Here is a 60,948-nt window from a genome sequence, read left to right on the forward strand (position 1 = left end):
ACATTTTTTTATGAAATTCAGGTGGAACTACTTTTTTTTTTGGGCTTTTTCAATGTATTATTATTTTATATAAAAGTTTGTCATTTTTTTAGTATTACTAATTATTGATAACATTGCAAGTCATTTTTATTTATATATATGTTTGGTATTATTATAAATAGTATCCCTGTATCGTATATTAAAAGCCGCTACTTTTTTATTAGCGTGTAAATTGTGTTTTGTTATATTTTAATTGTTGTATACTATTTAATAAATTTATACATAAAAAAGTATTTTTTTATATTGTTATAATATTTTTTAAACTTCACTGTATTTATAATAAACTTTATTTAAAATAATTTTATATAAATGTTACTATTATTAATTTATATTATTAAATTTTTAAATATGGATTTATCTTTTATATAAATTATAGTAGTTAATTAAATTATTTATTATGAGTAAATTTGATTTACTTTTTTATATTTTATTACTTTTAGTACTATAATCTTCTTTTTTTCCTATACATAAATCGGTTATAATTATATAAAAATTTAAATTTTTTTTTTGTGAGTGTAAGTGTTAATAGAAAATAATAGTAAATAAACTTTCTTATTTTTTTTCTAAGTATAATAATTTATTTACTATTTTTTTTATATTAATTAATTGAATTTTTTATTATTTTTATTTTATATTAATAGAAAAATTGCATCTTTTTTTTTGCTACGCACTATTTATCGTTAGCAAGGTTTGAAAAAATTTTCCCTAATAAAATTTATAATTATCACACTGAATACCTGGAAAGCCCTGAAAATACTGAACTTAATGAATTCAGTATTTTATTCTTTTTTTCAAATAATTATAAATTCATTATTTTTGTTTACTTTTATATATTTTTTCACAAAAATAAAAGTAATATATTATTTGTTATATGAAATAAATCTTCTATATAACAATGTATATTTATTTTAATTACGAATATATTATTAATTGTTTCATAGAATAAACTTTCGGATCTTCATTATGTATAATTTATATAAAATTTATTACCAGTTATGTTTAATTGCTATATAAAATAGATTTTTTATGATATTTATATATAAATATTATAAAAAGTTAAAACCCACTAATATATTATTAATTGTATTACGAAATAAAGTTTTAGGATATATTTTATGTACTTTTTCTTAAAAGTAATATATATTGTATATAAAATAAATCTTTTATATAAGTATATTTATTATATATAATTAATAATATATTACTAATTATATAAAATGCTTTTCTGCTTTTAAAATTTTTACTTTTTCATACAAATTCTAATACTTATTTTTATGGAATTTATAATTAAAGTTAGTATTAACAGTTCTTTATTATAAACTTTAACAATTTCTTTTATTGTATTATATTTTTCTAAGACTTATATTATTATAAATATATATTTATATTTGATTTTATTATATTTAACAAAAAAATAGTAAAAGTAATAGAATTATTGTAAAAGTTTTTTTTGTTAAACAATTTTATAATGATTTTTTTATTAAAAAAATTCCAGCTCACTTTTTTAAAATTTTATTCATGTAATATTTATTTTACTTTATTCGATAAATATATATTTAAAAGTTTTAGGTATTATAAATAATAATAATAGAATTCATATTTAATAATAACATTTAAAACTTTTAGGTGCTATAAATAATAATAATAGAATTCATATTTAATAATAACATTAAAAGTTATATCGTAAACAAAAAACTAGAAATTAGAAATTAGAAATGTTAATAGAATCCATATTAATAACAATATTTTAAAAATTTTATTATAATGAAAAGTTAATCAAGTAAAATATTTTGAATATTATAACTTTTTATATATTTAAAGAATAATTATCTTATATTTTATTAAATATAACAAAAATTTTTTCTTAATGTTATATTATAAGCAATAAATTATAATAAAAAGTTATTAGTAAAAATCAGTTAATAAAGACTTAATATATTTTTATTTAATATAAAATTATATATATTTATATATTGTAACAAATTTTTTATTCTTATTCTTATTCATTATTACATATTTGATAAATTTTTATTAAAAAATTGTCAAGTAATAAAAATATTTAAAAAAAGTTATTAGTAATTAAAGTCTAAAATGACCTTTTATATATCTAAAAGATATATAACAATATTTTATATATATATAATTATATATTTTATTAATTATTAACTAATTTTCTATTCTTATTATTATTATATCATAAATTATCGATAAATATATACTAAAAAACTGTTAATAAATAAGAAAGTTATAAAAAAGACTTAGTAATTATAAAAGTTTATTTTATAGTTTATAAATTATTATATATAGTATTAGGTTTGTCGTAAGTCTTTTATTTTTAATATTACTTTATACATATTTACTTTTTTATATTTTTATTGTAATGAAGTCGATAAATAAATATCTTAAAACTGCAAAGCAATAAAACTATTTAAAAAGTTTTGCTAAAATTTTATGATCCAGCACTTTTAAAATATAATTTATTTTATTAATTGTATAGAAATTTTTCTTATTTATTATTATTTTTAATATAAATTGATATTATTTTTTTTTTAATTGCTTTATTCGATTAATATCTTTAAAACTTTGAAGTATTAAAATATTAAAAAAAAGTTTGTGGACTTAAATTTTATATACTTTTTAATTAATAAAATTTTTGGTTTTACTTTTAATTTAGAAAACTTTTCTGGATCTACTGAATATTAACAGCTTTAATACTTTTTAAAAATCTTTTTAATTTACTAATTACTTTTTATTATATTATATTATTTGAAAGCCCGTTAGGGTTATTAAGGAATTTCACTTTCAAACTTTATTATATTAAATTTTATTGCTCATTTTTTTAATTTAAATTTATTTGTTACGTTGTAGTTTCTGGTAATTTTTCTCATATGTTAATTTTTTTAATACGTTTTCTTAAGTATAAACTAGGAATTCATTACAAATCGTCGATAATTATTGATAAATTTATTACTTCGCTTTATAAAATGAAAGTAGATTATTTTACTCAAAACTTATACTTTTCACAATACTCTCATTATTTTTTAAAAAAAAGTTTATATTTTTTAGAAAAGATATAAAAAACTTAAAAAGTCATCTGGGATTTTTAAAGTCTTAATAATATCTTTTTTTTAATAAGTTTGAAATTTTTTTAATACTCTTTTTTCGTTAAAAGTCAATACCAAGTTTTATTTTTACTTATAAAGCTTAAAAATATATAAAAATTTTACTTAAAGGGGATAAAAACATTTAAGATTTTAAAATTTATAGGAATAATAAATATCAGTTTTATATTAATTAAAATAATTTTAATTTATAATTAAAAACTTTATTCTTGACTTCAAACTTAAGCAAGTTAACTGTATTTATAAAAAATAATAAGCACTTATGCCGCAAGGAGTTTATAAAATTTATACAATTTATGTCAAGTAACAAATTTTTATCGCAATGAAAATTTAAAATTTAAAAGTAACTAAAAGCGTCAATCTTATAAAGTGAAGTAAAAATTTTTAATCATATTTATTACGGTAACGAATCTATTTAATTCGAATTGTCATCAAAAAAAGTTTTACAGTTATTGCGAATAAAAGCTTAATTTATACTATTAATTGTATTTATAAAAAGTTAATTAGTAAAATTTTGATTCAGTTAGTTTTCGCCGTCTTAATTTTTTATTTTTATCACAATTCTGCTCTAATTATTTTTTGTAGACAAAATCGTTTTCCTGTATCGTGTCGTTCCTAAAGTAGCGAAAGGCAGTTACGGACTTCACGTAGCGAAACTGGCGGGGATAAACGACATAATATTACGCACGGCTGCAAGGAAATCAAAAGAAATGAAACAAAAAGTAGAATCGGTTAATGAATCTAAAAAGTCGTCTAATTTTAAATTATTTTATAAAAAATTAACTTATTTAAATATCATAACAGGGAAAATGAAATAAAATTTAGGCAAATTATGAAAATAGTAAAAAATTGCAAAGAATAATTTTAATTTTTTGTACAAGTAAAAAAGTATTGTTGCAAGCGAGGAAATTTCTTAAAATTGCTTACTTTACTAAATCTATTTTTTTTTTTGGATCGATTGTAACATTTTATGAATAAACAATTCTTTGTTCTCCTTGTATAAGGCGTAAGCAGCCGCATTGGCTGGAGATTCCAAATCGGGTTCACTTAAAATGTGCTGAATTGTTTTTAAAATATATTCGATAGTTATTCTACAATGCCATCCTTTTTTCTCATAAAAATTCTCTTCCATTTGCACGGCTGGTTTCTGAGAGGAAGACTCAGGATCAAAAAAGAGCATCGCTAAAGGAACTAAAAAACATTGTAAATAGTAATAAATCATAAAAAAAATTAAAGTTAAGTAAAATAATTAAGGAAAAGTTATTTTATAATTTATAAAATACTTTTTCCTGTAGATTCATAAATGTTAACATGAAAAATAGGAGGAAGTATAGAGCAGATGGGCGGTTCAAATGGATACGACTCTGGAATATTTAGGAGTATATGGAACACTTGCCCTTTGCATAATCCTACGGATTACCACAAATAGAGAATAAATAAAAACAATTAAGGCCTTTATTGATATGTACTGTTTGTAAATTTATGAATGTTTATAAACTACCTTGAAATATTTTTAAATATTTTGAGTAAGTTTATAGGTTAATAGTAAAAAATTAAAATTTAAAGCAGTAGGCACCCTTTAAACTAGTAATTTCGCAATTCAGTACGGTGTAAGCTGAATCATAAGTAACAGAAAAATCTTTTTTTACTGAAAGACTACGAATTTCTTCTTTTAAACGTTCTATCCTTAGGTTTACTGGTCGCATGACGAAATTAATCTTGAGTCTTTAACGATATATACCCAGAAAGGTCAAATGAGTAGAAAAACTACTTTTCGGGGACCGCGTGGTAGTCACGCAAGTATTGATAACCCTTAACAGAATGAGTTACTGGTTTTGTCTATATTGCTTGATTAGGTTTCACTATTATGTTTCCATAAAGTAAAACTGCAAAGTAAGGAAACTAAGTACAAATAACTTTTTATTTTTATGAGTAAGACACCCTGCACAGAACTTATAAAAAATTATGATAAAGCAGTTATTAAAGAATAAAAATTTTAGTTTCATATATAAGTTTGAAAGATAGCAATTATTAGCGCAAATGTAGAAGTTTTTTTGCCATTATATAATTGCTGAAGCTTGAAGATGGCCCACTTGATTTATTAAACAATTTTACAAAAAGAAACTGCCCTGAACTAGCTTAAGAGATATTAAAATTAAAATGTGTTTCATTAAAGAGCGATTAACTTTCAGTTTAAAATATTGTTAATTAAAACAAAGGCTATTAGCGTACCTTCATATTGTTTATTAGTTTTTTATTTTATTTTTAAGTAAAGGTATATACTATCATTTTTGTGTAATTTTGTTATCCAAAGTTATAATTAGTTTAATTCTAACTCCCTCTCCTTATTTTTGTCCATATTCTACATAATTTAAAGTCTGACCAATATTTTTATTACAATTTCAAGTAAATTAATTATAATAATCTTATAAATAAGTTTTTTTTCTATTTTCTTGCAGTTAAGTAAAAAAATTATATAAAACTTATGATACGGAAAAACCACATTGTTTAAGTAAGTTTTTTTTACCAGGAACACATACCTGGGAAAGGTACTAAAAATACAAAATACTGCTATGGCAGATTTAAATATTTCAAGAATTCTATAGTTACAGTTTTAAAATAAACAATCTTCTAAAGTTTTTTATTTATTTGTTATTTCAACAGATTAAATTAAAAAAACATATGCATTATTTATACTTAGGTTTAGTAGGTATATAAGTATTAATGTTATTAATTATAGACAAAATTAATCGCTTTTGCAATTTTTACAACTTACAACGGTATTGACCATAAAATTAAACAGTAATTTTAGCTTAAAAAACTAGCCCACTCAAATACTATTTTTATTTAAACAACAAATTTATAGCCATGTGCTTCAAATTAACAGTCTTGGAGGCTGTAAGCACCTGCACTAAAAATAAAGGAGTATAAAATATTAAAGAATTTTTGTAATCAAGGCAATAACATAAATCAAATATTTACCCCAGCCATATTAATAATTAGGTTGCTTAAAGATTAAAAAAATATTCTGCAATGAATTTTAACAGAAATAAAAAGTTCTTTTTTATAAAGGAAGGAGATATCATAAAAGTTATAGGTACAACACTATAATAATCTTTTCATTACCCAGTAAAAGGTAAGGAAATGAGTCATTATTAATATGTGCTGCCACATTTTTATAAAAGAAATCGCCGAGCTTAAACACATACTAATGATGAAATCCACCTTTAGTGAGTTTATAAGACACATTTCTTACAATCAAATTTATAAATATAAAAATAACCATTAAGTTACGAAACAGTTATATTTATATGCTTGCCCTCATAAATGTTGTAAATTCCCCTAGTCCACGTGCTTTACATAAATTTTTGTTTATTTTTGTGCGCACGCGTGTTTAACCAAATTCATTTAGCCTCTTCACATTTAACTGTAGTGACGTTTTCTGGTGCTCAGCGTGCTTATTCACGTGGGAAATACCTTTGTTTTAGGCCATGGTAAGTGCGGCATGGAACATAATATGTTCTACACGTATCCCTTATTATTGTGTAACTCAAAAATAGCGTTAGCGTTACTGATATTTATCTAATCTAATATTATATTGGGTAGCAGCATTCGGCGTAATCACCCAGTAGACTTAGCCTTTTTTCATTTTTCTCTCTAATTGTAGATTAAGTGTTTGATGTCTAAAAACAAAAGGAAGTTAGTTTATGAAAATAGTTAATAATAATTTGTTATTATATTTTTATTTGATTGCCTATTAATTTTTTTTTTGCTTCCTTCTTTGGTCTTTTATAATCCTGGTAGTCGAAAATAAGGTACTGTTAGTTTCTTTAATCTTAAATTTTTAAACTTAATATTTACTTTTTAATAGCGAAGACGCCAAGCGTGCTAATCATAATGCTCTTGAGAGAAAGCGTAGAGTTTATCAGAAGGAGCGTTTACAAGAACTAAGACAGTGTGTACCTATAATCAATTCCGATAAACCGTCAACTGTTGAGATTTTGCAAAAGTCAACTGAGTATATTGAAATTCTTCGAAACAAACAGGCTGTTCAGGTTTTTATAATTAAATAAACTCTTTTACTTTTGCTTTATAAACATATAATTATTATTGAAAAGGAAAGAGAGATAAACGAATTAAAACGTATTAATTTGGATCTTCTTGAACGTTTACAACAAATTACTAACCATAAGATCGAGATTCCTCACGAATTTAGGCTGGTAAAATTTGAAGATCCATTATCCGGTCCGGATGGTAGTTGAATTGTTTTAAAAAATTATAAATATAATATATGCTTAATTTTTTCTTATCATTTATTATTATTATTTATAGCTGCTGATGTAGAAGAAGAATCTTCAAACTTTTTGCAGGATTTAGATGATTATCCTGATATTAAACGTTTAGCTGCAGAAGATGAATACTTCGCTCAAACGAAAGTTATAAAATCTGAAGAAATTGATTTTCAACTATAGGTTTATTAATTCTCTATACGTTTACATAATATTTTTTTAATATATAATTTTTAAAATTAATTAAAGCTCTTTCGATATTGCAGGCTTTCTATTAAATTTTTTTATTGCTGGTTTATTAAAAGCTCAGCAAATCATATATACTTTTAAGCTTAATTAAAAGGGACGTACTTGAACTTTTCCATTGTTATCGTGAAAAATTTTATATTTTTACGAAGTTAATAAAACTCTAATTTCTGTTTATAATTTTTTTATAATATGGTGCATTAAAAAATGTGTTACGTCTAAAGAGAATTGTAGAGAAAACTTCTAGTTTATTTTGTATTAAGTGGTTTGTTTATTTACTTGAAATTATATAAAAGTGCTCTTTTGTTTAGTTTAAAGCGTACTACTTTTAAGACATAGTCGGTACACAAGTTTGTTCATATTATTTTTACGAAACTTCTATTTTGGGCTTATAGCAAAACTTTAGTTCGGGCATCTGCTCTGGATTGCTAAGCACCAGCCTAAGTCATTTCGTGTGATTTTTACAAATTTAGATGTATTTTTGTCTAAAACTTGTTAGTAAGTAAATATTTAGTTGCATCCTTATAATTTCCTTTCCCCCTCACCAGTTTCTTTAGGTTTTTTAACTGACTTATAATCTAAACCAAAATTTATTTCTTATCAATAATAAAAGTACGCTTTCACTAGCACACCTGGCTTTTGAGTAAATTAAAAAAATCTCCTCTTTTCTAATTATGGATTTTTATAATAAAATAAAAATTTTATTTAATGCTCAAAGTAAAAACTTTTTTACACTTTTCGTTTAAGTTGAACCTATGCCCAATTCTACACAGCCATATTAAAACAGTTATATCTGGACGTACTATTTTGAAAAAACTATTTTTGGTATACTCTTCCAGCTTACCGCACTTTTTCAATTAAAGTGAAGATTGAACTCTTAATATACTAAAATATAAAAAATATAAAAAAATATAAAAAAACCCTATTTATTGAAAGGCAAACTATTCGGATTATTTTTATAACAATTTATGTTTTAATTCGCTTTAGTGTACTTAAGCGTTTACTTCCTTTTTTTCAAAAAAGGTTTTGCAATTCAAAAGTATATTGATAAGGTTAACAAATAACATATTATACGTGAATAGTAAAAATATTTACTCAAATGTTATTGTTACATAATATGAGCTTTAAGTTGGATTCTTCAATAATTTAAGATCTCAGTTATAACTTTAGGACAACTTTATAATAACTAAGATAAAAAGAGAAAAAATTAAAAGAAACAAACCTTAAAAATTTAAAGAAAATTTTTTGGAAATAAAGTATAAGTGAAGCGCTTAAAAAAATACGGTGAACGTCACAATATTGGGAACAGTTTCTTGCATTTTAGTCATCACTTAAAATATACAATTTAAAATAAATACAAAATACAAAGTTCATAAAGTTACAAAAAAGTAACCCTAAAAAAACAAAAAAATTTACAGGAATTCATAGTAACTTCACATACCCCTACTGCAACCAACAAGACCAAAAAGTACCAAACAGAACAAACAACTACTCCAACTTAAAAAAAAGACAAAAACAACTATGAACACATTAAAAGCAAAAGTTATTAAACAGTATTAAACTATAATGACACCCCAGCTCGCTCGCCGCGCACACCCCCGAACATTTAAGGCGAAGAAGCAGAGCATATACCCCCGATCAGTCTCGAAACCTCCACACTAGAAAAGAAGAGCGGTTGTTCTCTCGCCAGTACTCAAAACGCTGCGCGACCACGAACAACGACCCGAGTAACCCAACATAGGGTAAACTCGGGTGGACCAAGGCTCTTCTACTACTCACCTCCCCACTTCCCACAGGCACTTACTATTTTAACATTTATAGTATAACGGGAACCCGCGCGAACGCGAAGCTCCCGCTAGCATAAATTATGTGCTCCAGTCCCCCTTTAGGGGATGATACACAGCACACGCCCCAGTGCAATGGCGCGCCACCGTGTAGCCAACTCGCCTCACTGATCACGAACTGAGCGCACCAGGTAAGTGAAGCTAAGTTTGAAAAGGTCGAGTACACATACCTAATTGATTGCATAGGAAATTGGGGGAAATCGATAACTATTCCCATTGGAAAATTTTAATTTTAAAAATGTGTGAAGTTTAGAGTAATGTCACGTGCGCGTAACGCCCAATAAGACATGGTCTGTTTATTTATCTTTATCATAGCTAAGGCACATAACTGCTAGTAGCTTTGGTTAAGTGCATCCAAAATGAAAAAATTAATGTGCCACCGCCTTCCTAACCGCATTTAACCTGTGCAATTTTGTTACGTTTGCCAAGACCGGATCGATGCGCGCGGCGGTGTGACTGTCTTGGTAAAACGGAGGATTCAACATCATTTGTTATCTCTACCAACTCTGTACGTGGCCAGGTAGTGGGAATTTCCCTATGTATGACAGACCAGGAGCCCGTATCTGTGGTTGCTGCCTACAGGCCCCTTGGAAGCTACTATCGCCCTCCAACTAGGACGCCTATAACTAACAACTGGTCGTTTTTTTGGTTACAATTTTAATTTTGCTACTCTCTTTTTTGCAGATAGAGAATAATAATTAGCACTTTTGTGATTGATTACTTTACTTTCCTTTTACTACTTTATAAATACTTAAACCCCATATAAAAAAATTTTTTTTTCACGCGACGAAAGCGTTCCAATTTTCCTTGAGTTAAGCTGAGTAAAACAAAGATTTGCTCTATTAAGATCAAGATGAACTCTTCCTTAACTTAAAACCAATTATTGTGGGTGGAAATTATCATAGAAAATAGTAAAAACAGTAACAAACGCGGAGACAATTGAAAATTGATCTGAGGTGCCTGTAGAGCTCTTGCACTTAATAATATATGGCATAAAATTGTGCGATGCTGACTTCGATTTTTTAAATTTTTATTTCTTAATTCTTATCGGATCGTAGCCCGACACTGGCAGGGATGGGCGGCGACGAACACCTTAACTGTAAATCAAACTCAGATTTACACTAATTTACACTTCAAAACTTTTTTAGTACCTATAAAATCTAACGTAGTTGTTCTACTCGAAAGGGTGTTTAATAATGCATACGTCTCGTCTTTCGTTATTAAATTTAATATCTAAATTATGTTAAAAACACAGTGAAAGATAAGAATTCAAGAAATTTTAGGTTATCCTATCATTTGTTTTCAAATCAGCAGCAAATAAGCTTAACTAAATTTATTATTTTTCAGATCGTGGGAAAAGATAATATGACAAAAAATTGTCTATTAACAAAAAACGCATGGTTTTGCACGATCTGATGCAGATAAGCAAAATTTTTTGAAGTAACCGCAAATTGCTAAGTACTTTTCAACTTTATACTTTAATAAAGACCATATTAATTCAGTTGTTAAAACTTAAACCCGATTATGTCTCTTTACCTAAAAATTCTTAGTTTACTAGGCTTTAGAACGGAAAGCGATAAGACCACGTTGGCCCACAACCCGATGACATCACCAACTTATACCTAAACATGCATTAACCCGGCCCTTATATAAACCTTAATTATATATATTAAGCTAAAATATGAACCATATATAAAGGTTTCGAACGTTTTGAAATCAACTATTTGTCTAATGGTTTGTGCGAGGTGCTCAATTGCATAGTGGCCTGAAGTTGAAGAAGCTTCAGCTTCACTAGTATTTTCCTCGCATCACCGTAAAAAGCTATGGAAAATACTTAACTCTTCCCCACGATTTATTTGTTGAAGCCATAACCTGCGAAGCAGGTTTCGTTTAAGGATATATGTTGAAACCTCCTCACAGCCTTAACGGCGCTCAAGGATAAAAAAAAATTCTTTTCCTAACCTATAATTTAAACCAAAAACAATTATTTTACGCAGTTTTTTCATATAGTGTCTGGCTTTAGTAAGTCAACAATTGAATTTAATAAGATAAAAATAGAAACTTATGCGATGATAATCTGACTATTCCTTAAATTTAAGTTTTTCGCAGAAACTTATTTACAGTAATTACCTAATTAATGCTTGCCAGGGCCTTCCGCTGAGGCTTAATTTTCATTAACAAAGTACTAAACTATAAAAAAAAACTTAATTATAGCTAACTTGAAATTTTTTAATACTGTATCTACAACATTTTATGTAATTGCTTTGATGTAAATAAAAATAGATTTTAAAGCTATAGTTTTGATTATACTAAGAAATATGTTTTCAGCTTAGAAGAATGCGAAGAGCGCGTAAAGAATTCTTTATGGTTAATTTTTTTTCAATCAAATATTAAATGTGCCTACTGCGCTACAGGCACATGTTTACTAGAAAAACTTTAATAATAGCTTAAATCCATTATAAAAAAACACCAAATAAATTATACGGGAAGTTAGTAGCAATAAAAATTTATTTAAAAAAAAATGTGGTTTTTAAATAAATTAATCATCAATATCATAAAATTCACATGTAATGCTTTGACAAATATTCCTCTATTTAAATTTAAACGCAACTTAAAATGTGTTCAAATTTAAGTCTTAATCTGTTGAGAATCCCTAGTATCACTAAATAGCAAATTATTGACATAACACTCCCCCAGACTACTAACTTTTCTTACTAACTTTGATTTCTCTAGTCCTCTAGACTAAAAACTATCGTCTAACAATATTGCTAGCCGACGTTAGACCAGAGTCATGCCACGATAATGTAGGCGAAAAGCCCTGAGAAACACCTAAGCACAAAAAATATGCGTTTTTAAATAGTTAAAAAACAGGCAATTTGTTCTACCAATAATAAAATTTTCTGCTTTACTACAGGTTCTTCCTTGGAAAATGATTGGTTCACCTGTTAACTATATCTAGAAGTTATCTTAATAACAGTGTAGTACTACAGTAGGCTTCTTACTTTTAACTATTTTAGGACTATACAACTTTTTTATATGCTGACAACAATTCTGCAGTAGATTAATATTAGCTCGTTATAGATTTTAACACAGATTTTGGACAATTTAAAAGGCTGAAGTGCTGTAGCTACGCAGTAAAAATAAAGAAAACTAACATTATTGGTAAACAAAAATATGGTCCATAAGTTCCTAGCCTAAGGCCTTCTTGCTTTTCAACACACTTATTATATCGGGTAGATTAACCTTTTTAAACCCCTATAAAAATAACCTGAAGTTTTGATTTCAAAATGTGCATAAACGGCCGATTTTATTCGATTTATTTCGCTATTTTCTTTATATCTCCTCCCTCTTAGGTTTGATTTCAGCTTTGCGAAGTGTTTATAGTATGGGTAGTGCTCAATATAAGTTCGGCCCGCGCACCTCCTGCAGTTTTTTTTCTTTTGCTTGTTGTTGTGCAGATGAGTTTGGTGCGTCTACGAGTCTATAATAATCGAATAAATTTATAGTGCTTTCAAGTACATCGACTTCCTTGTAATATATTAACTTATTGTCTATAGTACCCTTTATATCTATATTATTTAATTTGCTGTCTACAATATACAAGTTCTCGAAGGGTTACAACCTGTGAAATCACCAAAAGATAGAACAGTCGCTGGGGGCCAGGTCTGATTTTTAAGGTCGCATACCTCGCTTAAGTATGCCAAGCCGTCTTTCTTTGGTGACATCACGTAAGTTAATAAAATATACTGGCGTAGTACATCCCATTTGAGGTGGTGTTCCTCTCTCCAAAATCTACCATTGAAATTCCCTCGGGGTCACTGGCCATAATTTTTTTTGCTTCTTGCTTTTCTTGGTAGTGGTTTACCCCGACGATGCCACTTCACCATAATTTCGCCTTCAGGAACAATGGACTCCTTTACTTCTTTCTCAATAACCGGCGAAACTTAAAAAAATTTCGACAACATTATTCATAATGTGGGGTGAGAAGTTTGGGTACCCATCTTGAGCTTACCTTTGTCGAATGTAAATGGTCGTGAAGAATTCGAATAACCGTAATTTTTAAGAGATTAGGAGATTCTGCAATTTTCTTGGTCTTCAAAAGGCGGTCACCTAGTAGCACTTCGACAAATTTTATATTTTCTGGGGTAGCACTTCTGCTTCAATAGAATCCTTTCCTAAATAGAAAAGCTTCAAACTTTCTTCTTCTGTGGTGAATGTTGGCATAATCGCCAAACGTTATTCAAACTTTGTTTAATTTCTGTAGGTTTAAATTCTCTTGTGTAAGAAACTTTATTACTGATCTTACTTCAAGCCTTAACATTTTGCAAAAATTCTTATCACGATGCCACTTAGTTGATTATCACTTTGTCGTTTGAGCAAACAAAAGTCTGAAAATTCTTTTACAAGCTACTGAGAAATGAATGATACTAATAGTATTAAAAAATCCGCGGACCTTTTTTAAAAGGGGAGGCCGTACACCATTCCATGTAATCATGTTGAACTTAGAAAACTAAAAACACACTTGATAACAGCCATAAAAGGCTAAGCGTTTTAACCCTTCTATATTTAACATCGGGTAGGAAATGAAATTGAGTATAAGATTAAAAGTTTTTTACTAAAAAAAAGTTTAAAATTGTAAGGTTTTTAACTTTTTTTTAAAGAAGCTTAAGAACGCCTCTCTGAAGGACGGAATATCGAAAATAGTCTACATATTTGCAATTTATATATATTTTTTAGTATAGTAATAACATAATATAATTTTATAAAATTAAACTCGACTTAAATCTAACATCATTTTTAAAGTATATATTAATTGCTAAAGGTGTTTGATGTTATAATTCTTTTTAAAACTTTTCTTATTACCAGTTAGTAAATAACGTAATTAGGTTTAATTTCTTACTTTTGTCCTTTATGAGTTAAGGATGTGCCCACTCTACAGTATATTAATTAAGTTTGTTAATTTATATAACAAATGGAGCTTAATTTTGTGCTAAACAATTTAAAAAGTGTCAGTTAGAAAAAGTTCTGGATTAAGATAGTATCTTGTAGATCCTTACTTCCAAACACTTAATTTTAAAAATTTCAAAGGCCTTTGAACAAGTTGTGGGGGTTGCTTTCAAATTTATTTAATCTTAGATTTGTCTATAGTTAACGTACAGAACATTATAAAAGGATTATTTTAAGGGCACAGTTATACCAGACTGTGGTTAGAAATAAATGCTTTGCAAATATATTAAGTTATGTCTTTGAGTTGGGCGCAGACTGATGCAATCTGACAAGTTGTGGGCGTTAATATATTTTTTGTGTTTAGTACCCAATCAAAAGGGGGTTTATCATAACAATGCAAAAAATTAAAATTATTATTGGATGTCAAAAAACACCCAAAGAAAACCTCAAATCCGTGACGTTTTCCTCCTTTGGGTTTATTTTTCTTTGTAACCATAAGTTTGATTGTCAAAACTGTGCCTTTAGTAAAGTAAGCCTCTATATTATACTTTACTCTATGTACTTATAGAAGTTTAAAATATATATAGACGTATGATATTTTTTGTTACAATAATAATATACGTTCATTTTAACTATGTTTATGAATTTGATATATACATTTATCGAGCGGTGTCGCCATAGTTTCTTGTTTCACTTATACCTTTTTAAAATTTTATTAGTGTTAATATATAAAATTTTAACTTTTATATAGTTATTTTTAAATTTTTTTCGCAACTGCTTATAACAAAAATAACTTGTTTAATATGTTTTCAGACTTTTTAGATTTATTCTACCTATAATAATTAATAGATGCTTACTATAAAATGCGTAGTTGTGGGGGACGGCGCTGTGGGGAAAACATCATTACTTATTTCGTATACAACCAATAAATTCCCTCACGATTATGTGCCTACTGTTTTCGATAACTATGCGGTTACTGTTATGATCGACGGAGAACCGTATACTCTCGGCCTTTTTGATACTGCAGGACAGGAAGACTACGATAAGCTTCGGCCCCTCTCATATCCTCAAACGGATGTATTTCTCATATGTTTTTCTGTAGTGATTCCTTCAAGTTTTGCTAACATCAAAGAGAAATGGGTTCCTGAAATCTCTCATTATTTTTCGAAAGTTCCTCCTTTTTTGTTGGTGGGAACACAAGTGGATTTGCGAGAAAATCCCTCTTTCGTTGAAAATATGGCTAAAAATAGGGAAAGGCCCATTGAAACTTCTGAAGGGGAAAGATTGGCTAAAGAATTAAAAGCAGTGAAATATGTAGAATGTTCAGCGTACACCCAGAGAAATCTTAAAACAGTGTTTGATGAAACTATTTTAGCGGCTTTGAATCCCACTCCTGAAAAGGAAAAGAAAAAATGCGTTCTTTTGTAAATCTCGGTTTGTTTATTTCTATGTCTAATATTTTACTTTATACAAAGTTCTATTATATATTTTTGCTTTATCTGTCGTTCTTTATTTTAAAATTTAAATAACTATACTTCGCCTTTGGTAAATATTTATACGCTTTCCTGTAACTGTTCACATATATATTGGTCTCCTACTTTTATGTTATACCACAGAAAACTTTAATTTTTTAATTTTTTAATGTAACATTTAATTTTACTTCCCTTTTTTACTGCAATAATATTTATAATACTCGAGATGTATTTTCGGTTTATTCTTTTTAATCAATAGTTAATTTATTTTTAAGAAATCACTGCTGACCATATTGTTTTTTATATTTTTGAAAATACTCTCTTCTCTTGTTTCTTTTTATGTTATAGTTAAAATATCAAGCCCTTTTATTATTTTTAATTTATACAATAAATTTTATTTAAGGCCTTCTAACAAAATATGAACTGTAATGATTAAAAAATAATGCTGTTTTCTTTATTCGTATTCGCGGTTTATAGTCAAATTCTGCTCGAATTACTGGAGCCTACTGAAATTTTTGTTGATTCAGTAACAAATATCTAGCGTTCGCTTATTTATTACTATTGCATAAAATTCTACACTTCAACTTTTGCATGTTTTGTTAACGATAATTTTGAAAGACAATATATTATTTACCTCTAAGTTACATAAAAAAAATTTTATTTCTAAGAGAAAAATTAAGTTCTCGAGCAATTGTTATTTTAAAAATTGGAATTTTTAAATAATTTGGGATTAAAATATTTTTTTTGAAATTACTTTTATTTATTAATCTTCTTTCTCCTTTCAGTTTAAAGGGTAAGAAATATAATTATAAGAAAACAATTAATCTTTATATATAAGAACTATAATTTTTGTTCAAAATTTAATTTTCTGAAAGGGCGAAAATCGTTTTTCAAAATTTAAACTTTATAAAATTATGTGGATTAAAAATTTCTGGAATAACTTTTTAACTTTTAAATTTTTTTCTTTTTATAGTCCAAAAAGATAAGAGGTGTACTCAAACTATTTTACTTCCTAATAACAAATAATAAATATTTTATAGTTTTAAGTACTATAATTTACTTAATAAATTAAAATTTTTTACGGCACAAAAAAAAGAATTATGTTAAGAATTTATCTAAACTTAAAAATTTACATAAAATCGACGTTTATTTACACAACTTTTTAATTATTAGTCTTCTTTCTTCTTCCAGCCTATAAAAAATAAGAGATTTATTCAAACTATTTTATATAATAAGAAAACTCTTTTTTTGGAATTGCAAATATAATCGCTAGAAGAGGCTGTGTAACCATCTTACGGAATCGGCAATAGAATTTATATAGCCAACTTTTTGTATTTAAATATTCATGTAATCAATTAATAAAATTCTTAAAATAATTTGCTTTATTATATTTTTATTAGTATTTCGACTATAACTTTATTAAAGTTATCAGTAAAATAATTCTCTTTGATTTCCAAAAATATTAAGGAAACATTTTACAACAAAGTGAAAATATATAAAATCGTTTTTATATACACAAAATTAAAAAATTTAAAACAATATATAAAAGAATAATAAGTAAATTGCAATTGATTATAATTTTATTATATAGCAATGCCTTTAGTAAAGATATTAATTTCTTTAGCAATTTTCTATGTCCCTAAAAAGATCTTTAGGTAGGTCACTTTTTTTAGGGAAGCTTTGTTGGGTCCCTTGTTTTTCCACGACCGCTGCCGCCACTTTGTTAGCTCTGTCAACCGCGGAGTGTACGCGATCTAAATGCAAACTTGTTAATATCATAAATCTATAAAGTGAAGGTTTAAAAAAGTAAAAAAATAATAATTACCAATACTTTGTTAGAAATAAAGAGGGCTTTTAAAATGGATTTATACTTACAATGTTAAAAAACTATAGTAGAAATTTTTATATACAAAAAAATAATATAAAAACCTCTATGACAGTTTTTTTTCGTGCTACCAAAAAAAAAAGAAAATGCTATTTAAAAAATTAAAGTTAATATAATAAAACACACTTCCGAATTTAAAAAGTTCAAAAAAAAATGATGCGGTTAAGAAAATTTGTTACCCCCAATAAAAGAATCTCCGGCGCCGGAAGAATCAACAACACAAGGCACTTTCACTCCCGGACAGTGCCAAATTAGATCTTCTTGAGGCTTAAGCAATAAGTAGATAAATCTAGATCTCCGTAGAGAAAGTAAAGCTGTAGGAAACCCTGGGTTCATTGGCAAAAACAAGTGCACCATTGGCGCCTAAAGTTAGTATAACATTGCTACATCCAAGTTTCCTTAATTTTATAACTAATAAAAAAATATAAAAATCGAACAATTAATAAAGTAGTTCGAAAAAAAGTACCAGCAGACTTAGCAGAGGGAATGTTTAGGATGCCATCACCTATAATCGCTGCTGCTTCTGTTTCGTTAAGTATAACAAAGTCTGAATATTTAAAGAAATCAAGGTTAAAGTGTTCGGAAACGGGAGACGGATTGAAAATGGTGGTAACGCCTAAGCAAAAAAGAGGAGTTACTAATCTGAAGAAAATCAAACAATGTTTTAGCTTAGCATAGTTAACTGAAGTTAAAGCTCAGAAAATATTGAAACTTAACCACGTAAAGTGTCAAGAATAGCCACAATATTTACCAGAATTTTTGGCAACTTTCAAACCATGCAAAGCAGTTGCGGGATCACATTCAAGTTGGGTTATAAATATACTGCTGTCTGCAATAACGTGTGATAACGAATCGAGATCTTTTGTGCTTAAAGAAGTGTTGGCTCCCGGACAAACTACTATTTGATTTTCTCCAGCTTGATCAACAGTTATAAAAGCTTTATTTATAAAAATAAAAGTATATGCATATTAAAAAAAATAGCAATTCTATAGTTTTATATTTGTTGATAATACTAGTACTCTAAAATTAATGAGACCGATGCCAGTTGGAATAGTTTTAGAAGTCAATATATAGCTTATTATAACGTTCTGTGAAGAAAGTTCTGACTTTAAATAATCGCCGAATATATCTTCTCCTACCATTCCTAATAAATTCAGTGTAAAGCTATAAGTCTTAAGGGTCTTTTAGAATATGTCACCAATAAGTGAAGTTTTTGCTCCTAGTCTGGCTGCCATAACCGCTTGATTTCCCCCTTTTCCCCCAGAACTTTTTTTTAAATGATTCCCAAGAATAGTTTCTCCTTTCTTTTAGGGTAAAGACTTCAAAAAAAAAAAAGATTTGTCTTAAGCAGGCCAAAGGCCCGCTATAGAATAAAACTCATATAACTAACCTTCGGCTGCTGGCTTACTAGACAAGTTAAATCTACATTACAAGAACCGAAAACACAAATACGTATCATCTCTACAAGGACACAAAAGAATATTGTGCGTTGAGACTAATGAAGCAAGTAATCTAATAAAATTGCAGGTTTAAATGTTTTCCTTTAGCAGAAAGAGTTTTGCGGAACACTAGAGCGTGCCAAAGGTTTACACTCCTCACGTTTTATAAACCTTAATTAATTGCTATTTTACATCAACTATTTGCACTTGCACCCGCCTCTGGCTTTTTATTGTACTATATAAAAGATGTTAATCTAGTTCCATTCGCCTCTTTAGGCAATCTGTATTTCGCTTTAGTTTTAGAGCCTTTCATATTAATGTAAACTTTTCCTACTTGAGCAACAACACTTCTTCAAGAGAATTAATGAGGGTACAATCGATGGAAACAACTTTAACTTCCCGTTTGCTACAGTTCATCTAATCATTACCGTTTATTTAATGTAGTAGGTCAATCTAATCTAGAATAATTATTAAATTAATGTAACATTTATAACAACTTTAGATTCAGGGCCGTGCCTTAAGCAAAATTTGATATCAAACTTGATTTTATAGTTGAAAATAGCTAAGCATTTAGGTTGCTTTTTACAAGCGAGTGAAAAAGATCTGGCTTTATTTCTTTAAGTCTAATTGGTTAACTGCTTAGGGGCTACTCCGCCTGAGCAGCTATATACATATAAATACGTATATACATAAAATTGTATCCGATAGGCTTCCGGTTCATCTCTCTTGATGGTTTTTAGCAATTTTCCACCACATCAGGTTAAATAATGAGAGTCCGAACTCGATACATGTCCACTACCCCACCGTTTCTTGGGGGCTTTCGTGATATATCATTGCAGGAGTAACACTGTGGGCACTTGTACCCCACTCCGTAAACGCCCCCTCAGGACGGGTGTACCATGGCCAGTGATAATATAAATCGCAAGCTTTTCTTCATTCCTCCGCTCGAGGATACCGTTATCCGGTTATATTCATTAGTTTCTTTTTAACAATTTTTAAACATAATTTTGGCATGGTTTTGAGTAGGTAACTGCTATAAAAATACCTGTAACAAACTTACTCGACAGTTTATCTGTCAAAAGTAGGGCGGTGCATTTTATTGTAACGTTAATTTGAGTCCGTGCATTTTTTATTACTTTTTAGTTCAATAAAAGAACTACACGATTTACAGTCTGGAATACATTTATAAGCTTTGTAAATTTTTTTTTCGATAAATAAGAATGGCGTACTCACTGTCTAACTCGGTTTGCATCTGCATTCAAAATTTTCTTGCGCAGATTTTATTTAAGTATTTGTTAAAATAATACTATTGAAAAATGAGAGAAAGATATAGATCTCTTTGTGCAATCACTAGCGTATTTCATAGCAATTTTTAATTACTATAACTGTAAAAAAACAGAATTAATAGTAAACATACTTTTTACTCTCATATGCTTATTGATATGTACCGTAAACGGAAACCTAAAACCAAGGTGGTCAACCCGCGCCACACGGCTCTCTCCATCCTCGCACCTGCTCACTGCAGTGAAAAACACACCAGTGGAGCAAATAAAAGTTCAAGTAAAAGCTTTTTTCCTCATTCGATTCAGATGGACAGTAAAACAGGGGTACATAAACATTATATCTCAGAAGAATTAAAAAGAAATGATAAGTGGCACGTCAGAACAAAAAGGTTGGCCAGAGACAATCTACTTTGGGGACAATAATAAATTTTTTTTATTAATGCTGGAAAGTTTTATCTTTTTTCAGCATTCATATCATTCCATCACGTCCTTAAAAAAGTTCTTTTATAGTAAACTCGCTTATTTTAGAAGAGATGGCACTTAACTAGCGCTTTTATAGAACTGAATAGTTAGGCCACTTGGCTATAAAAGAATTTTTTTTAAAGCCCCTTCGTCAACAAAACCTTCAATTGTGCTTAAAAATTTGATATTGCATTACACTCTGTGTGATAATTCTAATGGTGACACAATATGCATGGTGTATATTGCTCGCAAATAGCAAGTTTCAGGATCGCCGCAGCAGAGGCCTAAGACAGAAGCAATATTTTTACTAGTTGATGCGTTCCTCTAATGTACGTCCAGAAAAGCTATTGCCCTCACGCTCCAACAGTTAGGCAAAATGGGCAACCCACCAAAGAATGTTTTTACGGCTATTAAAGCCAATTAAATGTTTTGAACCTAATTCATGCATTTTATAAAAAAATATAATTTAACAGTCATTAATAGTTTTAAATATGTTAATTATCTTTTTTTGTATACTGGCAATTTCTTAAATTTTTTTTAATAAAAAAGTTATTCAACTTTCCTTAAAAAAACGGAAAACTATTGGGCTTGGTGAAATGTAAAAGGGTTTCTAAAAAGCGCCAAAAAAATTGAACACAAAAAATTCCCGCCATTTTAGTTAGCAAAATGTTTATAACGTATTTCTTAAGACAAAGAGGTTGAAAATTTTTATGGCAGGTTTGAGGCTTTCTTATCATATTCTGGAGGTCCTTACGTTATCTATTAGCTTTTTTTATACAATACTCTCATTTGAATTCCCATATAGTTGTTCAACCTAAACGTATTATACCTTAAATCTGGTAAAAAAAAAACTAAGTTTCACGTTTTTGGCAAAAGTTTCAATTTGCTATGCCAGTTTTCATCTTTCCTATTATCGCTATTAAATTTTGAAGTAAAGATCGTAATAATGAAATCGAACATTGCTAACGTTAGAATGCCACTAGGGGATATTAAAAATAAAACTGAAGAAAAGGAAAATCCAATTAAAAAAGTTAATATTTTGATAAGTTTTTTAGGTTAATAACGTTAATACTTTTTTTGTAAACACAGCCTGTAACTAACAAAAATGTACACGTACACGATACTGATATACAAGCTAAAAAGAATTCAGAATTTAAGAATACTTTCGAAAGTCAAAAAATACTTATAGAGAAATACCTCAATGAAATTGCAGAACTAAAGGAGACCATAAAAGACTTGAAAACTAGTCTCGATATATACAAAAGAGTAAGTATTGCTTTTTAATGGAAACAAATTCACATCTTTTAAAAATTTAGCCAGTTTATATTTTTTCAACTTCAAGTAATCCTCTACGTTTTGTATATTTAGTCCCATAAAGAAAATTTAACTGAGCTTACGGATCTACAAGCCATCTGCGAAATGGCATGCAAGGAAAACGATGTGGTATTGAAGGACAACTGTTTTATAATTATTTGAGTTATATTTTTATAACTTTTTTTATTGATTTGACTTTTTTATATTAAAGCTTCACAAAGAATTAGAAAATAAAGAGAAAGAAATTTCATTACTGAAAAGTGAGCTCTCCTACTTTTTGTTAATCAAAGATGTAATTACGTTATAATATTTCTACTGGGCCGAGTGTTTGCTACCATCCTAACGTTATCAACTCTCTAGGCTCAAACCGAAGAGAACGAAGAAAGTTCAAAACAATAGAAAAGGAAGGCAGCGATAATAAGTTTTGCGACGTTTACTATATAAAAAGCGTAATAGAAATTCTACTAAAAAAAATATATGCAGTTTCAAAACTTTTCGTAAGAAGCTTAAACGTTAATAAAGAAATAAATAAATTGACCATAGAGGATATTATTAAACAAGTTTTCTTGCTATATTTATTGACTATCATCCACCGTTCAAGTTCACCAAATAGTCGAAGTGACTTTCAATACAAACCAAATTGAGTAATTCTTAGCTTTGAAGAGCGGTTTAAAAATTCTAACGCTTATTCAATGAACTAAATTAGTTCTGGTACTGTACAAAGTCCCTTGCACAATTTGGTTTGTTTAAGTTTTTTATAGCCTTAAAAGGTCACAAATTTAAAAACGTGATAGTGTGTTAGGGCATATTTAAATACAAAACGATTAATCTTAAAAAGAGAAACGCGTTGATAATAACAGAAACAAAGATATATGGCCCAAAATGTTTAATTTATACTATTTCGACGAGTTTTACCTATTAGCAAGCTTCCATAACTTGATTATTAAGCATAATTAATTCCTTCTTGGTTCTGACTTTTTAAGTAATTCACATGCCCTTAACTAATTTGTTTTTAAAAGTTTTACCTGTATTTAATTTTTATTTTTCTGGGTCAATTATTAAATGAAATCTTATAGAAAGAATTATACCCCATGATCTTTGATTTGCGTGGGATGGCCGGCGAGCTTCAGTGTCAGATTCCCACCACCCACCACGCCAAAAAATATTGGACGCCACCCTTGGGGGTAAGGTAATCGTTAATTAAGGTATCAAATCCTAACATTCAAAAACGACTCTCACATTCACTATAATATTTTACCTATACAAACTGTTAGCATAAATTTTAAAATATCGCACTCGTAGATCTTCAAGTATTGCAAAGCGAATTATGTTAAACTGGTTAGATCAAATGATTTTTTACATTTAAAAAGCGGTAAAGTTCACTTCCTAAAAGAAAAATAAGGTCTTTTCTAATAAGGTTTATTTCATCGCACACAAACCTAAAATACCGACTCCCTTTTTATTACAATGCTGGACCTCGTCACTTCTTGTTCAGCGCAGTTGCAAAGTCGGCTAGAGCTGAACTAATATCAATGAATTTACCATACTCCGTTGGTAGCCCCAAATCAGGTATTTTTTGTCATCGGTTTACAGTTCTGATGGCAATTTGTCTTAATGTCGGGTCAATTCGTAACGGCAATTCCTACATCCAAAGCCTAAGTTATTAGCCAAAGTTGTTTTGGTATATAAACTTCATTTGTTAAAAAAGTAAAAAATTTTTGCTGATAAGCTGTCTCCTTTCAAAAATATATAAACTGTTGCTGATCTAAAAATGCTAAATATTTTTAAGGAACCTAAAAATTAATTTCACGTAACATTGTTAAACATGTCACTAAATCATTAAACAACAAGGTATATACAGCTGATTGTATAAGAAAACCTTTCAACAGTTGAATTTATCTGCAAATTTTCTGTTTTTAGTATAGTAACAGGCGTGTCATATTTCCAACGAAGGCTTCCTTTTACTGTCACTCTATTTTTTACCTGTTAGTAGTATAAGAGCTTTATAATTGTGACAGCCCTTAGCTAGCCCTTGCTACAGCATAACTTGAAAAAAATGCTATCCAGATTAATGAAAATCACTTTGTAAGTTACGGTTCTTTTAAAACAAGAAGGGAGGAGAGAAAGAATGAGGTCGACTCATCAGCGCCTTAACACAACCAAGATTGACACCGAAAATAAAACAGGTATAAGCTAAACTAAAATATCATAGCTATTACTTGCCGAAAAGAAGTGTTTTTTTAAAACAAAAAAATTGTTAGCGAGTGTTTAAAACGTAAGCTTATTGTACTGTCTCAAAATCTCTGAAAATTACAAATTTAATATTTTTTTATTAAGGAACCCAATGTACGCTCTGCTCCAGCTGCTTGAAAGCTTAAAAGAGACACCACTTATATACTGTTACAAAAAGATTGCCGTTAAATATTTAAAGAACTTCAGAAAACATAATAGCAACTGCTTAAAGGAATAATTGTACTACAATCTCTGACCGAATTGTAAAAAATGCTTGAAACACAATAAAACAAATTAATAAAGAGAGCGGTTGTTTGCAAATAGAATTTATATTATTTATAACAATAATTAATTTTAATAAAAACAAAACTGAAAATAAAACAAATTTCACGTCCCATTTGAGGTATATATATTGAAAAATCAATAGTAACGGTAGATATCGTAATAATAAAAAGTCACTACCAGAGCTATAAAAGAGGCCTCGAATAACTTTTTTATTTCTAAAAAAAAACGTTTGCACAAAATACTTTACCATATAAGCAAAATCTTATAATTATAAAACAATGTTATATAAAGCAAGGTCAGACCGCTTTAAATTCATACTTGAATAAAAAAATCCAGATCACACGAAAACATATAAAATAGTAGCAATATATTTTAATAAAAAATTTAGAAATTAAAACGAGTTGTTCCTGATAAACCGTTGGTACTATAAAGTTTTAATATTCTTAACAAAATTTATGGCTCAAATTTTCTAAATTTTCTTTCATCTTTTTCTTAACCCTTAAGAGGTATTTCTTTTTTTCTTACTTTTACCGAGACGAACAGATTTACGAATCGAAGATGAAGAGAAGCTGCTGGAGTCGGACTCACTACCAGAAGAACTGCTATCGTCACTATTACTACTTTCTTCAGAACTTGTGGCGCTGTTAGGCTCGCCAGAATTGCTGCTGCTGCTACTAGAATCACTTTCATCATCGCTAGAAGAAGTGGTGCTTCCGTCGCTACTTTCGCTACTTTTTTCATCTTCACTAGAAGTTTTTGAATGGGTGCTCTCCCTTGAAGAATCGGTTAAGCCCGCAGCTTCTTGATCTTCATCGGCCATCTTTAATTTTTTAACATCTCTATTACATAAAAGGGCTGTAACGAAAGACAATAGTAATAATGAAAAACACAGTATGACTAGTATAGTAGAAACATAATTCACCAAAAAAAACAAAACAAACGCAAAAAAAAAATAACAAAAATTATTAAGTCATAAAATTGTTTATAAATAACTTTAAAAACCTACTAAAACTTAACATATACTAGACTCTAGCTAAAAGACAAAATCCATAACTGTAGTGATGACTTAAACTTAGAAAGAAAGCAAAATTTGTTAATAAAAAAATCTAATAATAAAGTAAACAAAAAAAATGACAATATTAAAACTCAACATACTTGCACAAAAAAGAATTAATACCTCATCTGTAGTAGTTTGCTTCGAGAAGGCCTGACGAGGTACTTAGGGTCATTCTTACACTCATATATTAAATGACCTGTCCTCAAACATCTCTGACACTTTTTTTGATAAGACGGATTAAACTCTTTACTAATAAATAAAATAACTTAAAAAAAGATTATCAAAATAAAATAAAAATAATCTAAACAAGCTACAACAAATTATTTAAAAGCTTGAAAGAAAAAAAAAACCAGAAAAATACTTTTTTTTCTCGTGGTAACGTTGTAAACCGATGCGTAGCAAATCTTCTTTGGAGTATCGATGCATTCGCAGGCTTGAAGCAAAAAGTTAAAGTTAAAACTTGCGCGTACTGTTAAGTAAGCTGACCGCTAACGGACGCACGTCTCGCTTAAATATAAAATGCTGACACAGTGCTTTTACTCCTTTATAAAAGAGTAAAAAAATATAAGGTTATAATATAAAATAAAAAAAGTCTCTAAAAAAAGTACTAAAATATGACATAACAAAGGGGATATAAAACAAAAAATATTGTTTATTACAAAATTATAAAAATTAATCAGCTCTTAACGTAGCCATACGCCCTCTTTTGCAATAAGCTGATGTGGATGCTTACAGCATTCTTTTCTTCCCTCTGTTTTGATTTTTTTTATTACGATTATTCTTTTTTTTTTTAAGTTGAGGTTTTATGGTCATTACTTATAAGAACCTTCAACTTTTGCAACCTTATATCGGGTATTTAGTTAGTACACTCTCAGATTCTAATTTATCGGGCCATTTAAATCAAATAAATCAGTTAGAGGATATATTTAAAGTAGCATATATATTTACATCTCACACATAATATTATTGTTTACAAAAAAAATTTATATAGACAGATCCCTTAATTATTTCAATTTGTATACTTCACTGTTTGCTTTGTGAAATTGATATTCGCAAAGAGTTTTTTAAAGATGATTGCGACAATGAAATTCAGGAAAAGCCTTACAATGCAGTCAATAAGTTGAAAGAGTTTTATCAGAATGATAGCTCAAAAATAAAAATTTTAACGACAGAAATGAATAAAGTTTTTGAGTATAACTTTGGTAGCAATTATCTTTTTAAGGTAGCATATCTCAATTTTTTATTAGAAGAAAAACTGATTCTTTATTTAATAGTGCTTTCACATACCCGTCCTCCACCTCGATGGGGAGGAATCAACTTTTAAAATTAGTATTAAAAAAATTTCCCGAATTTTAAACTTTTCACCTTATCAACTTCTTATTTTCGCTTCCTCACAATTGAATTGTGATGATTCTTATGGCTCCGAAGGTTTTTTAATTTAATTTTATACTTGCATTTTTTTAAATTCCTTTTTTAGCCCGGAATATACTTAGCAATAGTAAATTAATTTTGGAAAAAATTACGGAAAAAACAGAGATTACTACTGGTGTCTTAAAGAATTTTTTAAAAAGTTTAAATTTTGTAAGGACTACTGACAAGCAAAGGACTCGAGTAATAAAATTACTTCGAGGAAGATTTAACCTCGGAAAAATTCCTGCCGATGTTTCTTTACTTTTATACTCGATTCCTAGCGATGAAAATTTTTCCAGGCATTTTTAATAATTTATTGAGAATTCTTGCATTATTTATTTTGCATATTTTTTTATTTTTAATGATTTTTATTTTCTTTGCTCTTCTATTTTTATGTACTATAATAAGTTTCCATTATATTAGTTTGCTTTTCTAAATTTTAATTTTTTTTAAGATTATTTCTTAGCAATCAAGTTTTTTTTGAAAGAATTTTTTTTTCAAAATTACAGACTTTTAGAAAGCCGAAATATATTAATCTGGCCGGAAAGTTCTTGCGAATCCGTTAATTACGCTGGTATTTTTTTTATTATAATTATCAGCGTTTACTAATTTTTTTTTAATGTCAATGTCACGGAATTTTTATGGTAATTGTAAGTTTATAGATAATTTTTTTTTAATTATTGAATTTAACAAATTTTTTTTTTTTTTAGATCTACTTGAAAGTTTAGGATATTCATGTACGACTTCCTTGTCGAGCTTAAAAAAACTTTTTACACTTTTTCCTTCCGTTTCTTTCTCATCGTTGTCGGTGGCAAAACTATTTGGGAAAATTATCAATACTCATGCGCGAGAAATTCAATTGTTCATGTCTGAGCAGTCTACGTGGTGGTTTTTATCGGTACTGATAATAATTTCTTACTAAATTTATATTTTTTTAAAAGTAATAATATTAATGTGAGGTTTGCTGGTAGTTTTCACGGGTTCTACTAAAACCTTTACATTTAATTAATTCCCGAATTTTTTTAGTGTCACAAAAAGTTTGACTATTTTTTACTATGAATGAACTTTTCTGTAAAAAGTTAGTATCATATTAATGTGTATTATTATTTTAATATGAAGAAAAATTTTAATTATAAATGTAATACACAAAATTTTATCGGTTTACTATTTTACTGCAGCATAACTTTCACGCCTTTAATATTCTATAGGCAACGAACACGGGTCAGAACGAGGACGTTCAACCGCCTGCTGACTCGTGGAATATAGAAAATATCGTGGAGGCTCTGAAAGCTTCCAATCCTGAAATTGATTGGTTAAAAGTCGCCTCATGTTTGGATTACTGTAATTTATTTTATGCACGAATTAGAGTGGAAGTTGTACTAAACGGCTATTTTTACTGTTTTTCTCAGCTGGCTTTTTTGTTGAAGACGCCGAGTCGTTGAGGATACTTTTGGGCTTGATGCAAGCCACAAACGCTCTCGAATTTTTTTTGAGTTTTGCTCTAAAACAGTCTTGGAAGCACGTGGAAGGTGGCCCCTGCTGCACTCTTCTTAAGGAATAGGGCGTAACCCAATTATTTTTTTTCTTTCAGCGCAATGGTCTTTTATAAAAAGACTTCTGCTGGACAGCAGCGTTAGTGACGTGCCGTGCGAAAAGTCACGTGCTATTACTTCTGACAGTCTTTTTTCACGTGCGTTTAATGTCATTTTATTAATCAAACGCTCGTAAACTTTTATTTACTGAAGCTCTTACCGTTACGACCAATCGTGTGTGGGCTTCTCTTGGTCTCGCTGAAACTCTCGTACGTCTTTCTCAGCAACCCAACCTCTACGACGAAGTTAAGGACGTCTGCCTGGCCTGCCCTTGCCCAGATATTCTCGTTCTCTCATTGGGTAGTTTTACGAGTTCTGCTAGTTTACTTTGTTAGTGTTATAAAAGTTTTATGTAATCTCTGTATTGTATTTTAATAGCATTTCATTATTTTTTAACTTTTCTTATTTTTATTTGTTTTTTTTTGGGTAGTTAATCTCAAGGGCTCTTTAACGCAGTTTCAGAAAGAAGTCTGTCAAACTTTACTCCAGGTTAGCAAAGAAAACTTTAAATAAACTACCCACGTGATGTACAAAGATCACGCGGGCGGCATCGTGCTTTTGTTTTATAATGAATTTTTTATTTCCATATATAGACTTTTTTCTGCGATTTAAGCCGTACTTCCCAGATTATATGTAAAGTCTGGGTAGTGACTTCACAACTTTTACTTCAAAGTTTAGCGGCATTTAGCAGAAGCTCGAAAAGTAATGCCGCAGCGATTGTTTCTCTAGCAAAACTGCTGCACGTACCGCTCAATTTGTTGTTTCCATATTTCCTCTTTCTTAATTGGTTCATTAGGTCCCATCCGTCCTTTCCGTTCTTCCAGTTTCCCTGTCCATCCACGTGGCTTTTGAGCCAAGTCTTTTGAACAGCAATTTTTTCCCTTCAACTTCGTTTTCCGGTTGGTTGACGGCCAATATTAAGCACGTGGACTTTGAAAAGGCCCTCCTTCTCTATGTTTACCAACGTTTAAGGCACATCTAATCATTATTTCTATTGTTATTGTTATTCATTAAATTTAGTGCTATTACAAGACCTGTTTTTTTAATTAACATTTGATAATTTATTTTTTACAGTATATACTTTTCTCATTCAGTTTAGATTTTTCTAGCAAAAAAAGACCTGTTTATAGATTCAATGTATTTTCTATTAATGTTTCTTGCTATCCATTTTTTTGTGAATAGAACGGGGAAACCGCCACTGCCTACCGACATTTGTGTTTGTCTTGTTGAAGCTTTAGACTTTCACTACAGCGCGTCTTCTTCCAATTCTCCAAGTCTGGAAGAATATAATTCTATTCGGAATTTACTTCTTATACAAATTCCAGAAGTATGAGTGTCTTTTTTAATGAATTCCAACATGTGGCCGTTTTTTTCACTATTTTTAAAATTTATATTTTATTTTACTGGTTTATAACCAAGAAATTCAGAAATATTTATATTATTTACTGAAGGCCCACATGTCATTATATTTCAAGGCTTTGCTTTATTTTATGTGATATTTATTATATTTTATATATGGCTAAACATGTATATATATATATATTTATTGATAGTTTTTTTCATTATTTTTAATGATAAGTTCGACCATTCATAACAATTTTTATTATGGAACTTTGCTCTAATAGTCTCCGTTCTTGCCTCGAGCCGATTATTATAACTCTTACAAAAATAATTATGCAAAGCCCGTCCTACCAAACTCCCAACAACGTTGTTCTCCCCCTTATTTAGTAGTATTTTTGTCTAACCACTCTCTAGCTCCCCTGCGACCTCTGGCGCGTCCTGTGGAAGACCACGACTCCCATACCTATTCTGGAGACGTTGAAAAAGAAGCTGCTCATTTTTTTCAACAACTGTTCGTTCACTATATTAATTGAATACTTTTATTATTTATGATCTATATTCACTAAAACCTTTTCTTTTGTTGTTGTTGTTAAAGATATTCCGGAAAGCTTACCGTCAACCAATTATTGCATTTACTTAAAAAAAAGCAAATGAGCCACGAAAAAATGGATCGGGACGTATACGCGTGCATGATTCGTGATTTATTTGACGAATACAAATACTTTGAGAATTATCCGGAAAAAGAGCTCACTTTGACGGCGGTTCTTCTTGGTCAATTAATACACCAGCAGGTACCTTATTTGCCTTTTGGCTCTTTTCCTTTGTTTATAATTTTTTTGTTTTATAATGAAAATTTATTTTTAGATGCTGCCTAATAGAAAGGACTTTCTTCTCGCATTACGTTTTATTGTGAATTCCATTCGTAAGAAACCGGAATTTTTTTTGTTTAAGTTTGGAGTTACGGTAAGTGCTTCATTATTATTATTGTGATGCTTATAGTCAAATTACTTATTATAGTAATCCTCGAAAAAATAATAACTTGTATAAAATAAAAATTATTTAGTTATCAATTTTTTTGTAACTTGCACAAAGTAAAATGTTTCTTTATTTTTATTTATCATTCATAAAACTTTTAACTTCTCAACTTTTTTTTTTCAGGCTTTTGATCAGTTTCGCATGCGGATGCTCGAGTTTCCCAGAGAATTCCCTCCGCAATTTGCGCAGTGTTTGCTAGAAACTGCCAGTTTTGTGACTCTTTTTCCTCAGTTTGCTGCAAGTTGCCGGCAGTTTTTGATACAAGTTAGCCAGCTTCCTTCAGAGCGGTTCAAAGTGGATAAAAGCGGCGTTCAGGTTTTCTTTTTTTTTTTTTTTTTTTAATATTTCCTCTTTTTTTATGCTGTCATTGTGCATATATTGTCTATATATTTCTTACTTTATTATTTCTTCTCGGTACTTTCTTATAAACTTTTTATTTACCTATTATTAGTATTAGTATATTATATATATATATTATACTTTATAAAGATATATTTATTGATATTTTTTATATAACTTTTTTTTTAATGATATGATCATTAACTTTTACCTCCTATTATTGTTATATATATTTTATAATAGTTTATATATATTAGTTATTTTTATATAACAATTATCTTATTTTTTACTTTCTTTCCCTTGTTTCTACATATTCACTTCTTTTTGTTTATTTTTTGTAATAAACTTTTTATATTTTGAAGTGTTATTAAAAAGTTCATTGTACTTTTTTATTGAATAGTTGCCTTTTGGCAGCGTTAATAACATCAACACTCTCCTTGCTGCTGCGCCTCCCATCGATATTCCTGACGACGCAGTAAATTTAATGCCTTGTTTACTTAGTCTAGACGCTGACTGGCTATCTTTGTTAAGGTTGTGGACAACGTCCACTTCATATTTAACAACGTTTCACGTGATAACGTTTTGGAAAAAGTAAAAGACCTTCAGTCTGCCGTCGCTCCTGCATATTCTCTTTGGTCTTTTTTTTTAATATTTTTTATTGCGACTCGTGCATATCTTTTTAACCACTAATTATGTGAAATCTTCACGATATCCGCCAATGAAAAGGCTTGCACAGTATCTGGTGACCAGACGGGCGAGCCTTGAGCCCAATATTCACGAGATTTACATAACTGTCGTTGATGCTGTTGGCTTTCCTAATTTTTACCGAATGGTGGTTGACCAAACTTACGAAAACATAAAAGTTTTATTGGCCTCCTCAAAAATATCAACATCGTCCTCTGAAAGGTTTGATTCTATTATTACTATTTTTATTACAATATTACTAATCTCTCAAGAGCATTACTGAAACATCTTGGCACGTGGCTGGGTTTAATAACGTTGGCCCGAAATAAGCCTATTCTTTACCGCAATTTGGCTCTAAAAGAGCTGATACTAGACGGTTATATCCACAACGCTCTTATATATATCCTTCCTTTTGTCACTAAAGTTTTGGAAGCGGGCTCGAAGGGTACCTGTTACTATTATTATTCTCATTACATTATTGTCATGTTACCTTATAGGGAAGGTGTTTGTCCCGCCAAATCCGTGGCTCATGGCGATTCTTCGTCTCTTGAAGGAGCTTCATTTACTTCAAGATACGAAGCTCAACTACAAATTTGAAATAGAAGTTCTCTGCAGAGCGCTGAAGATCGATATTAACGATATTGAGCCGAGCAACTTGCTTAAAGAACTGGAGCCCCAGAAGGAACCGTCCGTCCATTCTTTAGGAGACGCGTTGGGGCGCGAGAAGCCAGAATCGAGCCCAGCTACCGGACTGGGCGACCTTTTCCCTCTTCACTGGGTAATTTCGATCGATCCGGTGGTCGATCCGGAATGTAAAATATTCCTGCAAGACGTGCAAGCCGTCAAGCAGAGCGTGCAGGCTGCCGTAGAAAGGTGGTTTCTTTATTTTCATTATAATTTTTTCTGTTCAGATTTCATGTTTTTTAATGATTGTAGGGCCACCCAAGACGTGTCTCCCATGCTGGAACGAGCTGTCTTTTGTTGCTCCGCTGTCGCAAAGGAGCTAATTCTCAAGGTGCTTCCATCAATAATATATCCACGCAACATGTGACATTTATTAGGACTTTGCTATGGAATCGGACGAATCAAAAATGCGTACGGCGGCCCAATCTTTAGCGCGGGGTTTGGGCGCTAGTTTTTCAATGGCCACGTGTAAAGAAGCCTTGCGATTGAGTCTCTCTAACTGGTTAAAGTCTTTGTTACAACCATTGTTGGGGGCGTCCTCCGAAGACCAGCAGAAGCCGCTTCTTTTAAGCGCCGTGCAGGTCTTTTTTTTGTATTCATTATTTTTAAATTCAAGGCATTATCAACTTCAGACGGCGCTGCGGGACAACTTTGATGCTGTTCTATTGGCTCTCGAGAAAGTTGTCTCTGAGAATTGTGCCGCCATCCTTGACAAGCTTCTTGCCGCCTCTTACGCCAGTCGACAGTCCCATCGGGAACGGGCAGCCAAGCCGCCATTTTGCGACGCCGACAGGCTACCAGATAGTAGTTTTTTGGATCTATTGGGCTCTCTATACCCGAGGTTTTCAATGTCATACTTACTTTATCGCTTATTTACCGGCTTCTTACTAGACCCGACGGTATGACCCCTGACCAATACCGCGTCTACGAGGATTTTGCCAGTATAAATATGCCCGACTCCTCGCTTCACTCACAGAAAATCGGGGACATATCCTCCAATCGCATTTCTGGCGCTATTGCTGGCCCCAATTTATTGGACATGTCCACCTTTCATCCGCCAGGTGTGAACCCTACGGGAACTTTAACGGTGGAGGGCGATCCCGTTCTTTTGCAGCACAACCAGGCATTAGAGAGAATGTCATTGGTCATGAATGAACTGTGCGTTGATTATTATTATTATTATTATTATTATTATTATTATTATTATTATTATTATTATTATTATTATTATTGAACCACAGTTGCAAAATAGTTGCGTGTTCACTATTGGAAGGGTCTTCCAACCTCTCCAGCATTTCCGTCACGACCAACTTTTTCCCTTTTTTGCGGCAGTTAACAATTATTGTTATCCAAAGCAACGACCGTGCCAATGTTTGCATCCACTTTGCTCGAAAAATATTACAGTCTCTTTTCGATCAGACTTCAGAAAAAAGTTTATTATTATTATGGATATTGTTATTATTATTACTATTATTATCAGGTGCACTGTTTAAAGAGATGCTGTTATTGGCCCTTCAGACGGTGCAAGACATATCGAAAAAAGTTTTGCGAGAAGTACTCGAGCACGTTAAGACCCTTTTGGAAACTGAAAAGAAGTTTAACTTAAAGTCCAACAGTTTTATCGTATATTTTATTATTTTTTATCATTATTTTTTATGATAGAAATTTTGAGGTTTTGACCGACCTTGTCAAGTGGCGGCTTATCTCCCCGTTCCACTTAGACGAAGTTCTACATCGCTTGTTGGGTGATCCCAACACTGCCGCAAACTCGAATTTATTTGTGTATTGCTTTACGGTGGTGAAGGCAACTCTCATACGAGAGCCGCTTCCCGCTTCCCATCTGTTTTTTCCACGCGCTAACCTCCCCCATACTACTGGTAACGTTTTTTGAACCAATGTCGTTAGCTTTTATTTATCGTTGCTATTAGAAACTCTCCGCGGCTCGCAGTATCTGTTGTCTCTTAACGAGACTAGCGCCGTTCTTGCTGAAGTATACCGCCAGCAAGTGGTGGATCACTGTCAGGCGCAGTTACCCTCCGCTATTCCCGTGCTTGCCAGGGAGACAGTCATGCTGTTGTTCGACGAGTGTATCCGTCTATCCTATCATCACCAGCCCGCTCAAGTAGACAAAGTTTATGCGCTTTTTATAGCCAAGATCCAGCAACAAGGTGATTTACTATACTTTTTCTATTTTTCAGTGGCTAACTTTATCGCGAAAAAGGCGTGTTGAAGACGGACGAAGTGCAGACCGTCTTTTTCCAAGTTTGCATCGAAGCTGCGGTCGAAGCCGCTTGTTATGGTAGTTGGGATAAAAAATATGAAGGAAGTATAAGCCACAAGCCCCGGCTGAACGGGCGGCCCATTGAGGCTCTTGCCAGGCTAATGGTTGTCCTGGTTCGCATGGCGGGTATGATATTGGGTGCTATTACAGACTTGTGCCTTATTTTTGACCATTCTCTGAAGGATGTGACTTTAAACAGACCAATAAAACAACAGTGATGGCAAATTTACCTGTCCGAGTTCAACTTGCTAGCAAAGTTCTCCACACGATTGTCGAAGTAATGAGACGGGACTCGGCACTTCTTACTTTCCGCTGCGAAAGCGGCCAGGAAAAAGAAACCCTCAATTGTCCGCCGTCCACGCGTGACGGCGCCGGCGAGGTCGGGCTTGCTCTTAACCAACGCGCTTATTATAAGCTGTTTTTGTGCCTAATAAGCGACCTCTTGGTATCTTTACCTATAACCTGAATTGTGTTTTCACGCGCACCCTATGTATTGGCGTCAGGCACCCGACCAATTGTTTGAGACTATCCGCCCCCAGCTTCTTACTGCCCTGGCAAACGCTCTGCATTGCTTACAACCCAAAATTCTTCCCGGGTTCACCTTCGCTTGGCTCGAGTTGGTATCCCAACGACAGCTGCTGACTGCTTTGCTCCGCTCTCAAAAGGTTTTTATTTCATATTTTTCCCTGAAGTCCTTTTCCTTACCTATACTTAAGGAGTCTTCCCTATTCCACATGTTGCTACTGGACATTCTCGAATTCACGGCCCCTTATTTGGTTGCAGTGCAACTGAACGAGCCTCTTCGTTTACTCTATAGAGTTCCTTTTTTCCTGTTTTTCTTTGTGTTTAATAGTTGACTATATAATTTTTAACGCAGGAGGTCATGCGCCTTTTGCTGGTTCTGCTTCATGAATTCCCCGACTTTTTGTGCATCAATTATCTCAGCCTTTGCGATATCCTCCCGCCATCTTGCGTCCAGATGCGGAACGTGATCCTCAGTGCGTACCCCATTAATGTGCGGCTGCCCAATCCATTCTTGCCCACCTTGAAAGTAATGGCGGGTAGTGCAAAAGTTTGTCACATCACTTTTTTGACGTTGTGATTCATTTACAAGGCTGACTGGCTCCCCGAGCTCAGCCAATCCCCACTTATCTCAACAAGTGCTACTCTGGAAATACTGCCCGATTATTTGCGAGAAAAAATTACCGGCTACATGGAAAATAAAGACGTTGGATTATATACGTTAATACTTAAAGTGATAAAAATAAACGAAAGAAACAGGCCTCCTACTTGGAAAACCTTTCGGAACATTTGATGACCACAGACACCACTGCAGGCGCCAATTACAATGTTCCGGTGATTAGTGCTCTAGTGTTGTACGTTGGATTGCAGGTTTTTTTTGTCGGCGCCTCCGCGCATTTTTGACGCGAATATTAATTGGGTGTCGGAAAGGCACTCCGACCAATAAAACTAAAGGAGAATTCTGCACCCCCAATCGCCAATTGCCCATCCATGGGCGTCTTCCTGCATTTGGCGACGGACTTGAACTCCGAAGGTTTAAATTTTTAAAGAATATTGCCACGTGGCCGACCATTTATTTTCTTTGGTATGTTCAGGACGATATTTGTTATTAAGTGCCATCGCCAATCATCTGAGATATCCAAACAAGCATACCCAATACTTTAGCTGCGTGTTGCTGTACCTCTTCACCAAAGCCAGTCAGGAGGCTGTGAAGGAGCAGATTGCACGTGTTCTTGTGGAGCGGTTGATTGTTGCCAGACCCCACCCGTGGGGGCTTCTCACCACGTTTATTGAGCTAATAAAGGTTTTATTAGATTTTTATAACATGCGTTTTCTTAATTTTGTCTCATTAGAATCCGCAGTACGACTTTTGGTCTCACAGTTTTGTGTTCTGCTCGCCAAAGATTAAGAATCTGTTCGAGTCTCTTCAAGAATCCGTCCGCCATTCGTTTATGTTCACTCAGCGCGCGCAAAATTCACTAGACTCGCAGAAGTCGAAGCAGCCAGTGACCCCTCTTAAAAGACCGCCTGTGGATGCAACGTCCTAAACACATCCCCTAGTATCCATGGCATGCCAGATGCACTTGTTTTTTTGAACCGAGTAAGTTTTGGTTGAGTATCACGCTTTAGAAAGACAATAAAGCGAAAATGATGAATCAGTTTATCTACCACTTAATAAATAAACCAATAGCATTAAAACACTGCTTTATTTATGTTGTTAATGGCTGTCAACAATTGCTTCCAGAGCTGGTTGTGTTGTGAGCAAAAAAAATGGGCCGCACTTCCTATTTGGTACTTTATATTTACCAAAGACGGGCCGGTAGCGCGCCGTTAGTTCTGATTAGTTGAGCTTTAATTTTTCTTCCTTTTTAAACACCAATAGTAACAATTATTGTTTAAAATAAAAAAATAGGCTACTTCATTGGTCCTTTTTAGCTTCGCTTTAGTATAAACTTTAATGAGTTTTTCCTCGCTTACCGAAGAAAATGATATAAACTTGGTGGCAATAAAATCCCATAAAACTCTAAAGATTGGATAATAATTATAATTATAATGACAATAATAGTGAAAACCTGCGATGAAGATCACTTTCTAAAGGACTTTCCTTTGCTAAAACGGATTCAATATGGTCGCCAAGCTCGAGTATATACTTTTATATAAAAACAGCTTACAACTTTTTTAGCGAATACCAATACTGCATAAAAAATAATGAAGCGCAGAGTAAATACCAACCTGTTTAAACTTTTCATTCGCTTTTTCTCTCGTCAAATTGTACTTTATAACATTTTGCTTCAGTTTAGAAAGTGACCTTAGCGTGGCTTTATGCGAGCGCAAACGGGATTTGCACTATAAAAAGGTTTAACCAATAAAAAATTTTGGTAAAGAGCTTCAAGAAATATGTTTCAGTTAAAAATATATAAAAAACATAATGCAAAGAGTCTTTCGATAGTTCGTTGGTAGGTGCAGCTTGCTCGAGAGCGCACGTGTCAACATCCTTGCAGGGAGATGTTTTACGAAGTTTGGGGATCTTTTTTCGTGCTAAAAAATTAAATATGAGCCCTTATACAAGTGTACCAAAATAGTAAACCAAGAGGGCCACCTTGCAAAAGACTATTGGCTTGTTTTTTTTGCCGAAGATATTTGAATAACATAACACTAGAATATAAATTAATTATTTTTTCGTTGTCATTATTCATGATATTGTCACCATCTGTTAAAAAGATGAGTGGCTTGAGGCATGCCGCCATCACCAGGTAATATTTTGTTCAAATGAAATAGTGAATCTTTTTTAATAGCCTCCCAATTCCCTAAAGCACCAATAAAACAGATATTCTACTCAACAATCACTTTAAACCAAACCCAATCCATAAATATAAGTTCCCAGCAGTAAGAAAGAGTCGTCCTTATTTTTCCAGTCACAGTCCCACCGCTGAAAAATAATGATTATAACAATAATAGCAATAAAAATAATGAAACCTCGGTAGCTTTTAATGAAGCGGGTAATCTAAAGTTTATGGAATGAGTAGAAGAAATACAGCTCGCTAAGATATCCATATCCTCTTTAATATTATAATAATAAACTCGACATTCTCACCAACACATAAAAAACTTTAAATTTCTTATAATAAATGTAGTGATATAAAAAATATAAAATGAAAGCTTCTCATTAATAATAGTGATTGTTATATTAGTCAAAAACCCTCTCTTTGGCGCTGTTCGGAAGCGTTGACGAGAGCACTTCCCATATAAAAAGAAGCAAAATTTTTCTGTTTTTTGGAAAAACTTTTGTCGTCACTAAAATTTTTGTTCTTCCCCACTTCATCGTATTGATTAAATTTTTTGATAGCCTTCAATGTGCCAGTTCTGAGTCCCTCAGAAAGTTGCTGTAAGCTCTAAAAAAATAAAAAAAAATTAAATTAAAAAACCTCCAAAGAATTTGCTGCAAAATTAAGTAGCAATTAAAATATATTCAAGTGTTTCTTAGGATGTAATTGAGGCTTTACTAATATTCAACGTGTATATATAAAGCTTGCAATAATATTAGAGAAGTATTGCTTACTATATATTATTTTAAGGAAAACTAATCTCTTTTTATACTCCAGTGAAGGTAATAAGAATAATAACAACTAAGATAATGAATGTTGAGGACCAAAGGATGCTTGTGAAGCAGACCGGCTTCTTCAGAGATGTCATCGAGCCTCACCGAAACGTTCCCGAACTTACGAGAGGCTCTAATAAACCGTTTTATTTCCGATTCAGTAAAATCGCTTCCTTTAATAATAATAATAATAGTAGTAGTAGTAGTAGTAGTTATAACACTAATCAGTAATAATAAACCGCTATTCACTAAAGTTTGCGATTTTTTCTCTAATGTTTTTCTCTTTAAAATCCTACCCTCCGCGGCGTCGTCCGATCTTCCGGCTAACCGCTCTACAGACTTGACTTTTCGGGGGCCCAAACAGTATACAGCCATCTATAAAACAAATTATCAACTTTATTCTGCACGAATTTTTTATTGGGGTTCCATAATTTTTTCTGCAAGTGCTTTTGTCTAAAATAAAAAAGGGCCTCACAAATTCGGAATCGTAGTGGTCCGCTTGAGTTTTCTGAATAACACTTTCGGGAATAATTTCATCCCAATTCTTCTCGAGCTCCCGCGTGGAAAAGTCCGCCACGTTGAACTGGGATAAAAAGTGCTCTCCTATTGGATGGGCATAGAAAATAAAAAAACAAAAAATTCAGTGATAAATATATAAAACCAGCAGTTTTTTCGATGCAGTCCTGCGTGGTCTCCGCCCTTTGCAAAATCTAGATACAGCAAGTTTTTCTATTAGTCGAATTTTCATATACGTAACTCTCTTTCATTATTATTAAGCTCATTACTATTATTATAGTTATTATGAATATCACAACTTCGTCGATATCAAGTTCCTCCAAGTTTTTCGTGGCTTTTTTATCTTCCTCTTCACTAAAAAGCTTCTCGGCGCCGAATTTTAAAATGGAATTCATCTCATCTTTATCAAAGGGAATTTTGTCTTTTCTTTTATTGGATAATATGGTTCGCCCTGCCATAAATAATAGCGATCAGCTAAAACTCACTTATCCAATAAACGGTGTTACTTGTACTATAAATTAATAGCATTAATAAAAGGTTGCAGTGTGTGCAATAAAGAGGCGCCAATGCCTTTATCGCTACCAAATTAACTACAACCCAAATTCACTATTTATGAAACGCCCCAAAAGTATAGGAGCCAGCGGTCCAAAAAGACCAGCTACCAGCCCTTATCCTTAAATAAAAACCCAATAAAGGGGGACTCCATTAATTATAATTAACCTGAGGCGTCCATTCGCTGTATTACCACGTGGTCTAAAATGAGCTTTTTCTTGGCCCTTTCGAAAATCTCTTCTTCGACCGACTCTTTGCTTAAAAGCCTGTCATACGTAGATGGAAATTCATAAAAAAAACATTCAGTCCATATAAACCAATATCGTGAAAAGGTAAAATCATTTATTATAATAATATATGAAACGGGGTCAGCGGCTACTACAAAAATAATGCATTAGTTTATCCCGTAATATTAGGGCATTAAATTAATTTTAGTCACTCCAAGCCAATAGAATACCGTATAAAGGTGTAATTGACCAATGAGTTTAAACCAGATAAAAATTTTTTATACACGTTACAGATATATTTTTATATATACCTGTAAATATTAACGACGTTTTTTTGGCCAATACGGTGAGCCCGCGCTTCAGCCTGCAAATCATTCTGGGGATTCCAATCCGAATCAAATATAATGACAGTATCGGCAGTGGCCAAGTTAATACCCAAACCACCCGCCTGCGCAGAAAAAATAATAATATTTATAATAATAATAATAATAATAATGAATACTTTAGTGGATAAAAGAAAGCAAAAGTCATCCGAATTGGGCCGGTTGAAGTGATCAAGCGCTCTTTCCCGTTGCTCGTTGCGAATGCATCCGTCCAGTCGCTGAAAGGTAAAACCTCGCAGGGTCAGATAGTCTGCCAAAATATCGAGCATCCGCACCTTTTATTATCCGTCATTATTATATATTATAACACGTAGGAAGAAATAAGAAACCATTTGCGAAAAGATAAGAACGCGATGACCAGTTTCCTTTAAACGGAGTAAAAGTTTGTCCAACAAAACAAGCTTTCCGCTATTCTTCACTATTTCCTTTAACCGGTCCGCTTCATTGGTGGTTTCGTGTTCCTATAAATAATGAGGTATTAATAGTCATAAGGACAGTAATAATAATGGTATACCTGAACAAGAAAAGGATGGTTGCAACATTTTTTAAGTTCAACAATTATATTAGAGAAAGATTTCTTCTGCCCTTTTGAGCTCAAAGCCTATAAAAATAAAAATAAATATTATTATGCTCTAAGTATAATGAATTTACCGCGTAGTTGCGACACAATATGAGCCGGTAAAGCTCCCTTTGCAAGCTCGAAAGCTCGACTCTCAATATTCGTTCCACTTTGTTGGGGAGAGACTTCTCTACATCTTTTTTGACTCTTCGAAGTAAATACTAACAGAATAGTATTAGTATTGTTATATTCACTATTTTTATATCCTTACAGGTCTCAAATCATTATGAAGTTCAGAAATTTGAGAGGTTTTATTAAGCTCGGATCCATATTTTCCTTGAAAATCTTCCCAACTACCAAACTTTTTGGGCATAATAAACCTTAAAAATTAAAGATATAGTAAACGTAATAAAATGAAATATGATAAAAACCTTAAAAGGGCCCACAATTCCATAAGAGAATTCTGAAGAGGAGTTCCTATTGGTAAAATTTTAATACATATAATAATAATAGTTTTTTTTCATAGCAAACATGCCTGTCACTAAAATAATGAAGTTGGTGTGAAAGTCGCTAAGAAAAGTGTGAAGTTGACTAAGATGGTTCTTTAGTCGATGAGCCTGACGTTCATGTATAAGAAAGTTTACATATAAAGTTTTAATAACTTCCGCTATATAATAAAATAATGAAAACTTATACAAATAAAAATTAATGTAAATTTCAAATAAAATAATGAAAAAATAATCAGTTATAAAAAAAATTAATTATTATTAATGAAAAAATAAAATAATACTGAGAAACACACAAAATACTTCATCCACAATCATCGCAGCCCATTGGATACGGCACAAAAGATTCACATCTTTTACGACAAGTTCATAAGTAGTCAGCAACGCGTTAAACTTGAGCTTCCCGTTTTCCGTGTAAAATTCCTGATGTAACAATTTTTACAATAATAATGAAATTAATCGAATAATAAAGTCTTAAACGCTAATAAAAAAAACACACGTGTTCTCTAATAATTTCACGCGATTGCCTATCCCCAACATATGTAACGCAGTTTAATTGGGGAACCCAAGCTTTGAATTCTCTCTGTAATATTGGTAATAAATAACGAAAGGAAAAAACTAAAAATAGTGATCCACCTGCCAGCCAACAATAGTGGACAGCGGAACGATGACCAGAAAGGGCCCATTTAGGTTATACTGGTACTGTAAATAACCTAATACCCAACAAGTAAGTAGTAAATACCAAAATAACGTAATAAAATAATGAACCCAAAAAAGAAACACATTGGATAGTCTTGCCGAGCCCCATTTCATCCGCCAGAATCACGTTGGAAGAATGGCACCTGAAAAGCATAAAAATAATGAATATATATATATGAGATAACAGAAAAAACCAAGCAGTATGAAGAAAATTGAGGCCCAATAGCTGATAGTCTCTCAATAGAAGCTTAGCAGACCCAATAAAAGATGGCTGTTTCGTTATTTCCCGAGCAAATGGGCGCCTTCTCAATACGGGACACATAAAGCTTAAGGTATTCATTATTATTATTATTACTACTATAATAATAATTATTATATACTTCGGAAGTCGCCGAGAGTTCGTTCGATCTAAATATTCGTCAATCAAATGCTGAAAATTTTTAAGATCTTCAACACTTTCCCACGTGCCTATAATAAAATAACAATGTTTACAAAAAAATTAACGGAAAAATAAAAAAACTATCGCTTTTCATTTTGTATCGCTTAATATTCATAAAAATTAATTAATGACACTTTTAAGTAAAATTTTAATATAAAATTTATTATGCCCTAAAAATGCGGTCTGCTATTTTTAAATATTTCGTCAAAACCCCAATTTTTAATTAAAACAGTAAAACTAGAGCAAAGTTTATAAAAAAATTCGAACTTTATTAAGCTGATCTTTATACCAACTTTCACAAACAAATTTGCAAAAAGAAAATTAGACAAAGAAATAAACAAAGTTCGAAATTAATGTACATAAATAAAAAATTAAAAGAAAATTTTAAATAAAATTAATCTATAATTTTTCAAAAATAAAATTAAAATAAAGGAAAAAAAAGTTTTTACGAACAAAATTTTTAGCATTTACAATTAAAATCTAAAATCTTTTTTAAAAAAAGCAGTGTTTCTAACAATCTCCTATGATTGGAAATAATAATTTTATTTTACTTATATAAGTTAGAAATTTATATAGTATAATAAAATATTAACTAGCAAGTCTGCCTATAAAAATCCACAAATTTTAATTTGTAATAAAGTTTTAGTTTTATAAAAAGTAATAAACCCATTAATTATTGTTTAATTTAATAATAAATTTTATAATTATGTTGAAAAACGTTTATTATTAATTGTAGTATTCAGTAAATCAATACTTTTTAATTACTTAAAATAAAATAAGTCAATGTTTATAATGAAAAAAGTAAACTTAAAAAAATATTAAAATATGAAAGCAACACCACAAGCTGCTAAATTCATAAAGAAATTCCAAAATCTCTTAAAAAAAAAATTAAAAAAGACAAAATTTAGATCTAAAAAACTGACAATCGGCGTACGGAAGGCCGAGCCACTTGCAAAAGTAAAAGGGAAGTATTTCTCCAGTTTCTTCCGAAATGCTTTCTTTATAGTTAATGATTCTCTCAACTTTTAAATGGGACTTCAAAACTTGTTGAGTCATTTCCTATCATTAATTTAATAAGAGGCGGTATTACATGGAATATATCTGCTGGAAAAAATTATAAAACAATTTAAAAATGATTTATATAGTCTGAAAGATATCTGAACGTAAAAAAGAGTATTTTGCAAAAAATTTACAACTCAGTTAAACCGAGAATACATAATAAATTATTAAAAAAAAATTTTATTAGATAAAAAACATATAAATGAATTAAAATAATAATTGAAAAAAAAAAAACTGTGCTAAAGGGCCGGTTAAAAAAATAAGCAAAAATTTTAGCATTATTTTCTTACAAAAGCTGTATAAAAAGAAGCTACAGTTATAAACTTAAAATATAAATAATTAATTTTTCCTGAAACTAATCTTTTTTGAATTTTAATTATAAATAGAATTAATTTCAATATAAAAGTTAAACCCTCTGAATAGCATTGAATTCGCAATCTTCTTTAGACCATACGTTGCGAATGCAATAGTCGCGCTCAGCAACAAGTTTTTTGTAGTTCAGTAATTTACCGAGTTTCACTAGCTTATGACCGAGATCTTCTTCTGACTCCCACGTGTTGTGGATATGAGACTGGCCAAGCCATTTGATCTTATAATAAACTACAAACAAAAGTATAAATTAAATTAATAAAAAATAATTAATTAAATTTCAGTATAAATATAATTTAGAAAAACTCTAAAATTAATAAAATATATTTCATTTAATTTATCAACAAGTTAATTTATTTATTACACATAAATTTGAAGGCATTTTATTAATAAAAGTTTAAAAAAACGTAAAGAATTGTTACTAACTTTGTGCTCACCAAAACTTTGCAAAATGTAGAGAAAAATAATTTAAAAAAAATCATAAACCAATCCCACATTTTTATAATTTAATTTCCTTAAAAAAAATTGCAATTATAAAAATAATAATCCATAATAAAAAAAACCAGTTTCTAAATCAACGCCCTTATAATCTTCTGAATTTAATTCATTACTCTCCAACAACTCTTTCAAAATCTTATGTTCGCAAATTTTTTCTAATTTTTAATTTAATTATAATATAATTTTTAAAAAAGTTAATGATACCAATTAAAAGTTGGTTGCTCTGCGTTTCATTAGCATCAGAAGTAGCACTATCCTGTTCTTTTTCAGTATATTCAGAAAGAGATTCAACTTCGCTTTCGGCGTAACTTTTAAAAATTAGATAAAACAATTTTTTTTAAAGGTAATGATTAAAATTAAATTGAAAAAAATGATATTTTATAAAAATCTTTAATCTTAACAAATCTCGGTGCAGAAAATAAACTAAGATTACCTTAATACTTAATGTTAGTTATTTATTAGTAAGTTTTATAAAACACCAAGAAATTCTGTTAAACAAATTAACTTACTAAAATTAATTAATTATACTTAACTTAAAAAAATTTCTACCTTAAATAAAATATTTTTATAGATAAATCTGAAATCATTATACAAATGTAAACCGTCCCGACCTTTTGACTTTGATATTTCGAGTGTAATAACGTGATTGATTTTCTCTACATACACCCCTCTCCCCTTGAAAATAAATTTATATTATCAATGAAAAAAAATTGCTGACAAAATTTATAACCATCTTCCCAGTAATTATTTTTCTTTCCAAATGAGAATTTATTAGATTTTTTTCTTTTTGCTGAACGTGAGTAACGAAGTGATTTACTGCTTTTTGCTAAATGGCGCAAGTGTTAAAAGTTTTTTTTAACAAAAAGGGATTTATCTGAAACTACTACAATCTTCCGACGAATGGTAATCCGAAATTTCATCTTCATCCTAAAGTCATAATTATTAAAGGCAATATAATAAAATGCAGACTTTTTATAGTTTATTAATAAATTTCACGTCGTAAAAATCTTCGTAATAGTCACTATCTTCATCAGTAGCCACTAGCTTGGTCCCTAAAAAAAATATAATGAGAAATCCAAACATTTATTGAAAATTTAGAACTATAATTATTATTCAAGCTTAAAGATTACCGGTAGAAATATTAAAAACTTAAAAAAAGTAAAACTGGCAACCTTTTCTATTATTTACTTTTAGATTAAATTCTGCATGGCGTTTAGGAGCATCAACAGAGTCTTCGTCGCTAACTTGGTATCGAACCATTCTTCTTACGCGGCTTGATCTTGAAAAGAATATAATAAACGTGTAAAAAACTGCTTAGAAATAGTTAAAATAATACCGTCTTTAACCTGCCATGCATAAATAAATACTAAGACGATCTAGAAAAATTACCTCCGTAGGCCCCATAATTCTGGATTATTTTCCCACTCTTCCACATCATTGTTTAAAAGTTTTGTTCCAAAAACGCCGTGTTTGCTTTTAACTTCGTTATAACTATTACTATATAATAAAATTATTTTTACTTTTAAAACTGTTGTGGTAAATATTTAATTAAATTTGTCTTTCATTCATATCTCATATATATATATACATATCTACAATCGCGTAACATTTAAATATAAAAGATAGTAAAAACAGCAATAATTACTCTGTAGCACTCGCAAAATAAGCACATGTTGAAACAAATTTTAAAACTAGAAAACTTTTAATATTGATAAGAAAAAAAAAACCAGACAAGAATCAAGAGAGTGCCTATTTAAGTAAAACGGATGATCTCTACTCTAATACTTGTGTAAGAGGTATACACTTGAATTTATAAACAAACCTCACTTCGAATTCCGAAAGCAAAGTTTCAGTAAAATAAAATAGTTTAAAAAAATTAGATAACTTACAAAGCAATATCTATTAACCGACGACCGAAATACAAGTTAATGAATATAACAATAAAACTTGGAAAGTACCACGTCGAGCCGGAAGCATGCAAGGACATGAAGAACGAACTACTACCAACTAAAAACGGGGCAAAGCAAAGTTCAACTAAAAATGGGTGGTGGTTAAGAAAAGGAATGTACGGAAGCGCACTCATTAGAGATGGTTACCAGTAGGATTTTTTACCCAGCCTTCGCCCACGCGGTTAGTAACGACTATAGTAGGTATGTTCATGTTTAACTTTATTCAAAAAAGATTGAAAAAGAGTAAAACGTTAGTAAAAAACAAATTATTAACATTTTTTTAAGGAATAAAGGTTTCTTATTGTAACACTTTGCAACAAAGTTTAGCTTTAACACTGCTTTTTTTAAGTAGGGAAGAAAGAAATTTGTACCTTTAACGAAGGAAAAAAAGACGTTTCTTTTACTTTTAAATGAGTTCCCAGTAATTTCTGCACAAGGATTTAATCTTTGCAGCCGGGTACTTTCGCAGCTACCTGAGGAATAAACGTTATGTTTTATTTATAATAAACCTAGCGTAAGCTATTTGGTCCTTATAAACTATATTAAACAAAGTTCTTATTATGTGACTTAGTAACTTGCAGTAAAGTTTTTAAAAAGAATGTTTGCAAGCTCCAGTGTTAAGCTCGTATGTTTTTAATGAAAAAGATAAGGTTTTTGGATGAAAGTGATTCCTCCCAATGAGCTATTTAAACTAATGTTTAAGTAACTTGTCTAGTCCTTAGCCTCTCTTACATTCAAAGATTATGAAACTTCCTACTTAGTTCCCTTAGACATTTCCTGTTTTCACCGATAGAGCCAAAAGGTACTCCCATATAATATTAAGGACGGATGACTTTTATCACGAGAACTTTATATATTTTCTAACTTTTTACTCAAGTTAAACTGTGACACAGTCTTTTTGTCTGATTAAAATGCTAAAGACTAGGAAGAAGCAACTTAACTCGGGTAACTTAACTTTCCGAAATGATTTAAACAAAGACGAGGAGATGGGAAAAAATCCTGTTTTAGCAATATAATATTTTTGTCATTAAAAAGGGGCCCCCCCTGTTAAGAATATGTCAATTTTAGTGTCTTACTTTTGGTGAGATAAATAAGTACTATTATATTTGTGTTTGTACTTATAAGAGGGCGCATGAGAAACTCTTGGCATACATATTACCATATTTGGTTTAATGAGGTCGAGATCGTGTATCCTTTGGCAAGTGGCAAATTGTTCTTGTAAGCTAGGGTACAGTATAGTCCACAAATCTGTTATGTTTTTAAAACCAATACCATTTTTATGTTCGCTTCAGTTATCTTGAGGGCTACAAGAATAAAGGTTTTGCATAACTTTTAAAAGTTAATTAATGTACCAACCACAGTATTTAAGTGTTTTTAAACAAAAACCTTATGACACGAATGGTAAAAAAAAATTTAAAGATGAAATGCAAGCTTATATAAAACTAAAATTTTACTACGTACTTATAATACGCTTTACACAAAAAATCTTAACTAAACGTTTAAATTTTCCATGCCTCTCACAACTATTTTTATTCTTTAGTTTTTTTTTAATCATGCGCTCGAACCCATAATCGTTCTTATAATAGTTTGTTTATATCCTGCGATATATTAAGTTACTTTGGAACCAATATAAGCTTTAAAAAAGTTTTTGAAGCAGTATTATTAAATCTAAAATAAAAAATAATTTAGCATGTCAAAAGTGGAATGAAAATATGTTGCTCGTCACCTACTATTTGTGCAGCTATTAAAAAAAGAAAAGTTTAATTAATAGCGATTATAAATTAAGCCGAAGTCTCTGCGCAGAACCTCGATGACCCGTTTCAAAAAAAATCGTACTTAAGATTGCAATAACTATTTGACTAAAATAATATGCGTGTGTCTACGTAGATGTTCAAAAAAGTGTACCGAAGTTAAAATAGTTGATTTGCATTGTTATATAATAGATTTTTGCGCTAATGGTTTTTTGTTAATTTTAAAAAACAATCTTCCCTATGTTTTTATTTGTTTCTAATTGGTTGCTTTTTATACAATATATAAATAGAGATTCGAATGCAACAATTCTACGGTAACTGTTATTCGCCTGACTTTTTTAAGGTATAACTTGTACTCACTAAGACATTTTATAGAACTTGGAATCAGATGCCTTATATAATATAATATTTGACAGCGCTTTCAACTTAGTTCGGTGCTTCATTAGTTTACATCAACAATGAACTAAAAAAACTTTATCTCATATGTAAATTTTAGTAGGTCAGCAAGCTTATTTTCTATGATAGTAAATTATAATAATTTTAAACAACTTGTATTGACACTATGCCTCCTGTCTGGAGCCTTCCCGTATTAGTTAAAAGCCACGATAAAATATGCACCACCGTTTAAATGGGGACAAAAAATTAATAGTGAACTTAAAGACTAAACTACTTCAACCATTTCTCCAAATACTGAAGATAATATTAATTTCAAATGTCTACTACAAATTGCCGTCTTCACCAACTCGTTTTATCAGACATTTTTTAAAAAACAACGCTAAAGCGCCCCACCACTTCACTTTTATTATCTATTAGTTTATTTATTTATCATTCCAACAGGTATTATACCAAATATGTATTTTTAATTAGTAATTTAAATCTTCCATTAGATATCGTTTTTAAATTAACCGTTACTGATTTGCTTGTCAAGGTTCATGTGAGTCATGAGCTTTTTTAAACTTTTTTCTGTTAATTCATTTTGCCTTTATTTAATTATTGATTAGTTTGTTGTTTAATGAATTTTTTAATGTTTTTATGTATATTTAAATTGCTTTAACCGCAGATATTATAAAATGTACTATCAATTAATTTTCTGAATACGGTCTAATCCTAATGATATAAATTATTTGCAAAATCAAGCAGTCTACGCAGGTGCACAAATCATTAATCATAAAAATTTGTTAATTTTCACCAAAATTTCTCTTTGTAGCTATGTATAACATTAAAGGTTTAATTACTTTTGCTACCCCAGCCCCCAAAACTACACAAGGATCTTTCTTTTCACCCTTGACCTCTCGACTTTATGTGCGCGGCATGCCGCGGTACACACAAGCGAATGGTGTCTTATACACGAACGATACCGTTGTTACTGCTTTTCACCTAGCCAAAGTTGCCGGCCTATTGAACTAGCGTCTGCAGTACCAACCTAGTAATGCTCGCCGGTTTCTGTCTTCTTGAAAAAGTACTACTAATGCGACAAAACAGCAAAAGCTTTCATCACGAAAAGCGGTATTTCACCTCCACTTTTGCTGACCTAAAAAGGTCAGTTGGTGTCTCACAGGCGAAATATTTAGAGGTCTCTGTCAAGGCGGCCGCACATAGACCATGTAGCGGTGAAGGTTCAAGGTAGAGGCTTTTAATCTGCATATCTTTTACTTTTTGCCAAGCAAACCCTCTTAACGCAACAAACGGTTGTGTGCAAGAGGGCGCCCCTGCCGGCTAACTACTTGACTTCTTGAGTTGCCCTAAATACAGGCGCTACGGTGATTTGTAAGCAGTAGGTTGGGTCGTATTACTTCCTTCTCCCTTAAGCGAGCGCCCACCCGGTGTGTTGGCGTATTTAACACTCCTAAAGTCGCCTAAATAATCACTTGTAAATTAATAACATAATTGAGCGCAACTACTACACTGTAAGGTAACTCTATAATACTTTTAAACGGTATAACTCTCACGACAAAAACAGTTAGCTTTTTTTCCTTTATACTAAGGAAGCTAGAGGTATGAAACAGGCAGAAGATTAACTTTACTATCTTCAAAAACCTAAAAGTGTATTATTGCTCTTAGGGCAGAAGACAATAATTCTTATTTTTTTAATTTTTTTTATAAAACATCACATGTTGTATGAAACGATTCTAGAATTTATGAGACCGAAAAAGTGAGTCGCAGCAGTGGGAATCGAACGCACAAACCTTGAGTTTGCGCGGGAGCCCTCTTAATGACTGAGACGACAACTTTCGAGCGTGGTATGACGGTTTTAGGTATCTAACCTGTTAAAATGAATCTTCTGTTACGTAACCAAATAAAAATGTTTAGTAATCACATACAGCAAGCTTCATTGAGATATTTTTTAAGGGTTTTTTTAATTTAATCATAAAAGCAGTAAATAGTTAAAAAAACACACGGTAATTTAACGTTAGTTGCAAGTCATTTAATAAAACAGGAAAAGTTTCTTTTAAAAACATTATAACTTTACGTTTTTAAAAGAATAGCAGTATCAACCCCTTGCTGAACCTTATTTAACTTTGTTATGAAGAGAGTTTGTCACCAAACAACTTGTAGACCAAACTAAACTTTTGCAAACTCACTGACCTCTAAACCGTAAATAAATTGCTTTTGTTTATTTGCATAAAATAAGGAAACTTGCATTAATGAAAAAATTTGTATATTTGAATTTTTACAATTGGTTAATAGAAAACTCAAAACAATAGTTATGGGGAATATTTGGAATCGCAAAGGTCAGGGAGAATTTATGCTTCTATTGGTTTAATAAATTAAGCATTATCTGGTCAATTTGTTTAAACTCTTTGAATGGCTTAGCGCAAATCATAAAACTAAAAATAATGAAATGTCATTGAATACTTTTTCATAAAAACACTTTTATTACCACTTAAACATTATACTATATTATTCACTAAGCATTTAAATCAGCTGTAGTCTCCTTTTGCCTAGTTTGATTGAATACTGAATGGAAACCATTAACAATTTTTTAAACGTTCAACAAAATATTATGAACAATCATTTTACTTTTTTCAGTACTTTTACATAAAAAATAAGATCAAACTAACGCTTCGCTAAATTCGTTCATTGGAGGTAACCTCAGCACCTATAAAAACTCCAGTTTTTCTTAAACTTCTGAGTCTTCTAAAGTTTCTGCTATGCTTAGGCCGTTTCAGAAGACATCATACTCGAGAAGCTTGCCGTGTCTTCGCTTTGTTCTGCGGTGCGCACAAACTTTAGCCGAGAAGTATGCCAAAGCAAGGGTAGGCCTTATATGCAGCATTTTATAATTTAAGGGTGCTTAGTTTCTCGAGCCTTCTTTTTAAATCCTTAACATAGTGTGGTGCTGCTGCATGCCTTGTCTAAATTTATCTTAAGTCTCAGAGTAGTTATTTTTAGAAAGGCCACACTTAAATTAATTACATTTCACTCTTGTTTTCTTTACTTATAATAATTGTTAAAAAGTTTATATAAGCAAAAGTTACTTATATATTCAATTTTATTTACCTTTATTATATTTTATTAGAGTACTGAGCCCAATTTTCTAACATGCTCTGGAATATTTTTTGATAAGGCGGCAGGTACCTTTCTATAAAAATCATCTTGCTTATAATCCGGGAACAATTTTTTATTTTTTTTTTAGCCTTTCATAAAAATATATCGCCTGGATTACTTAAACATCTCAAGACTGTAGATTGCGTCTTAAGAGTAACTTTTGCTATCGAGCATGAAGGGGACATTGAAGTCATAACAGGCTACCGAGCGCAACATAGTCGACATAGACTTCCAGTTAAAGGAGGTTACTAACACTTTTAAAAATTCCAGCGGAGATTGTTAAGCTTTTGCTTGTATGTGAAAACAGGAATTCGGTATTCTTTGGATGTCGATTTGCAAGAAGTTGAGGCTCTAGCAGCTTTGATGACTTACAAGTGCGCCGTGGTCGACGTTCCTTTCGGTGGAGCTAAAGGTTTTTAAATTTGTATCACTTAAATTATAGTTCTTTTATATAATATCTTTAATTAAACATCAGTTTAAATTACTATTATTTATAGTATATTAAATTATTTTATTATATATATTTCTTAAACAAGTATAGTCGCGTGCCTTTAAATTTACTTATATAAAAATATATTGAGCGGAATTTATAATTTTCAACCAGTTTTTAAAGACGAAAATATTTTACTTTATCTAATTTAAATCCCATTTAGATTATAATTTAGATAACTTTTTCTTTGTTATTCATACAAAGTTATAGAAAAATTATGTTTATTACCAATTTAACTACAGGAGGGATTTGTATCGATCCTAAAAAATACTCTGTGGCTCAACTAGAAAATATTACTCGTCGTTACACTATGGAACTCTGCCAGAAAAACTTTATCGTAGGAATTAATTTCATTTTTGATTTAAAAATTTTTTAAGTTATTTTACTTTGTTATGGTTACTTATTTAAGAAAAGTTTTAGTAAAGAAAAAAGATCTGAATCACCTGTATCAAGTTTTTTTTATCCTCTATTACTTTATTAAAGTGTTAGTGTTTATAGATATTAAATAATTTATTTCTAAGGAGAGCAATTTTCAGAACTAATTTAATAAATTCAAAGACTGATAATACTAAATTAAAATGGTTATCAGCAATCCGCCAACTGGATAGTGCGAGCGAACCATCTTCGATTTTAATTAGTTTTCAGAGCTGCCAAGATTTTTATGGTTTTTTTTAGCTTAAGACAGCACGCGGGCAACTTCCTTACATTCAATTGATTTTTAAGTTCTATATATTATGTGGAAGCGCATCATCTTTTGACCTTCATATTGCGCGAATAAATTTTTATTATTTTAAATTTAATTTAATTGTTTGAAAAAATCTAATTTATGTAGCTTATACTTACGCAAATAAAAAAGAAATTAAAAAATTATTTCAGTCAAACTATTTTTAACTTTTTGATAAAATTTTTATATTTTTAAACTGTTTAGGGGCCCGGATTGGACGTTCCGGCGCCGGACTTGGGCACGAGCGGGCGGGAGATGGCGTGGATCAAAGACACTTACCAGCAATTTAACATCAACGACGTCAATTCTTCTGCTTGTGTTACTGGAAAACCCGTGACCCAAGGAGGTCGTATAAATTTCTTTGGATTTTTTATTTTAAAAAAAAACCCTAATACTTTTTTTCAGCACAATTAATTTTATGTAATTGTTGCGATTGACTTTTTATTATTATTAAAATAGCTATAAGTGCTCACGCTATTTACTATATTTTCTTACAAAATTGATTTATCAACTAAAAATTATTGGCAAGTTTAAGAAAATTCTTTGAGAGATAATTGAATAACGATCATGAAATTTATATTTTTTATTTAAAATTGTTTTAATTAGAGTTTGTGCCTTTAAATATTTTTATATCTGGAAGTTTATATAAAAAAGGAAATTCAATTTTTTATTACCAAAAAAGTAAATCTGTGTTGAATATTTTGTTTTGTAAAATAGGAAGCGGCAATCATAAATAGTAAACTTTTACTAATTTGAAAAATAATAGTTGTTTTATAATAATTTAAATTTAATTTCTTATTCTCCAAGAAGTAGGGCTGAACCATTTAACTGCTAAATTATTCACAACAAATTTGCGAAACACAAATTTCTGAATATAAAATTTTTTAACGGAATTTAGATATTCCAAATTAATTTTAATTACGATTTTTATTTGTTTTACTAACACGGATAAAACTTATTGGTTAATTATGGCAATACTACGCATGGAGTATTTCAAAGTTTTATTTAAATGTTTTCACAGGCGTGCGTGGTCGCACTGAAGCGACGGGAATGGGTGTCTATTTTGGGATTCGTGACTTTCTTCAGTTTCCATTTGTCCAGCAAATGACAGGCTTAACTGTTACGCTCATTATCATAATTATAATTTATTTTATAATAAAATACTTTTAAAATGTAAAATTATAAGGAGACTATTACGCTTATGCTTATAATTATATTTAATTTATTTTATAATCATAATACCTACAAATTTTTAAAATTTTTAAGGGCGGGATCGAAGGGAAAACCTTTGTGATTCAAGGCTTGGGAAACGTGGGCTACTACACTGCAAAATTCATCAGCGAAGGTTTCTTGCGCGCTCACTTTCTATTGGATTTTGTTACTTTTTTTTTTATAAATTCTTTTTAGGCGGAGGCAAAGTGATTGCCGTTGCGGAGTGCAACGGGGGGATCGCCCATCCGGACGGCCTTAATGTAAAGGACGTCTATACTTATTGGAGGAACTACGGCACATTCGAAGGTCCCTAAGAGACTGCTTATGCCTGGCGTAGCGGATTAATTTCTTATAAAGGATTTCCCGATGCGAAATTTTTGGAGGATCCATTGCTGCCTCTGGAAATGGAATGCGACGTTCTCGTGCCCGCCGCCATCGAAAAAACAATTCACGTGGGAAACGCAGATCACATCAAAGCTAAAATTGTGGCAGAGGCGGCAAACGGGCCCTGCACTCCTCGTATATTGCGATTGTTAAATATCAAATTAAATTGCAACAATAATTTTAATTCAATTTTTATATAATTAATTTGTATATAAACATTTTTAAATTTTGTTTTATAAATAATTATATAAAATTCAGGAGCTCAAGAGATTCTTGCCAAGAAGCGAGTTATTATTATTCCAGATTTGTACCTCAACGCTGGAGGTTCGTTGATTTATTTTTTATTTTCCCTCGTTATGTTTATTGACTCCTTAATTTCAGGTGTTACTGTTTCTTACTTTGAATGGCTTAAAAATTTGTCGCATGTTCGCTTTGGCCGGCTTGTAAGTGACCTGCATTTATTTTTGTAAGTAAATGTGGCTCTTGAAATATTGATTGCAGAATAAAAAATGGGAGGAGCACAGTAAATCTCTTTTGGTTAATTTTTTAGAAACCCAGGTTAATCGGAAACTTTCCGAGCGAGAAAGCACGTCTTTAGATTATTTTTGAAATTTTTAAAAAATTTAAAATTTTAAATATTGAAGGGAAATTAGTTATTTATGGCGCTAAAGAAGAAGACATCGTTTATTCCGGATTGGAAGACACAATGTATAATGCAGGCGTGGAGATCGTGGAAACGGCTGAGAAACTGGTTGTTCCTATACTTTTTCTTAAGCGTTTTATGGCTTTTTTAAAACCAAATTTTGGCTGGATTCAGAATTGCGATCTTCGAACTGCCGCAATTTATAACGCTATCTCGAAAATTCAAAAAGTTAGTTACGAATCAGGAATTATGTTTTCTGCGTAGAATGCTTTTTTTAAGTGATAATAAATTTTAAACTTTTATTTTTAACGAAATCATATACGTAAAAGTATTGCTGAAATGAGTTTTCCAAAAGTTCAATTCTTTACATTTTTGGGAATCTACGTTACTGCAACATATGATTTACTAATATCTGTGTCCTTAATTACAATTTAAAATTATGATAACTTTAAAAAAAGATAATTTTTTGTCCCCAATCGATGTATCGAAAGAGATTCAACTTGATAGTATTCTTAAAAACTTCACCAAAGTTTAAACTTTATCGACTTCAAAAATTTTTTTATAAGATTTCTTTAAAAAGGAAGCAAAGCTTTTTTAATTCTCGGAAAAACTTGAAAAAGCAAAAACTTTTTGAGAGATTTATAATTTTATAATTTGATTGTTTTTTTATTTATATTTAAGAGCTCTCAAGTTATGCCGCAGAATTAAATATCTCGATCACCGACTTTAACTTTAGTTATTCGTATAAAAATCAAAATATGATTTATCCATCAGAGAGGCTCCCTTTATGTATAACAGCATTGTATACTAATTGTATATACTAAATTACACGAACAACGTTTTGAAGCATTTAACAATATTTAAGGCACTCTTAGGGTATGACGTGTAGTAAAACTTTTAACCGTTTCGTTGAAAGTTACGAATAAAGTGTTAAAGAGAAGAAAGTTAAAATAAATAAAAATTACAGTCCTTAACTCCCTTTCAAATTGTATAAGCAAAATAAAATAAAAGAGTATTTTTTTTTGGAGCAAAATATTTTGTACTTGTAACAAAAATCAATTATTTAATTTGCTGGGTTTTTAACCAGTGTACTGCTGGGATGGGTATTGGTATCGATTAAAAACTTTCAATACCAGATAAATGCACGTGCGCATTCAAAACATTATTTTGCAAATGTTATATAAGCCCCTTTCAAGGCTCAGGAAAAGCTCCGGGGGGTGTAACTGGTTAAGATACGTAAAAACCATCTTGCCGGAGGGGGGGATTGCACAATAAATCTCGCCCTCATGAAATCTGGTAGAGTGCTCTAGGGGAAAGCGCTTCAACCCTCCCGTTCTGGGAAGTCATATCCATAGGAACTTAGTACTACGGTGGGTGACCAGGAGGATAATTACTTTCCCCAGAAAGTGGAGCAGTTGTGGTACTTTCCGTCTGGAGATCTGCGCATGTTATCTAGCGCTCGCATAAAAACTAAGCGGTTCGCGCTTGACTTACAGAGTATCCGCAGAAGTCCTTTACTAAAAAAAACAGGAATGACTTCTTAGTTTTGGCCCTTTGGGTGAGTGTGCGAACCGCCGTTCTACCTTTAATAAAGCTTTTTTGTTTCGTAGTCTATTGATCGTCAGGGGCGAATAAACACCAGTTAACTGAAGACCATTGAACCATACCATCATTCAGTTGAGTAGTGGAGTTGTTTAGTTTTTTCTCACTATTTTTCACTTAATGCTCTGGTGGCTCCTTGTAATTTACTAACTGCTACAATTTTTAAAAACCAATAAATTGAACTAAAAGCGATTTATACTCTAGACGAGCGTGAAAGCGAAGTAATATAGAAATTATAAAAAAAAAAACAGCCAACCATAAAAACATACTTTAATGGCATTCTTAAATTCTTGGATTTACAAATTTATAGTTTTTGTTAACTTACAAACTAATAAGGTTGTATTGAAATTGCTTTTTTTTCTATCGAATTGCTTTAGTCTATTTTTATGTTTTACGTTTCAAGAAAGTGTAGTAAACAAAAGAACCAACAAAAGTAATAAATATTAAAAGGTAGCCTATAAGTGAAGGAGAAGAAAAAAATTAAGTACAAATGCAGCCAACAAAAGTTTTATTACTTTATAGTGATTATCTTTTTCTAGTCGTTAAAAAGTTGATATTTCCTTTTTAATCAAAGCAATTTAAACATTTGCAAGATCAGCACCACATTCAAATATTGTTCTGAAGTAATTCTGGTATTGGATTTCCGCAAGGAAGTTTGGTAGAGGGATCAAACAACTCACTAAAAAAAGTTGACTCCAGCGCCATCTTCGCTGACAGCCGCTTTAGAGGATTATACTTTAAAAGACTTTTTAAAAATTCAAAAGTGTCCTCTTCAATTTCAACAAATTTTAAAATCTTACAAAAATTACACTGAATTATTTTCTTAATTAAAAATAGAATCGTGCACATGACAGTGAGACCTCAGTCCAAGAGCCCTTCCGCACTTCCAAACCAGCGAAATCCGCGTAAGAAGGATTCATAGAAATCATGTCCTCTGAGGTAGGCGTACCCAAGATCTTTGTGATGCCCAGCAACTGCTTAACAGTCGTTTCTCCTGCGAAAAGTGGTCGGCCCACGAGCATTTCCCCAAACACTAGAATATAGAATTAGCAGAGAATTTAATTCTAAATTAACAAATTTATATTTTTTTAAGCCCGACCGCAACCAGCAGACCAGTTGTCCACCGCCGTCGTGTAGTCATTGGCATCAAAAAGTAATTCAGGAGCTCGGTAGTAGCGAGAGCAGATGTAAGAAATGCTGGGCTCTCCCTCCACTAATAACTTGGCACTGATAGTTTAGACAAATTAAAATCTTTTTCTTTGAGAAACATAAACAAATTTTCTTTGAGCTCAATGAATAGCAGACTTTTATAAATTTTATAATCAAAAGACGAAGAACAAAAAGTGTAAATAATAAAGTCGCTAAAAAAAAAAAATTTCATATTACAAACACTAATACCTGCCGAAATCGCAAAGTTTCAAGATTCCAGTTTTTAGATCCACTAATAAGTTTTGCGGTTTAACGTCTCTATGGCAAATCCCCAGAGAATGCAGGTAAGCGAGCGAACTAAATAATTGGTAGATGTATAACTACAACAAAAATATGAAAATCACAAAAAGAAACCATCTAAAAATATATATAAATATTTTTAAAAGTTATTGAGCCAGCAAAATTTAAGATTATTTAGTTTAGTTTTGATTTTTTTTTTTTTGTATTAAGTTTCCTTCTAGTAAAAAGTTTTTAAAAAATGAGTAAATTTGCTAGCTTTGGAATTAAGGGATCAACGGCAAAAAGTTTAATTGTAATTACGCGGTGAAAAATACATAGAAGTCGAAAGTGTAAATTTTTATAAATATATTAGAATTAAAAATACTGATTAGCTATAATCTTTCATAAAAAGGTTTTAAATAGTATTCTGTTTAATATAATCTTCTCGCTGTTTTACTTAAAATGTCGTACAAAAATAATATAAATGTTTAGTACTTTACTAAGAATTAAGGGCATCTGTTCTCCTTTTTTTAAATAAAATTGACAAACATTTGCAACTGTGGTTGGAACGTACTCCATAACAAGATTTAAGAAAATTTTCTAAAAAAAAAAAATAAAGATTAATAAGTATATAAGAAGTATCAACAATTAAATAAAGCAAGCTCACATCTTCAACATTCGTAAAAAAAAAGTATTCCATCTTGATTATGTTTGGATGCCTTAGTTCTTTAACCAGCTGCAGTTCTCTATTTCGGTATTTTGTGTTCTGTAAAACACTTTTGATGGCAAAAAACTCAGATCTTCCAGTAAATTTTACCTAAAATTAAATTTATATGATAGTTAAAATAATATTATGACAAAATCAGTTTAATAAAAAAATTATTTCCAAAGAACAAAGATTTGAAAATTAGAAATGAAAAGATCCACAGAAAACATAAAAGGGAGTGCCTGCTTCACGACGCCAAAAGAGCCAACTCCTGCAACTTTTATTTCGTTATACTCAATTTCAGCAACTTGTCCAGCTGAAGAGGTAGCTTTCACCTTCTTTATTCCAGCGTCTACATTTTCTAAATAAAGATTGTATAAAGGAAATTGATAAACATAATATACTTTAAAGTACTTAATAGATGGTGTTCCATTTACAATTTGCTTTGTCTCCCTTAGAGGTAAAACTTTCCGATTCCATATAAATCACTTTTACTAACTTTATTTTTTAATTAATCACTTTTAGATATTAAAAGTGAAATACGGATACAACGTAAATAACTAAGTAGGGCTCTATATAGCATATTACTATAACCTAGCAAAATTTCTTAACCCAAAAAGGAGGAAAATTTCAAAAAGGGGTGTTTATATAAGATTTTGCGTTTAAATATTCTGTAAAGCCCAAAAGTGGTAACAAACAATCGGGGACCCAGTGTAGTCGTTAGAATAAAGTGTGATTTTAAATTATATTCATATTAACTGTTAATATTAATTATAGATAAAAAATGATACAGAATAAAAAAATATTGATCTTAAAAAGTAAATAGTATGTAAGCATTATTGGTAAAAATATTATATAAAGCTAATGAAAATAACTTTTATTAGACCAGAAAGGCTTTGATACAAGTAAATATATTTAATTTATTTAAAGAGAAGCCATTTTTTTAGACGCGAGTTTGGTTAAGATTATTAAGCGCAAAATATGTTATAATTAGATCATCAAATTTAAAGTAAGCTTTTTTAATATAAAAAATATTTCATCGTTAGGGTTGGCCAATAAAAACGAGCAATAGGGTCTATCTATTCAAGTATAGTGGAGATTTTTGTTTAAAAAAGATGCTGTATATCGCAAGTAAATGACCTTTGACTTTTCTTAAATAGACAACATACTTTTTATATACTGCATAATTCCCACAATAATTTTTACATATTTTCATGTGTAGAAAAAGATCCCCGTTTATCTATTTAATACAAAGTGTCAATTTTAGCCAGTCACCTTCTTGAGATTATTATAAAAGATAG

The 60,948-nt window shown here is 30.8% G+C and overlaps 8 protein-coding genes, 2 long non-coding RNA genes and 1 other non-coding gene across 16 annotated transcripts; 6 read left to right on the plus strand and 5 right to left on the minus strand.

Annotated features, from left to right (window-relative positions):
- The first annotated feature begins 772 nt into the window (after positions 1 to 772).
- On the plus strand, positions 773 to 4,014 carry LOC135144326 (uncharacterized). Its single transcript, XR_010283087.1, has 3 exons — positions 773 to 813; positions 3,747 to 3,909; positions 3,966 to 4,014. It is a non-coding gene; the product is annotated as an uncharacterized LOC135144326 (long non-coding RNA).
- A 2,901-nt stretch (positions 4,015 to 6,915) lies between these two features.
- On the plus strand, positions 6,916 to 7,620 carry LOC135144330 (uncharacterized). The gene is made up of 4 exons (XR_010283088.1): positions 6,916 to 6,976; positions 7,033 to 7,216; positions 7,280 to 7,415; positions 7,494 to 7,620. It is a non-coding gene; the product is annotated as an uncharacterized LOC135144330 (long non-coding RNA).
- A 1,902-nt stretch (positions 7,621 to 9,522) lies between these two features.
- On the minus strand, positions 9,523 to 9,679 carry LOC135144331 (U1 spliceosomal RNA). The gene has a single exon (XR_010283089.1). It is a non-coding gene; the product is annotated as a U1 spliceosomal RNA (small nuclear RNA).
- A 5,281-nt stretch (positions 9,680 to 14,960) lies between these two features.
- On the plus strand, positions 14,961 to 17,285 carry LOC135144293 (cell division control protein 42 homolog). The gene is made up of 3 exons (XM_064076292.1): positions 14,961 to 15,016; positions 15,337 to 15,921; positions 17,196 to 17,285. The coding sequence occupies exon 2, from the start codon at positions 15,337 to 15,339 to the stop codon at positions 15,913 to 15,915; it is 579 nt and encodes a 192-aa protein (XP_063932362.1). The 5' UTR covers positions 14,961 to 15,016; the 3' UTR covers positions 15,916 to 15,921; positions 17,196 to 17,285.
- Positions 17,286 to 17,576: 291 nt separating this feature from the next.
- LOC135144318 (ribokinase-like) lies at positions 17,577 to 19,398 on the minus strand. 3 transcript variants are annotated; one of them, XM_064076340.1, is made up of 9 exons: positions 19,235 to 19,398; positions 19,043 to 19,148; positions 18,881 to 18,988; positions 18,596 to 18,781; positions 18,311 to 18,460; positions 18,170 to 18,255; positions 18,024 to 18,111; positions 17,889 to 17,933; positions 17,577 to 17,713 (listed from the first exon to the last, which is right to left on the minus strand). In XM_064076340.1, exons 1-9 carry the CDS (start codon positions 19,301 to 19,303, stop codon positions 17,580 to 17,582), a joined length of 972 nt encoding a protein of 323 aa, XP_063932410.1. In that variant the 5' UTR covers positions 19,304 to 19,398; the 3' UTR covers positions 17,577 to 17,579. The 3 variants fall into 3 exon arrangements, with proteins under 3 accessions (XP_063932410.1, XP_063932412.1, XP_063932411.1); XM_064076342.1 differs by having other exon boundaries at positions 19,043 to 19,163; positions 19,235 to 19,307; XM_064076341.1 differs by lacking the exon at positions 17,889 to 17,933.
- Positions 19,399 to 21,873: 2,475 nt separating this feature from the next.
- LOC135144276 (uncharacterized) lies at positions 21,874 to 22,879 on the plus strand. Its single transcript, XM_064076255.1, has 5 exons — positions 21,874 to 22,058; positions 22,118 to 22,294; positions 22,397 to 22,471; positions 22,554 to 22,634; positions 22,703 to 22,879. Exons 1-5 carry the CDS (start codon positions 21,975 to 21,977, stop codon positions 22,739 to 22,741), a joined length of 456 nt encoding a protein of 151 aa, XP_063932325.1. The 5' UTR covers positions 21,874 to 21,974; the 3' UTR covers positions 22,742 to 22,879.
- Positions 22,880 to 25,306: 2,427 nt separating this feature from the next.
- On the minus strand, positions 25,307 to 26,426 carry LOC135144328 (uncharacterized). Its single transcript, XM_064076352.1, has 3 exons — positions 26,278 to 26,426; positions 26,037 to 26,165; positions 25,307 to 25,698 (listed from the first exon to the last, which is right to left on the minus strand). Exons 1-3 carry the CDS (start codon positions 26,340 to 26,342, stop codon positions 25,359 to 25,361), a joined length of 534 nt encoding a protein of 177 aa, XP_063932422.1. The 5' UTR covers positions 26,343 to 26,426; the 3' UTR covers positions 25,307 to 25,358.
- Positions 26,427 to 28,191: 1,765 nt separating this feature from the next.
- On the plus strand, positions 28,192 to 37,441 carry LOC135144278 (CCR4-NOT transcription complex subunit 1-like). The gene is made up of 37 exons (XM_064076261.1): positions 28,192 to 28,224; positions 28,535 to 28,667; positions 28,736 to 28,855; positions 28,918 to 29,016; positions 29,072 to 29,218; positions 29,349 to 29,407; positions 29,512 to 29,661; positions 29,715 to 29,890; positions 30,101 to 30,245; positions 30,544 to 30,770; positions 30,855 to 31,050; positions 31,124 to 31,222; positions 31,418 to 31,609; positions 32,034 to 32,108; positions 32,165 to 32,268; positions 32,360 to 32,539; positions 32,590 to 32,762; positions 32,815 to 33,190; positions 33,254 to 33,332; positions 33,379 to 33,582; positions 33,634 to 33,842; positions 33,893 to 34,159; positions 34,243 to 34,433; positions 34,482 to 34,608; positions 34,664 to 34,727; positions 34,806 to 34,878; positions 34,930 to 35,169; positions 35,223 to 35,408; positions 35,465 to 35,727; positions 35,786 to 35,947; positions 35,999 to 36,100; positions 36,160 to 36,333; positions 36,397 to 36,510; positions 36,564 to 36,674; positions 36,735 to 36,837; positions 36,899 to 37,107; positions 37,157 to 37,441. The coding sequence occupies exons 1-37, from the start codon at positions 28,192 to 28,194 to the stop codon at positions 37,349 to 37,351; spliced, it is 5,757 nt and encodes a 1,918-aa protein (XP_063932331.1). The 3' UTR covers positions 37,352 to 37,441.
- An 87-nt stretch (positions 37,442 to 37,528) lies between these two features.
- Positions 37,529 to 46,448, minus strand: LOC135144277 (chromodomain-helicase-DNA-binding protein 2-like). Of its 4 annotated transcripts, none has more exons than XM_064076259.1 (39): positions 46,382 to 46,448; positions 46,206 to 46,261; positions 46,097 to 46,136; positions 45,940 to 46,035; positions 45,821 to 45,884; positions 45,414 to 45,517; positions 45,275 to 45,364; positions 44,755 to 44,942; positions 44,207 to 44,342; positions 43,225 to 43,312; positions 43,039 to 43,170; positions 42,914 to 42,987; positions 42,782 to 42,858; positions 42,645 to 42,728; positions 42,449 to 42,568; positions 42,175 to 42,256; positions 42,071 to 42,116; positions 41,911 to 42,019; positions 41,732 to 41,860; positions 41,595 to 41,681; positions 41,410 to 41,541; positions 41,200 to 41,355; positions 41,009 to 41,145; positions 40,639 to 40,736; positions 40,218 to 40,369; positions 40,064 to 40,112; positions 39,878 to 40,005; positions 39,699 to 39,777; positions 39,454 to 39,575; positions 39,004 to 39,196; positions 38,781 to 38,863; positions 38,664 to 38,733; positions 38,512 to 38,611; positions 38,404 to 38,459; positions 38,230 to 38,342; positions 38,037 to 38,150; positions 37,877 to 37,953; positions 37,722 to 37,827; positions 37,529 to 37,668 (listed from the first exon to the last, which is right to left on the minus strand). In XM_064076259.1, the coding sequence occupies exons 9-39, from the start codon at positions 44,337 to 44,339 to the stop codon at positions 37,645 to 37,647; spliced, it is 3,150 nt and encodes a 1,049-aa protein (XP_063932329.1). In that variant the 5' UTR covers positions 44,340 to 44,342; positions 44,755 to 44,942; positions 45,275 to 45,364; positions 45,414 to 45,517; positions 45,821 to 45,884; positions 45,940 to 46,035; positions 46,097 to 46,136; positions 46,206 to 46,261; positions 46,382 to 46,448; the 3' UTR covers positions 37,529 to 37,644. The 4 variants fall into 4 exon arrangements, with proteins under 4 accessions (XP_063932329.1, XP_063932327.1, XP_063932326.1 ...); XM_064076257.1 differs by having other exon boundaries at positions 38,664 to 38,706; positions 39,642 to 39,777; XM_064076256.1 differs by having other exon boundaries at positions 39,642 to 39,777.
- A 5,621-nt stretch (positions 46,449 to 52,069) lies between these two features.
- Positions 52,070 to 56,175, plus strand: LOC135144279 (glutamate dehydrogenase, mitochondrial-like). Its single transcript, XM_064076262.1, has 15 exons — positions 52,070 to 52,166; positions 52,430 to 52,484; positions 52,547 to 52,702; positions 52,766 to 52,870; positions 53,191 to 53,285; positions 53,877 to 54,018; positions 54,694 to 54,791; positions 54,939 to 55,017; positions 55,080 to 55,190; positions 55,242 to 55,403; positions 55,527 to 55,592; positions 55,650 to 55,711; positions 55,770 to 55,854; positions 55,913 to 56,019; positions 56,086 to 56,175. The coding sequence occupies exons 4-15, from the start codon at positions 52,822 to 52,824 to the stop codon at positions 56,173 to 56,175; spliced, it is 1,146 nt and encodes a 381-aa protein (XP_063932332.1). The 5' UTR covers positions 52,070 to 52,166; positions 52,430 to 52,484; positions 52,547 to 52,702; positions 52,766 to 52,821.
- Positions 56,176 to 58,107: 1,932 nt separating this feature from the next.
- On the minus strand, positions 58,108 to 60,099 carry LOC135144300 (glycogen synthase kinase-3-like). Its single transcript, XM_064076308.1, has 8 exons — positions 60,062 to 60,099; positions 59,890 to 60,008; positions 59,609 to 59,758; positions 59,437 to 59,541; positions 58,912 to 59,042; positions 58,613 to 58,740; positions 58,374 to 58,546; positions 58,108 to 58,308 (listed from the first exon to the last, which is right to left on the minus strand). The coding sequence occupies exons 1-8, from the start codon at positions 60,078 to 60,080 to the stop codon at positions 58,120 to 58,122; spliced, it is 1,014 nt and encodes a 337-aa protein (XP_063932378.1). The 5' UTR covers positions 60,081 to 60,099; the 3' UTR covers positions 58,108 to 58,119.
- Between the last annotated feature and the right edge of the window lie 849 nt (positions 60,100 to 60,948).

The sequence above is a fragment of the Zophobas morio genome, unplaced genomic scaffold (genome assembly GCF_036711695.1).
Source record: "Zophobas morio isolate AGI-343-1 ecotype UQ-CSIRO unplaced genomic scaffold, CSIRO_AGI_Zmor_V1 ptg000093l, whole genome shotgun sequence".
In the NCBI taxonomy this organism is placed as follows: domain Eukaryota; kingdom Metazoa; phylum Arthropoda; class Insecta; order Coleoptera; family Tenebrionidae; genus Zophobas; species Zophobas morio.

Bases quoted from the DNA above. Each gene is read 5' to 3' on its own strand.
- LOC135144293 (XM_064076292.1), top strand. From the start codon at position 15,337: ATGCTTACTATAAAATGCGTAGTTGTGGGGGACGGCGCTGTGGGGAAA.
- LOC135144300 (XM_064076308.1), bottom strand. The intron at 59,542-59,608 runs GTGAGCTTGCTT...TTTTTTTTTTAG, and splicing joins TTTTTACGAATGTTGAAGAT to AAAATTTTCTTAAATCTTGT. The intron at 58,309-58,373 runs GTCTCACTGTCA...AATTTTTGTAAG, and splicing joins GGAAGGGCTCTTGGACTGAG to ATTTTAAAATTTGTTGAAAT.
- LOC135144277 (XM_064076256.1), bottom strand. From the start codon at position 44,339: ATGACTCAACAAGTTTTGAAGTCCCATTTAAAAGTTGAGAGAATCATT. The intron at 43,313-44,206 runs GTCAGTTTTTTA...ATTTTATTATAG, and splicing joins CGGCCTTCCGTACGCCGATT to GCACGTGGGAAAGTGTTGAA. The intron at 42,569-42,644 runs GTGTGTTTTTTT...TTGTTACATCAG, and splicing joins GTGAAATTATTAGAGAACAC to GAATTTTACACGGAAAACGG.
- LOC135144328 (XM_064076352.1), bottom strand. From the start codon at position 26,342: ATGCATCGATACTCCAAAGAAGATTTGCTACGCATCGGTTTACAACGT. The intron at 26,166-26,277 runs GTATTTTTCTGG...TTTATTTATTAG, and splicing joins CGTTACCACGAGAAAAAAAA to TAAAGAGTTTAATCCGTCTT. The intron at 25,699-26,036 runs GTATTAATTCTT...TTTATGTAATAG, and splicing joins AGCAAACTACTACAGATGAG to AGATGTTAAAAAATTAAAGA.
- LOC135144279 (XM_064076262.1), top strand. From the start codon at position 52,822: ATGACTTACAAGTGCGCCGTGGTCGACGTTCCTTTCGGTGGAGCTAAA. The intron at 54,019-54,693 runs GTCGTATAAATT...ATGTTTTCACAG, and splicing joins AAAACCCGTGACCCAAGGAG to GCGTGCGTGGTCGCACTGAA. The intron at 55,404-55,526 runs GTATATTGCGAT...TATAAAATTCAG, and splicing joins AAACGGGCCCTGCACTCCTC to GAGCTCAAGAGATTCTTGCC.
- LOC135144278 (XM_064076261.1), top strand. From the start codon at position 28,192: ATGTCTGAGCAGTCTACGTGGTGGTTTTTATCG. The intron at 28,668-28,735 runs GTAATTTATTTT...TGTTTTTCTCAG, and splicing joins CGCCTCATGTTTGGATTACT to CTGGCTTTTTTGTTGAAGAC. The intron at 29,219-29,348 runs GTAGTTTTACGA...TTTTTTGGGTAG, and splicing joins TATTCTCGTTCTCTCATTGG to TTAATCTCAAGGGCTCTTTA.
- LOC135144318 (XM_064076340.1), bottom strand. From the start codon at position 19,303: ATGATACGTATTTGTGTTTTCGGTTCTTGTAATGTAGATTTAACTTGT. The intron at 18,112-18,169 runs GTTTCCTACAGC...TTATTGCTTAAG, and splicing joins TTTTTGCCAATGAACCCAGG to CCTCAAGAAGATCTAATTTG. The intron at 17,714-17,888 runs GTTTTTATATTA...GTTTGCATTTAG, and splicing joins GAAAAAAAACTGTCATAGAG to ATCGCGTACACTCCGCGGTT.
- LOC135144276 (XM_064076255.1), top strand. From the start codon at position 21,975: ATGAAATCGAACATTGCTAACGTTAGAATGCCACTAGGGGATATTAAA. The intron at 22,059-22,117 runs GTTAATATTTTG...TTGTAAACACAG, and splicing joins AGGAAAATCCAATTAAAAAA to CCTGTAACTAACAAAAATGT. The intron at 22,295-22,396 runs GTAAGTATTGCT...TTGTATATTTAG, and splicing joins GTCTCGATATATACAAAAGA to TCCCATAAAGAAAATTTAAC.